The sequence below is a fragment of the Sphaeramia orbicularis genome, chromosome 24 (genome assembly GCF_902148855.1).
Source record: "Sphaeramia orbicularis chromosome 24, fSphaOr1.1, whole genome shotgun sequence".
Taxonomy (NCBI): Eukaryota; Metazoa; Chordata; class Actinopteri; order Kurtiformes; family Apogonidae; genus Sphaeramia; species Sphaeramia orbicularis.
In genome coordinates, this window is record NC_043979.1 from 34532178 (window position 1) to 34583856 (window position 51679).

The 51679-nt window shown below is 36.3% G+C and overlaps 3 pseudogenes; 1 reads left to right on the top strand and 2 right to left on the bottom strand.

The window, feature by feature from the left end:
* LOC115414864 (uncharacterized) overlaps positions 1-5956 on the top strand; it is a 26609-nt pseudogene extending 20653 nt beyond the window's left edge.
* Positions 5957-11106: 5150 nt separating this feature from the next.
* Positions 11107-30005, bottom strand: LOC115414865 (uncharacterized; annotated as a pseudogene).
* A 7856-nt stretch (positions 30006-37861) lies between these two features.
* Positions 37862-41057, bottom strand: LOC115415637 (tetratricopeptide repeat protein 32-like; annotated as a pseudogene).
* Positions 41058-51679: the final 10622 nt, after the last annotated feature.

A 51679-nucleotide genomic window follows, 5' to 3' on the forward strand; every position in this document is an offset into this window, starting at 1 on the left:
AGAGCTAACTTCCTATCAAACTGTCACCTACGCTACAATATCATAGTTTAGCCTAAACCAGGGGTGTCAAACTCATTTTAGTTCAGGGGCCATATTCAGATAAATTTGATCTGCTGTGGGCCAGACCAGAAAAATAACAGAATAACCTATAAATAATGACAACTCCACATTTTTGTCTTGTTTTAGTGTAAAAAACCCCATTAAATTATGAAAATACTTTATAAGCTATCAAAAAAAAACAAAAACCTGAAAAACCTGAAATTTAAATTTAAAAATGTAAGAAAATTTAGTCCAATTTTAACAATATTATTCCTCAACTTGTGTTTTGTCCATGTGCATTATGGATCAGATCTACAAAGACACTAAACACTGAGGAACAGGAGAAAAAACTGTTAAAATTGTGCTGAATTTTCTACAGACATTTCAGGTTGTTCATATTTGTTCAGGTTATTCACATTTTATGTTAAAGGATAGTTTGCTAATGTAAACATTTTCATAATTTAATGTTTTTTGCACTAAATCAAAGAGAAAAAATTGGTGTTGTCATTATTTAGGTTATGATATTATTTTTGAGTTTGATGCCTTTACTTGCACTTTACAAATTCATCCTGTGGGCCGGATTGGAACCTTTGATGGGCCGGTTTTGGCCCCTGGGCCACACATTTAGTGTTACAGGATAGTTTGTAATGTAAATATTTTCATAATTTAATGTTATTTTTTTTTTGCATTAAAAAAAAAAAAAAAAAAAATTAAGTTGTTAATTCTAGAATTTTTTTTTTGGCTTAATTGAAGATTTTTTTTACTTAATTGAAGATTTTTTTTTTTTTTTTTTTTTTTTTTTTGGCTTAATTCAAGATTTTTTAAACTTAACTGAAGAATTTTTTTTTTTTTTTTTTGGCTTGTTTGAAGATTTTTTTTCTTATTAATTGAATTTTTTTTGTTTTGTGTTTTGGCTTAATTCAGATTTTTTCCTTAATTAAAGCTAAATTTTTTTTGCTTAATTCAATTCAAGACTGTGGAATTTTTGCACTTGGCAAAAACATCCCAGGGGCCGAACTGGACCCTTTGGCTGGCCGCATTTGGCCCCGGGCTGCATGTTTGACACCCCTGATCTAAACTATGGATCAAATCCCACTGTATTCATCTATATAATGTAGATTATGAATAAAATCATGACTAATGAATAATGAACTTTGTTTTGAACAAAAAACAAAAGTGAACGAAAGGCTAAGAGAAACTACAATTGTATTTATTTATTTATGAGATTTATAAGTCTAAAAGTGATCCCAAGCAAAGTATTCTGGGGAAATCTAATTTTTAGAGCATTTTCAAAGAAAAAAAAATACTAAAGCAAGATAGAAATGAGTCTGTGTTTTTTTTGGGCCTCATTTTCCTAAAGTATCTAAAAACAAACTCTGGACTGTTTTCTATAATGAAGAAGAATCATCAGGAACTTTCATTTATGTATAAATTCAATCTTCATGATGGTAAATGAGGTCCATTGTGAACTGGGTCAGCATGGTTTGTCATATTTATAAAGTATGTCACCAAAAACAGAAGTTTGAGAATATTTACCAGAGCATCTTTAACCCTTTCATACATGGTGTCGCTCAGACTTCTTTATTTGCAATAAAATAATGTAGATATAGTACAACAAAATGAAAATTACTACGTGGATTGTGTAATTATTAATATAAATCTACTACAGCTACATTTACATAGTTGTCCTAAATCAGGTGTATGTTTTCTTTATAGCTTGAGGCTTTTGGATGCTGTTTAAAAAAAAAAAAAAAAAAAAATAATAATAATTAAAGTTGTGTTTAAGATACAAATGGTCGCCTGTAATCTATCTTCCCGACACCCAGGAAAGTAGAAGTTTTGGCTCTTTTACATTAGATAATTGTCTTGCTTGGAAACTTTTTTTTTCTTCATATTTTTTTTTTAATGGAATATCCTTTGTCTTCTGCAGGGGACAAGTTTTTCCACAGCTTTACTTTATAAAAAAAAAAAGGAAAATATATATTGGTGAATCTTAAGAGGATGTACTGTACATTTCACTCATTAATCCAAACTGACACATTTGTCGTTTTGGGGGGGAAATAACCATTCTTCATGCAAAAAGGCTTAAAATTAATCATCTGAATGTCCAAACTGCAGAAGTGGAATGTCTACTTGTTATTAAACTGAATCCCTTTTCCACTTTTCCACTGTGTCGCTGCAGATGACACATACAGCGCGTTTCACCAAGATGAGGACTATCCGTTAACAAAGTTCCTCCAAGAACCGCTGTATTTCGAGGTGGAGCTGATGACGCTGACAAATCCCCACGTATCCCTGGAACTGGAAAACTGTTGGGCAACGGCGGACAAAGACGGGACGTCCCAACCAAGATGGAACCTCATCATTAATGGGTAACGGTCACATGTGCAACAGGAGAAAGGCACTTGTTCAGCTAAAAAAAAAAAAAAAAAAAAACCTCATGTAGTCATTGAAACTCTCTTCCACTGCAGTTGTGTTAATCCTGTGGACCCGCATCAGGTGGTGTTCCATTCTGTTTGGGTTGATGCCAGAGTTAAGTATCCGTCTCACCACAAACGGTTCGAAGTCCGGACGTTTTCCTTCATGAAAGACCAAGATACCATGAGTCCACAGGTACTGAGCACAAACGTTAGAGCACAGGTGTCAAACATGCGGCTCGTGGGATGAATTTGTGAAATGCAAAAATTACACTGAAGATATTAAACAATCAATGGTGTCAAAATCATTTTAATTCAGGTTCCACATACAGTCCAATTAGATTTGAAGTGGGTCAGAACCAGTAAAATATTATCATAATAACCTATAAATAATGACAACCCCAAATTTTATTCGTTTTTTTTTTTTGGTGTAAAGTAAAATTACATGAAAATCTTTACATTACCAAACTACTTTTACAAAAAACGTGAATAACCAGAACAAATATGAACAAACGGAAATGTCATAAGAAAAGTAAATGCAATTTTACCAATATTCTGCCTGTTACTAAATGTTTTTTGTGATTGTAACGCACATGTGTAAATGATAAACTGATAAACCGAGGCAGAATATTGGTAAAATGTTAAAATTGCTCTTGTTTTTCTCAAGACATTTCAAGTTGTTCATGTTATTTAGAATTTTTTTTCCCAACTATATTTACTGAACATTTTCAATGAACACAACAGACATATCAATTTGTAACAGTCAATGCACAATCAAGAATGACATATCTGACTGTCAACACCCATCCCTTCCCACCCACCCAACCCACAGGCCAAAAAAAAATCAATCAATAAAAAATAAGGAAAAACATAAAGAAAAACAGAAACCATAAATAATGATAAAGGAACTCAAATTGTAAAAGTAAAAAAAAAAGGGTAGTATAGTACACAGAAATAAGAGAAGAAAGGAAAAGACTACACACAATTTCTCATTCCCTCCTTTCCCCTCTTAATGATGTTAATCATCTATATTCTGAGGAAAATCTAAGAATCAAAATACCGTAAAAATGGATCCCAAGTTGTATGAAATGATTTAATTGAGCCTCTAAGAGAGAATCTCAACTTTTCAACCTTAAGATTGTAAAGCACCTCACATACCCACTGGGCATATGAAGGGGGATGGGAGACCTTCCAATTAAGTAGAATCAACCTTCGGGCTAAGAGTGTGGTAAATGCTATAGCCCGCTTGTTATTTAGAATTTTAAGGAAACTTTGTAGATGTAAACCTGATCGTGATATAATTTACTTTTTCACTCTTATTATTTTACTTGTCCGGCCCACTGGAGATCAGATTGGACTGAATGTGGCCCCTGAACTAAAATGAGTTTGACACCCCTGCATTAGAGAGTTTTTAACCATTTAAACCAGGGATGTCCAACTCTGGTCCCCAAGGGCCATTGTCCTGCATGTTTCAGATGTTTCCCTCTTTCAGCACACCTGACAGTTGTTATCAGGCTTCTGCAGAACTTGATGATAGGCTCATCATGTGAATCAGGTGTGTTGGAAGAGGGATACATCTAAAACATGCAGGATACCGACCCTCGAGGACCAGGACTGGACACCCCTGCTTCAAACTCTGAGCCTAAAATGCTCCACCTAGACTTTTTTTTTTTTTTTTAACTACAAAAAGGTTCAAAATATACCGAGTGAGTCTGTTTGGCCATTATTCCAGAGTATGGACTTCTCCAAATCTTTCAAAATCTAGCAGTCATTTGCAATTTACTGCTTGTTATAGTTCTGCTAAAACAGCTTCTCCTGCTTCTAGTACAGGCATGAGTGAAACTACTGTAATGACCCAATAAAGCCTATAAAGCGCAATGTCTCAGGTTTCAGAAACCGTTGGAATTTTTTCATTTACACAAACAGTGAAAGTTACAGCTATCCATACTGTATATGTGCAGGTGTGTCAGTAGTCGCTTTTCCATTGACCCTCAAATTGGGCAAATATAACTTGCGCATAAAATTTTACCTAATGGAAAAATGACAATTTTACCAAAAGTCTTATTTTTCGATTATAAGTTTTTGGGCTGACGAGGTGTTTTTTTGGGTGTAGCACAATTGGTATATCACGAAAAACTGCAATAGAAAGACCTTTTTTTTCGCAACTAGAGTCAGGTGAATTAAAAAACTGGATGTTGACGGACGTTACAACAAATGAAGAAGAAACAGAAACATGTCGCAGTATGTGTGGACACACCAGGAAACCCACTCATTTTTGAATTTAGTACGAGATAGGGGGGTATATATATTATAATAATAATAATAATAATAATAATATAATAATATAATAATGATGATATCTGTAAATCAACACCATATTTACGTTCATCACCATGTTTATGGAATGACTTCTTGTGTCATTTAGCGATAATAAATCATTGCATTTGTGATTTCATGGAAAAACCAACATTATGCGCTTCTGTTTTTTCAGCATTAACTATTGGTAAAGTTTTGTGCAGATGTCCAATGGAAAAGCGACTAGTGATGACATGTCAGGTTTTAAAGAGTTAAAGCCAGTGGCGACTGCTCGTCTTTCAGACAGGGGAAGCTCATTGTCGGCTTACATTAAAAAAAAAAGTCAAGTTATTTAAACATAAATTCGGCCCTCTGTTCCTTTTCAAGAAAATGGTCAGTGACCTTATCGTACCAAGTAAACAAGAAAATGTTGAAATTGTTAAATTGAAACAAGGAAGTACAATGAGTGTGTTTTATTTACAGTGCAAGAAATGAACGAGTAATTTCATAGTGGTTTCTCTCTTGATTTCCCAGCAGAATGTGCGACGGTATTAAACTGAACCGTCAGTGAAGGTAGATCTGAAAATAGCTGTCAATCAAATGGGGTTCAGCCTTTCGACTGATCCTCCAATCAGCACGTGAAAGCCTGGCATCGCCTGAGCTCCGCCCACAGCTCCATTCACCCCCAGAGACGCCAGGCGTCCGGGGGCGGGACAACATCGTGGCATTTATCCAATTACCGTCCAGTTTAGAGGCAATGAAAACAACTGTTCCACTCAGTCCCTTTGAAGTGCATGGACGCTGAGCGTCTACGGGCAAATGCACTGAGCAGAGATCGAATGAGAAAACAGCGCAACGGGAATGTATGAGAAGAACAACATCGAGTCCGTTTTTGTGATAAAGCTGATTCTGAACGAACTCGTCTGTGAGATGAACGTGTTCTAACACATTTGTAGTCAATGAAATGTCAACACAACCGAACATATTTAACCATTTAATTTACGTAATTTTAGAGGAAGCTGAGCTTCCCTTGCAGTCTATGAGAAATCGCCTCTGGTTAAAGGTGTAAGCTGATCACAATGGTCATCGATGTGTTTCTGTCATAGATGTTCGTCCACTGTGATGTGGTGATCTGTGACTCCAGGAACCCTCAGGGTGGAGTGTGCAATGGCCAGTGTTCAAACCAGATGAAAGGTAATGGGTGAAATCTTCTTTCTGCATCTGTCTCTCAGGTCCAGTTCTTAAGAATGTATTTTTTCATTAACAGGTCAAAGACCAACTGCTTCACAAGTGAACAGTCAACCATGTGTCATCAGGACTAATTCGTAAAATTATCCATCCTGAATAAAAGTGATTTTTACAAGACCTCTACCTTTTGAAACCCAGTTCTTTACAGTCAAACTACTTTTATAATCTACACACTGGTTATGAAAGATGCTGATGGAAATAACAGAAGCATAACAATTCAATACTGCACTGTGTAAAACATGTTAGCGGTATGCTGTGCAGTTTATTCCCGGATGAGCATTTTAAGTCGTTGTGGCTTCACCGCAAGACATTACCATTGGTCATCGCACTTGACATGCTCTAAAAGCTCTTTGGAGGTATGAGTAAGAACAAGGATGACACTGCATCGAAGCTCATCCTGCTCGTAAACATCACTTATGTGACCACTTGGTTCACAAGGGTCTGGTGGACTAGGCCGATCCAGGTTTAAGTGAGTCTCAGGACGCAATCAGGGTCTGTTTAGAGGACAAGGTAGCAATAAAACCTCAATTTGACACCAGGTTCCAACTGTAGTATGTGCTGCTGCTATTGTTATTGAGGCATGCATTCTTTAAATCAGGGGTCTCTAACATGCGGCCCACCAAAGGTTCCAATGCGGCCCCTGGGATGAATTTGTAAAGTGCAAAAAATTCCACAGTCAAGGCTGTCGAACTCATTTTAGTTCAGGTTCCACATACAGACTAATGATCTACAGTAAAATAATGACCGCAGAATAACCTACAAAAAATGACAATGTTCTTCTTGGTAGATGTGAAAAAATATTACACTATACCTATAAATAATGACAACTTCAAATTTTTGTCTTTGTCTTAGTGCAAAAAATAACATTAAATTATGAAAATATTTACATTTACAAACTATCCTGTTACAATAAAATGTGAATAACCTGAACAAATATGAACCTGAAATGTCTAAAGAAAATTAAGCACAATTTGAACTATTTTCTGCCTGTTACTAAGTGTTTAGTGTCTTTGTAGATCTGATCCATAATGCACATGTAGAAATGATAAGTTGAGGCAGAATATTGTCAAAATCGCACTTATTTTTCTTAAGAAGTTTCGTTTTTTTCAGATTATTCACATCTTTTTTGTTTGGATAGTTTATAAAAGTAAGTATTTTCATAATTTAATGGGTTTTTTTGCACTAAAACAGACAAAAAATTTGGAGTTGTCATTATTTATAGGTTATGGTGCTATTATTTTACTGGTCCGACCCACTGGAAATCAAATCGGGCGGAATGTGGAACCTGAAAGAAAATGAGTCTGAGGCCCCTGGTTTAGTGTCTTTGTAAATCTGATCCATAAAGCACATGTAGAAATAATGAAGCAGAATATTGTTAAAATTGTACTTATTTTTCTTAAGAAATTTCATTTTTTTCAGATTATTCACATCTTTTTTGTTTGGATAGTTTATAAAAGTAAGTATTTTCATAATGTAATGGGTTTTTTTGCACTAAAACATAGACAAATTTGTAGTTGTCATTATTTATAGGTTATGATGCTATTATTTTACTGGTCCGGCCCACTGGAGCTCAAATTGGGCTGAATGTTGAACCTGAAAGAAAATGAGTCTGAGGCCCCTGGTTTAGTGTCTTTGTAGATCCGATCCGTAATGCACATGTAGAAATGATAAGTTGAGGCCTAATAATTTTAAAATTGCACTTAATTTTCTTAAGAAATTTCAGTTTTTTCAGGTTATTCACATCTTTGGATAGTTTATAAAAGTATTTTCATTATTTAAAGGGATTTTTTGCACTAAAACAAAGACAAAAATTTGGAGTTGTCATTATTTACAGGTTTTTATGCTATTATTTTACTGGTCCGGCCCACTGGAGATCAAATCGGGCCGAATGTGGCCCCTGAAAGAAAAGATCTGAGAGCCCTGCTTTAAACGAAACTCTCATTCTGCCATCTACTGCATTATAACAAAGGTACTGTTTGCTTCCAGTCTGAGTGGTCAGAGGTCAGTGGTCAACAAAACAGTAAAAATATTAGGAACAATTTTCTTTCCTGTTACCGTTGACAAAACATCAAAGATTTCCGACCAGAATATTAAAAGATGGGCAACCCCAAAACATATGAATATAATCTGCTGTAGCCTGTTGACATCTATCACATAAAGGAGACACTGTACCATATATTTTTGCCAGCCGAGCTTTGGTGTAAAAAACCTGAAATCTTGAAAGTAAAATTTAACATCATTCTTCCTGTTATTAAATATGTAAGCCTTTGTAGATCCAGTCTATAATGCATGTATAAATGGTAAGTTGAGGTGTAATATTGTTAAAATTGCCCTTATTTTTCTCAAGAAATTTCAGTTTATTTCAGGTTATTCACATCATTTTGTGTTTGGATAGTTTGTAAATTTACATATTTTATAATTTAATTTTGATTGCACTAAAACAAAGAGAAAAAATTGGAGTCATTATTTACAGGTTATTATGCTATTGTTTTACTGGTCCGACCCACTTAAGATCAATTTGGGCTGACGTGGCCCCTGAAAGAAAAGGAGTTTGACACCCCTGGTCTAAAACATGCAGGACAGGGGTCTTCGAGGTCCGGATTTGAGAACCACTGTTATAAGTGATGCTGAAGTGGACAAGTCTAAAGTAAATGTTCTCCTGATCTGTCAAATGTCATTTTAATGTTAATCTTTAAAATCTGATTAGTCACATTCTCATCTCCCATGGGAATGACTGGAACAGGATCTGCTGGTCCCAAAGGGATGAGACTGGAAAACATGATGCAAAAGATGGCTCCCTAGTGGACCATCTCATTATGGGCCTTTTATTGAACATCTTCAAAGGATTGTGGGTAAGAATATGCAGAGATGCTGGTTTGTACACTAATCTGAGTAGTAGCTCATCATAGCAAATCAGATTTTATTCTGGCTCACTAATGGAACTGGAATACAGGACAAGGGAAGCAATGACTGAACTAGAGGCCAAATACTACCTGTAGTAGTGTGTAAAAACACCTAACCCACTTTAAAACTTGGTGGGCACCAACATTCTAAAAAAAAAAAAAAAAAAGCTTCAGTTTTATTGTGTAAAAGGAACGTCATTCATGAAACAAACCAAAGGGAATGGCTTTAAATAAAGTTTAACCTTTTCATGCATGTATTATGAGAGCCTTAATCAAGAGTGTTTTTATTCCTCTTTAGGCTTTAAAAAAAATGTGATTGAAAATTTATGAACCTATTTTCATGGAGTTGCAATTGGACCCCATGCGTTTCATTTTTGAAGCAAACATGTATTTACTGATATACTGTGAATTCTATGAAATAAAGACACTTCTAATGCTGCTAATCTGAGTTTTCTCACTGGGACAGTCTTCTTACGTTTGCAGATTAAGTTTGGTTTATAAAGTACTGCATGATTTGGCTCCAGATCCTCTGGCAGAGTTCATCAGCTAAAGAAACAGCTCTGAGCGTGTCACTCCAGGCTCTGTTAGAGGCTGTGTCATTCCTCTGCGTAGGAGCACTTTCAGTAAGTCGGCCTGGACAGTGAGGAGTGCTAGTGAGTGGAACTCAGTACCTGAGGAGGTTCAACTGCTTACAGCATACAAGGTCTTCACAAAAAAAATAAAACATGTGGCTTATCAACACCTACAGCTGCCAACACTGAAAAACAAGCCTGTTGTGATATTTTGATGTGATCAAATGTTGTGAATGGTTGTGATGTCTTATTTTTTTTTATTTTATAGTAAGTGTTCAAATATGTATCTTGTATTATGTATAGGTATTGTGTGCTTTGTGCTCCTTAACAGTCTGTTACGTATATGTTATTTGTTACATTAGTGCCCTATCAAGTGTCTAACCTTATCTTTCTCCTGTAAATTTTTTTTTTTACTGCCTTTTTAAAACTTGGCCAGGGGACTACAGATGAAACTACTTTCTGGCTAATTCTGGCTTTTTTTTAACCATGTGTTATGAAATTGCATTGTCCCCTTTCAAATAAACTATAAACTATTTTGACATACTCTAATACTAGTCACTACTCACTTCATGGAGATTATATGCAAAAAAAAAAACTTGTGTAAAAAAAAAAAAAACCCTGTTAAATACTTATTAGACTGCAATTAATTTACACTCAAACATGTTAGTGCAGATCAGGTTTATCAAGAACAGCAAAGTTACAGTAATGTATGAATTGCAGTGTATGGGATGATACATGTTGTCTGATATGGAACTAAAACAATAAAACCCATGAACATACAAGAGAACATCGGTAGAATAGCTGTCCACTGTAGTGACCCCTATGCATGAAAGGGTTAAAAAAAAAAAATTGAGATGCATGTAGAGGCGGTACTAGGCACAACAAACCCCACCCCTCATATTAGTGTATTTTGGCAACGATCCTTTGCGTGTGCCGATATCAGCATATCATTGCCTCTATATATGTGGCAAGTTTGAAATGAATTGAAACAAAATTGATGTTTTTATAGACATTTGAAACTTTGCCTGTTCAGTAAATGGGGTGGGGGTAAAGATTTATTAAATTGAAATTGACCTATTTTTCCCAAAATGTAGTGGCATCTATTCGAGGTCACTGGGATATATAAACCCAGTTTGGTATGAATTCAGCCAATAGTTTAGTTGCTACAGACATTTAAAATTTCACCCATAATAGGTAAATGGGGGGAAAAAAAAAAAAAAAAAAAATTCAAAGTTTGACCTACAGTTCCCAAAATGTAGTAAGATCTATACTGGGTCACTGGCCATCTTATAAACCCAATTTAGTATGAATTCAACCAATAGTTTTGCTGCTTGAGTGTTAAACCGAACCATAAACAATACCCCTTACCTTCCGTTCAGGGGGGGATTCAGATGAAACTGCAAAGGTTTAACCATTGAACCAAATCTTGTTTGCAAACTATTCCTTTTCCTGAATGTTTAAGAATTTGGCTACTGTGCATGTTCAGTTAAGCACTTCTTGAGAAAAAGAGTATATTCAAGAGTCATACAAACTACAGAGAGTTGAATTGACTATTTGTACATTAAAAGGAATAGAAACACTGCTGTAGTGTGTTGAGTGTAAAAAACAAAAAAACAAGCCTGCACAATGAGATTTTTTTAAATTAAGAAACCTTTTATTTAGAGGATTAACCGTTTAATCGAATTGGTCCAGAGGAAATCTGCGTTTGATGGGCCGACTCTGAACTTTGGTCTGAAAATACAAGGAAAAAAAAAAACCTGTCACAATACACATCTGAACTTCATGAAACATCTCAGTGCATATTTTTAAAAAACTTACGCCGTCCAGCTTTTCTCGTGCTTGTGGGATGTGCACACCGACGACTGCAGGCACCTTCTTTTCTGATGCTTTTGTCACAGATCAGCGCATCGCAGTGGACGTAGATCTGTGGAGAAGCAGGAGGGTTTGGTAAAGAGGGATGGACACAGTGTTGTGTTCACTGACCAAAAGGAAACCGCAAGTGTGTTTTTACCTCATGTTTGAGAAGTTCCTGCTCTTGAGTGAAGGTGAACATCTTGATCGAGAAGCGTTTAGCGTGAGAAAGGATCGCAGCTCTGTCGTGATTCTTCACAGGATGTAGGATTGTTACGTAGCTCGTCACTGTCCGCACAGCTGAAGAAAGATTTGATCAGTTAAAGAAAAGGTTTGCAACGTAAAGCTGGTCATGTTGAGTGAACTTCAACCTCATGAAGCCACAGCAGACTGACAGCACAGCAAAAATGACATTTAAGAAACTAAACCACACAGTATTTATTTTATTACACTGGTCAACAACAAATTTATTGTTTAAGTTTTTTGAGCTGATTTAGGATAATTTTGGTGTGCTGAATCCAAAAATCACAATTTTGCTCAATCAGGTCAACTTTCTGAACTATGCTACATATTGGCTTTTTAACATTTTTGCTTACATTTATGGGCATTTTCACATCATATGATACAAAATTCTTTCATATTTCTTGCAATAAATGAGTTCTGAAGATTTTACTTTTGCCAATTTATGATTAACGTTTTTTTTGTTTTTTTTTTAATATTACAGGTGAATGAAATGGCTTCGACTAGAAGATCTTGCAAAAATAAGCCTGACATATTCTGCTACATCTGCGGTGAATACACCATTGTACCTAACAGGAATCAAGTCACAAGTTTCATAAAGTGCTTACCAATCTTATTTTGGTATTAATTATTATATTTTGTGAGAAGATCAAATTTTTCAAAATCAAATTAGCCAAAAAACCTGACCTGATTGAGAAAAACATGTCATTTTGGATTTAGGGTGCAAAATGGTCCTAATTCAGTTGAAAAAACCTAGACAACTTGCAAAAAACATTTTTGTAACCAGTGTTATTTAATTTTCCATGTTGAGAATCTAAGGCAGTGTTTTTCAACTATGGGATCACCTGAAATTTCTTGTAATTGCTAAAAAAAAAAACAAAAAAAAAAAAAACAAAAAAAAAATAATATTATATTATTATTATTATATTATTATTATATTATTATTATATATAATAATAATAAAATAATAATAATAATAATAAATAATAATATAATAATAATATATAATGTGAGTGAGAGAGACAATTCCAATACATCAAAGACATGACAAACTGAAACACACTGTGGTACTGTTTCTTTCAAATGTTCATTGTGGTCAGTTTAACCCTTTCATGCATACTGGTCACTACAGTGGACAGTCATTCTCCAGCTGTTCTCTCTTGTATATTCATGGCTTTGGTTATTTTAGTTCCATATCAGCCAACACAGTGGACGCATGTGCATCATCCGAAACACTAATTCATACCGTTACTGTAACTTTGATGTTCTTGATAAACCTGATCTGCACCAACATGTTTGAGTGCAAATCAGTTGCTAGTTGTTATTAGACTGTAATGAACAGTTTTCATAAACAAAAAGTTTTTTTTAGTATATTATCTCTATGAAGTGAGTAATAGTGTTAAGAGTATGTTAAAATGTGAGGAAACGTCAGATTAGCTGCATTAAATATGTTTTTATTTCATAGATTTCACACAGTTTATCACTTTCTGATATTGCGTCTTAAATACATGTTTCTTTGCTTCAGAAATTAAACACATGGTGTCCAGCTGAGTGGACATTTTTGTAACTCCATGAAAAATAGGTTCATCAAATAAATTTCCATCGCATTGTTTTCATGTCTAAACAGGATTTTTACCTCCGCCAAGGAGGTTATGTTTTTGCCAGGGTTTGTTTGTTTGTCTGTCCGTTAGTGGCAACATAACGCAAAAAGTTATGGACAGATTTGGATGAAATTTTCAGGGTTTGTTGGAAATGGGATAAGGAAGAAATGATTAAATTTTGGTGGTGATCTGGGGTGGGGGGCCCACAGGGGGGGTCACTGATCAGCCTTGGCGGAGGTCTGCGTTCTCCGAGTGCTTCTAGTTTTTTCTGTCTTGTTTTGGTTGTTGGGAGTCTGATGTTTGTTTCCTGTGTCGAAAAACGTCTTCAGTTGAACTAATATTGTATATTTTCCTTCACACCAGAAAAATCAATAAATACATTTGATTTAAAAAGAGGAATAAAAACACTCAGGACAAAAATCTCGACTAAGGTTGTCATAATTCATGCATGAAAGGGTTAAGGTGCTGCAGCTCTTTCATAATTCGTAGTTTGAGTTCTTGTTTGTTCAATATCAATTGTCAGCCTTGTAAATCCAAGCTGGACTGACTGTACATATCCTGACCAAGGAAAATCCAATTCTCACTTTGTACAGTAATCTACACCTGGATTTACTGCCTCCGTCCATAATAATAATATACATTATATAGCTTAAATGTCATCTAAAATTAACATTTATTTGCAACATAGTATAGCAAACTATTACATGATCAAAAACAAATTAATTCTAGTTAAAAAAAAAAAAAAAAAGTCTATTTTGAATATCTGGGTCGCCAGAAATGTGTGATATTAAAATGGGATCATTAGCCAAAAAAAAGAGAAAAAAAAAAAGGTTGGAACCACTGCTCTAAAGGTCAATGAAAAACGTGGATTGTCACATCCAACATTTGAACTGAATCCAATCTAGTTCTGCTTTATAAAACATCTAAAATGTACATTCCATGCTTGTAGAATATGAAAGTAAACATTTTTTGGGCTAAACAATCTGATCAATAATTCAGGCCACTGTATTTTTTTTTTTTTTTTAATACTCTTACAACATGACTGAAAAGGGATCTTTCCTTTCTCTCTACTTACCCATTAATAATGATGTCCCAGCTGGGCAGGGACGTCCTGTCTTGCTCCAGAGTGGCCCAACAGTTCATCAAAATGAGCTCCAGATGTTGATCGACAGAGTGCATCAGCTCCACCTCGAAGTACACGGGCTCCTTCAAGTATTTAGTGACTGGATACTTCTGCCGCGTGGAAGGACTCGTAAGACACATCTATAAGAAGAGTTCATTTGAGAAAACTACATATCCAGAGCATATGGGCTCCTAATTAAAAAGTGTTCATGTAAGACAGTTTAGTTTTGCTTTGTTAGTATTTGTATAATTTCACTGGGTCTATCGTTTCTGTTATTGGGACTATTGTCATGGGTTGGCAGAAGGATACTGTGAGGGAGAGGTCATGTGACAGGGCGAGTTCGAAGTACTGAGAGTGGTGGACGGATAATAAAATTTTTTCTGTGGAGTTATTCCCTCTATCGCTTCATCCACGACCTCCTAATATGGGTCACACCTAAACTTAGCAGTGTCACGTTCATTTAGTCCACAGGTGTCAAACATGCGGCCCGGGGGCCAAATCCGGCCCGGTCCTGGGATGAATTTGTGAAATACAAAAATTACACTAAGATATTAACCCTTTCATGCACAGTGGTCACTACAGTGGACAGTTATTCTACAGCTGTTCTCCTGTATATTCATGAGTTTTGTTGGTTTTTGCATTTCAGCCAACACAGTGGACACTTATGTATCATCCCATACACTCACATACCATTACTGTAACATTGCTGTTCTTGATAAACCTGATCTGCAGTGACTTTTTTTTTTACTGTAAATCAATTGCCAATTGTTATTAGATTGTAACAGGTTTTTTTGCGTATTACCTCCATGAAATGAATTGAACTAGTATTAGAGTGTGTTAAATTGTGAGAGAACATCTGATTAGCACCATTAAAAATGTTTTTATTGCATAGTTTTCCATATCACTTTCTGATACACGGTGGGGAAGCAAAATTTACAATATTTTGAGGCAGGGATTGAAAGACAGTGTATGACCAATTAGTTTATTCAAAGTCATGAGAATTTAAATCTTCAAATCATATTTACTGCATTTCTAACGGTCTTGTTGTCTACCTCAAGTTCAATTGCCATTTTTCTCATGGATTTGGTTGGATCCTTTAGGATTTTGGATTTGAGAGCTTTAATAAAAGCTTTGGTACGTTTTTGTTGCTTCCTCCACTTCCAGACTTTCTCGTAATAGTTTTGCTCATAGTCATTCTCTTCTTTCCATTATAAACAGTCTTTATGGACACTCCAACTATTTTTGAAATCTCCTTTGGTGTGACGAGTGCTTTCAGCAAATCGCACACTCTGACGTTTGCTTTCCTGATTACTCATATGGGCAAAAGTTTCTGAAAAGGTATGGATAATAGTGTTAGGTATGATTATGACATCAACATATGTTTGGTTTCAAAACAATTGACGTAGTGCCTGCTGAGAAAAACAGCTAAATGTTCATTGTAAATTTTGCTTCCCCACCCTGTATTAGGTTTCAAATACATGTTTCTTTGCTTCAAAAATTAAATACATAGTGGCCATTTTTCTAACTTCTTAACAAAAAAAAAACCCCTCAATTGCATTGTTTTTTTCATGCCTAAAAAGGAATAAAAACACTCAGGAAAAATATATTGGGTAAGGATATTATAATTCATGCATGACAGGGTTAACAACCCTTTTAGTTCAGGTTCCACATTCAGACCAATTCAACTCAAGTGGGCAGGATTCAGTAAAATACTATCATAATAACAAATAATGACTCCAATTTTTTCTGTTTCTAAATGTAAATTTTTTCATGTATTTACACAAAAAAAAAAGTGAATAACCTGAACAAATATAAACAACCTGAAATGTCTTGAGAAGTACAATTCAACAATATTCTGCCTGTTACTAAATGTGTGTATTTGTAGGTCCAGTGTGATCTGTAAGTTATAGTGTACATGTGTAAGTAATGAACTGAGACAGAATATTGTTCAAATTACAATTATTTTTTTCAGTTTGTTGATGTTATTCACATATTTTGAAATGATAGTTTGTAGATGTAAACCTTTTCATGATGTCATTTTTTTTCCCACTCTAACACACAGAAAAGTCTGGAGTTGACATTATTTATACATTATATTATTTTACTGGTTCGACCCACTTCAGATCAAATTTAGCTGAATGTGGCCCCCGAACTAAAATGAATTTGACACCCCTGACTTAGTCCATCACATCACCTTTGGCGATCCTCATTTGCACCATCAGCTGTCCTGTCCCGATCTCTGCTGCTGGTTGGTTGCTTTTCTTGTAGCCAAAAGCAACTGTTTGACTCTGATCTACTTTGTAGTAGCAGGAAATAGTCTGTCTGCAGAAGAGGGAAATTAGAAAGATTCCATTTGCTTACTCCTCATCAATGAATTAAGTTTAACTGGTAAGTCTTACTTGTATTCAGGATCAGCTGGAGATGAGTAGGCCTTCCCTGTGTTGTGATAATGCGGCCTGATCTCATTCTCATAGAGCATGCGGTCGTCGAAAAACTAAAAAGACAAGCATCATTCCAATTGAGTACTGTGCTTTAATGCGACTTTGATTAAAGGAGTCATTTTGCTAAACCCACTTTTATTAGTCTTTGGTACATTTGTTTGTGTATTTGGGGACCATAATAGTTCAAAAAGTTTGAATTTGAACCCTCCAGGTGCTGCAAAGCTATCTTTATATTCATTTTAGCAAAATGCAAGTGGATTTCTACAACTCGTTTTAATTCTTTCTCAATTTGTTACATCTATAACTAGTTACATCACAATATTTGCACATATAAGATCAAGACTTCTGATGAATATTTCTCAATAGTTGTTTGAGCAGCAGCGGTTGTAGTAAAAAAAGAAAATATGTCCAAACTTCTAACAGTTTACCTAAAATATTCAGTTTGTTGAATGGGACAGAAAGCACAGCCAACAACCTAGAGGGGGCGGGGCCTGAAATTGCTCATTTGCATTTAAAGGGCCAACACTTAATGACCTTTCTGGTGTCATGACTCAGAAATAGAGTTGAAGATGGACCTGTGGAGTTTAATGAGGAATTCAGACCCATTTACAGTTTATGAATTTTAGAATATTTCCCTGTGGTCTACATAATTTCCATTTAAAAAAAAAAGCAAAATATCAGTCCTTCAAAGTAAACGTACCGTTCTGGTGGTCCCGCAGGAATCTACACCAAAATAAAAATACGCAAAACGGTCGTCACTGAAAACTGGTTTGCAGGACATGTCCCGGAGTGTCAGCCAACTGGGGAAGGTTGGGAGTCGAGTCTACCTTCACAGCCAGAGCAGACATTGTTCCGTTGGGGTGACACTCTGAAGGAAGACAATGAGATTAGAATGCTGGCCTTGACCACAACAGCAAGAGGGGGGGAAAAAAAAAAAAAAAAAAAAAAAAGGTTCAGGCAGCACACTTGCGTCAGTTCCCACTTAAACAGAATGACATGGATTCGTGTTTGGCAGCGACTGCTTAAGTGATGCTTTGGAACAGTCCCTGAAACCACAGAAGTAGATGCAAATATCCAGCCACTGAAAAATGTGCCAGAAACTAAAGCCAACTATGCTTATTACAAGCAACAAGAAGCCATTAAAGAGACTTAATATTCTTAAATTGTGCAAATAATCTCACTCTTAAAGAAAATTGCTCCTCTACTGGGATATGACGCAAAGCACTGTTTTAGCTCATTGTTGGACTATAATTTCCCCAGAAATCCAAATTTATGTCCCACAGAAAAAAAAAAAAAAAAAAAATCCTGAATGTGATAGGAATGTTCTTGCGTTTAGAGTCGACTCAGCGTCTGCCTGAACCGCCACAAAGCTCTGTTTTTTCATCTTACGAGTCGTCACCAAGGGGAAACTGCAGGCCAAGTGCAGGTCACCAAGCACCCACTCATTGTGCGAATCCCACAGAAGTACGTCGAGTCTGGCTCTGACTGAATCAGAGTTAAGGAACTGCAAGAAAAGGTGATATTATCCACCGATGAGGACTAAAGGACAGATATTGCATAGTCTGGATATTATTGTACCTCGAAAGCTGTGTCCGGGGAGTCGTATGGGACCGAGAAGCTGAAATGTGTCGCGTTTCCCTGCAGTTTGTACGCCTCAGCTATTTCTGGGATAATCTGCCGAGGTCCAGCTATGGTCATGAATGCGTCAAAGCTGGCGCTTGATTCCCATATTTCACAGTGATGTGAAAATGACCCTGGTCACAGACACCAGTGACCGTGGGTAGAACTGAGGGTAAAGAAAAGGCATTAAAGTAGAGTTTAGATGCATTTGCCACCGTGTATCCTTCCTCTTGTGTTAGCTTTCTGTTACCATCTTGTATGTTAACAGTTGGTTTTGACCCGTCTTAAATCAGCTCTAAAAACAATCATCCAATTTGTTTCTCATCTCTTGGTTACCTTATTAGGCTTCCTTATCCATGAAAATATTGCTTTTAATATTTTTGGTGTGAGCCTCTGGGCTGTTTTTTGTCAGTATACCCTGCAATGTGCACCAACTCTATACTGAACTGACCTCACACGTCTGGTCATGCACGTCTTTGCTCATTTTGTTTTTGTGCAGGTAAACTGGGAAAAAAAAGGCAAAATGAGAATCCCAAAAGCTCACGTGATTGGGAGAGGAGCTGGCTGACAGTGCACTTAAGATTTCAGTTTTGGCTTTAATTATTGCTTTATAAATCTTATTTTAATAACTGGGTCGAAACAGATCCTAACACAAAGGTCATAACTTCAACCAGAGCATTTCAGAATTTAGTGGAAACATTTTTCCCCCCAAGGAACAGCAGAGGTTATGTTTTCTTTGTCTGCTCGCAAGATAACTCAAAGTGATGGATGGATTTGGATGAAATTTTCAGGAATTGTTACTGGCACAAGGAACAAATGATTAAATTTGGTGGTGATGGGGGGCGGGGGCTGATCTGCCTCGCTTTCCGAGTGCTTTTTAGTTTGTGTATTTTGTTGAAATAGAGGCTCCTGACAGAAAAGCTGTGATGCAATAAACTAATTTTATGGTTCTTTTATGCATTTAAAATCAAAAAATGGATTGGTGCTGACCCAAACACAAGAGGAAGGGCATACAGCTGTGATTTCAACCTTGGGGTCGGAACCCCATGTGGGGTCACCTGGAATTCAAATGGGGTTGCCTGAAATATCTGGTAATAAAAAAATAAAATATTATTATTGAAAAATATGGTGAGAGAGACAATCATAATACATAGACATGACAAACTGAAGCTGAAACTGAAGCACTGTGGTTCTGTTTATCTGTCAAATGTTCATTGTGGTCAGTTTCAGACGCTGCAGCTCTTTCATAATTCATAGTTTGAGTTATTTTTGTTCAGTATTAATTGTCAGCCTTGGAAATCCAAGCTGGACTGACTGTACATATCCTGACCAAGGGAAATACAATTCTCACTTTGTGCAGTAATCTACACCTGGCTTTTCTGCTTCCATCCATAATAAATACATTATATAGACTAAATGTCATCTAAAATTAATGTTTATTTGCAACATAGTATAGCAAACTACTACATGATCAAAAACAAATTAATTTTAGCAAAAAACAAAAAAAAAACAAAAAAAAGTATGTTCTGATTTTCTGGGGTCGCCAGAAATGTGTGATGTTAAAATGGGGTCATGAGCCAAAAAAGGTTGGGAACCACTTGTGTAAAGTGTTGTTATGTTCTACATAACATGAAAAGGCAAACAAATTTAGCAAGACAGCTCTAGAATAGCTATTACGCAGGTGGTGAGAAAACTCAACGTCTTGCAAAGACACCTGCATCTCCACTGGCTGAGCAAAAGGAGTGTACTCAGGCATGATGATGAAGCCAAAGACCGCAGAGAGGACGTAGTTTGTGACCAAGGGTCCAGTATTCTGCAGACAGAAGAACCTCCATGTCACTAAAAACCAGTTCATGGTAGAGCCAACAGTGTGACAGCTGACATGTCATTTTGAGTGGATTCCACATACATGTTTCAGGACCACGGCAGCATCGAAAGGCACTTTCAGAGAGAAGCTCTTGGTCCCATTGGGAAACCTGTGGTCCTGGACTGCGAAGCCCATGGCGTTGCACTCCTCCACAGTGAAAACACCGGAGGAAAACGTGATGTTCACCAGCTCCACGTCGTAAAGGAAGTTCCACATGTGAACGTCAAACACCCTGTCCTCTGGGACTGCATCTGGAGAGAAGCAAAATGTTAAGTTCACACCACTTTGAGAGACTCTAGATTCTCCATTTATTTATTTTTAACTACAAACAGAGCTCACTGTTGGAGATTTGGTTCAGTCCAGGCATGGCAGGGGTGGTGATGGGGAACAGAATTTTGTATCTAGTATCTTCTTGGGTCTTCACTGATTTCCACAAAACCTCCAGCATTGGCTCTATAGTGTAGGTGATGTGGTACTGGTAATCTAGGGCATGGCTCTGCAATTATTCATAACATTTCAATAAAACATGCAAATGGGCTAGTGACCAAGTTTTGCATTTTAAATCTCAGTCGTCGTCGTCCCCCCCTCCCCCCAGCTCACCTCACCTTGTAATAGCCATCAGGCGAACCTACACGCATTTCAGCGATAATATGAAATTCGGTTTGGGATAGGGTGTACCCGTGTACAGTCATTTGAGATTTGTCCAGCCTCTGCCCGTTGATGCCCATGTGCACCTCAATGATTTTAACGGCCCCATCCAACAGGGGTGTGACGCTGCGGGGCACGTACCAAGAGATTAAATCCTCATTAAAGAGGACGCCACCTATGACGGATGGAAAACATGTGTTGGTCCAAAATATTACATACAGTGAATGTCTCCTGTAATCAAAACCAAAGGTGGTGCGGTGAAATATTGCTTGTGTGACTCTTATATGGGGCGGTGTAAAATCATGCAGTGTCACAATGAGATTCATAACATTTTTTCCATCCACAGTTGCATTAATTTAGGATGTGATCAAGACTTGATGTAGATTCTCCATCATCAATAGTCTGGACTTCATGGTGGTTAATCCAAGTGGACCCAGTGTCTATGAAATTGGATTCATTTTGGTGTCTGGCACTTTGCCATCTTTTTAGATGCAATAAAAAAAGAAATTTAGTTTAGTTTCCCCCCAGGATGTACCTAATGATGACTCAGGGATAATAAAGTTTACCTTGACCTTCAGATAGATGCACAAAAAAACAATATATAAATTATACTCTTGCCCCGAGCCATCCCTAAATGAATTTAATAAAAAAACTGGGGCCAAAAATAGGACAGGAAAAGCTACCTATAGGTGTCAGTGCATTTGATCTGGAAAACATGGCTGTAAATGGTCTTATATAGCGCTATAAATAGAGACACTTAAATTTGTTGATCATTGTGGTTTTTCTAATCCAGAGATGTGGGTTTTTCATGAATCAGTCTCATTCCATGTTTTGTGCGTAACCCATCGTGTCCACGTGCGTTACATGCAGAACCTGCCCATTTAAACACATAAACCGTGAGTGATTTTGCGACAGTGGTCATTTTTTTGGGAACATTCTGCCTTGCATAATTAGTTCAATTCCCAAAAATCTACCTGTGAAAGAATAAAAAGTTATTCTTAAAAAGAGCATTCGATTGTCATGTCCTTTTTACCATGTTGCATGCAGACTTTTGTACAAAAACCCCCGCCAAAAAAACAAAAAAAAACCTGTTTTCTGAAAAACAGTTTATCATCTCAGCAAATATTTATTTTTTAAAATAGACCCAAAGTGCTTCAAAACTTGCTTCATAACACTAGTCTACATCTAGTTTGAGTTTTTAGCCCCCATGTTCTGTTTTTGGAACCAGTTTCACAGAAGCACTCGTGAAAATGTTGTCTCATTCTGTCACAAGCCCGATTGTGATCCTGATCAATTCTGGCATTGTCCACTTTTTTGACATTCAAGAAATTAGAGGCTACTTGCTGCAATTAGAGTTAAATAAACAGCCTGGACCAAAAAAAAATAAAAATAAAAAAAGTGACTGCCTGATTTAATTAAGCAAATAGTTCAGATCCTTCCATGGGCAAGTAACGCAGTGGTTAATGTTTCAGCTGCAACAGGTTATTTAACTCCAACTGATCCGTTAAGTAGCCTCTCATTTCTTAAACGAGAAAAAGATTGATCAGGGTCATCAGGATGAGACATCATTTTCCACACATGGATTAGCCTCCATAGAGTCCAGACTAATATCAACTTCAATTTTCTAATATCAACTACACCTGTACACATCCTATGGCTCTGTGTCATTTGTCATGATCATGGATGCTGTCTGTCCATGTGTGATGCCCGTTTACATCCCGTCTGTGATTACGTCCTGATGAATTGTGTGATTATACTATATGTGCTGCTTTTGTATGTTTGGATTATATGTGCTGTCTCTGTATGATTGTACTGATGCTTCACTGTTCTTTTATCTGTGTTAACTCTTTTTAACTGATGTGCTGTAATATTATTGTTTTGTTTTTTTAGGGTGCCTATTGTCATCAGGCTGGGAACTATGGCAGGATACTAGCCAAGTTGGCTAAAGCTGCCCTTTTTACTGTTATTTATACAGGTTATTCTTGGGATTGTCCACAATATAATAAACTAATAAATAAGAAATAAATTTGGGATGTGATTAAGACTTGATGCAACGATCCAATTCTCAATCATCAGTAATCAAAAATTAATGTGACTATGGATGGAAATAATATTATGACAGTATGTAAGCATTATTGGCAAAAAAAAAAAAGCATTTGTTTGTTTAGTTTATTTCAGACAAACATAACGACATTGGAAAAGAAACAAACACTAAAAAGAAACAACGGCTACGCTTGAATACCCTGATATCACAGTGGATGCCTCTTGTAATCAAAACCAAAAGGTGGTGCAGTCAAATATTGCATGTGTGCCTATTTTTTTGGCCGGGGCAGTGTACATGTGACATACAAGAGTCGGTGTGCGTCTCACCTGTAGGACATGCAGCTGCCATGTCCACAACACTCAATCCATGTGGTGCATTGTAGTAAACGCTCACCTTGAACATTTCCATGGGTATTTTAGCCACCTGAGGAGTGTTTAAAGTCAGTATGAGGAGGGGAAACAGTGGAGCATAGAGGAGGGGGGGTCGTTTCTTACACCGTCGGGATACTGGTATGTCTCTGATGTGCTGTACGGACTTCGCACGACCAGACGCTTGGAGGTGATCCTGGCACTGTAGCCGTTCTGCTCAGCTTCTCCCACCATCGGCACCACTGATCCCGGGGTGTGGAATGTCAGTTTCCAGATGCCAGGTGTTGCAGAGCCCTGTGGTGACAGAAAACAAGTGTGGGTATTTATATCAGATTGTCCATTTTTATGTAGAGCAGGTCTCCTCTACAAAAAAAAAAAAAAAAAAAAAAAATATCCTCTATTATCCATTAATATTTTATACACAGCTACAGAAGTGAGAGATATAATATGACAGGAGATGTCAGTACATTTAGTACAATTTCACATCACATTTGCCTCATTTAGAGATGGAAGTCTGTGCAAATCAGTCCAAGGGAACTTCAACTCAAATAAAAATTTAACATGAACCGGGAATAGTGTCGACCTTTGACACGTCTTTAAAGTTTAACTGTGTCCTGCTCTTAGTCCAAGTCCACTCACTGTATGACTTTGAGCAGAGCTATGAAGTTGGCAAGAGGTTGATGGGGGAGGGGGGGGGGTGGATGTGTGATAAGGGAGTTCAGGGATATCCAGTCAAACACACCTACACAGAAGTAGGAGGATCTGACTGGAGGATTCTCACTATAAAAAAAATAAAAAAAATAAAAAATAAAAAAAAAAAAGCATTGCAGAAACAGTCTCACATGTCTAGACTTGTTCCATTATCATGATTTTACATTTTAGTTCAGATCAAGGTTATAATAGTTCTGGATTTTTCATTATAGTTTAGTTTTGGCTTCTCTAATTCAGTTAGTTTTAATTAGTTTTTAGAGCAGGTTTGCTGTTTTTTTTTAGTTTTCGTTCTTTTCTAAATGCTTAAATTTAGGTTTTTAAAAAAAAAAAAAAAAAAAAAAAAAACCTTTTCTCTTCTTCTCAGTTGTATTCAAATAAATCCCAGACAGGACTCGGCTGCTTTCTCCCAACTTTAGTCTCCATGTTTCCAGGTAAGTGGGGACCAGAAGACGACTGATAACCACAAGTGACTGTTAAATATCATATGATGCCAGCAGTTAAAATAAATTGATTTTGTATCAATCTGATGTTGACAAAGACGAAAACGAAGGGAATTTTATCCAGAATTTTTACACGTTTCAGTTAGTTTGTAAGCACGCAATACAGTTTCAGTTATGGGTTTTTTTGTATTATTTTTTTCATTTCAGTTAATGAAAATGCTTTTAATTCTAGTTTTCATTAATGATAATAACCTTGGTTCAGATCCGAACTGATAAAAAGACCACCTCAGGCAGTGTTTTGTCAATCCACTGGTTCCAAACAGATAATGGCTTCAGTCCCACGTCAGGTGTTGTGTTTATATATATATAATATTATATATATATATATATATATATATATATATATATATATATATATATATATATATATATATATATATATATATAATAGTACCACTGTCAAAACCCACATGCTCTGTCAAAGTCAAAACTGGACATTTTAGCAAGAAAGTTAAATGCATGTTGAAAATGTCAAGAATTTACCTTGCTTTTTTTTTAATTACATTTGTTTGTGCCTGTCTGATGCAGCCAAACCTTTAGAAATACAAAAAAATTCACGGTAATGTTTGAGGCTGTGTAGAATTTTTAACCCATTAAAAACCCTGTGCTACTTTATGGTAGTTCCTAATTGAAATCTTTATATCTAACCCTTCCTGAGTGATTTATCTCAATTTATTCTAATATTATCCTCTGTATTTTATCAGTATAAATCAGGTACTTCCTTATATTTAAGTCACTGATCACCAAAATATTCACAAAAGCTCAGATTAAATTTGAAGAAGATTATGTTAAAAACTGACAAAACTGTAGAAAAAGTGACTCAGTAAAATCTATTATGAACTGAACGTAAACCCGGTGTCTCCAACTGTCACTGATCCAACTCTATGGGTTTGAATCAATGTTGTAGATGATGATGGTGTTTCCATGGTAACTACAGCGCCTCTAAACATCCAAATAGGTCATATCTGATGACCATGAAAAGATGATAAACTGCATTTTACACCAATTATTTACATGGATTGATAGAATAAGTGGATCAACACATATTAAACAGTGTAGATCAGTAGATGGTTTTGGTCAGTGATGGATGTTTGGGTCTTTATGGGTTAAGGCTGTCCGAAAACTTTTCCACTATACAATAGTCTACATCAGAGTGAGAAGGCTCAAGACAAGTGTAGTGTTGAACCATTTTCACCTACAAAAATATTGATAACTGATATTAAGAACATCAGCGTTAATGCATTTCATCATTCAGATTACACTTGAAAAATAAGTACCTGTTTGATGTCCATAAGTGGCCTCTGATGTTCACTGCGTTTGTCAGGTGCTGCCATGTACTGCGACACCTAAAAACAACAATTATAGTACAGATTTGATTTTATTTATTTATTTATTTATTTATTTATTTAGTGACACAAACTATCCATAGTATGTAAAAAGACCCACCTCCATATAATTCCTGTCGCAGAGAATTTCTCTGGAGGCCCAACGAGAATAGCTACACGTCTGAGACACGTCATGAGAAACCATCTCTGATGAAGCTTGGCTGTACATTCGAAGTGTCAGACCGACAGTAATGTTGTATCATCCTTAAAAAAAAAAAAAAAAAAAAAAGAAAAGAAAATATGAAGCAGTTGGGAGTGATACTCATGAGTCATAAGCATAGACTTTGTACATTTATGGACTCCTCATGTGGAATTTGTTTTGTCTGCAGTAAAGTCTCCCAAAAGACAAGTAGATTCCATAGCTCATTTAATTATTTTCTCTTCTTAAAACCCCCTTATTAAAAACTATGGCTCTAAAAAGTTACCATTTGCTAAAAACAAGAGTGAGGTGCCCCATTTCCATTTATTATTTTTGGTTTTTTACTTTATTTTCACCTTCCCAAGTTTCCATTTAGGAAACTTGCATTATTGTGCAGTTGTTTTTTTTTTTTTTTTTTTTTTTTTTATGTTAAAGGCACACTTTGCACTTCGTGTTAAAAAAAAACTTCATATTATTTTTCACAATTTAAATAAGGTTAGAATTCAAAAGTTGTTCATTTGTGCATGATCTTTAAAATTCTGGCCACCAACTAAAATTTCTACATTGTAAACAAAAGAAAATTATAAGACTAGCATCTGTCTCCCAAATGTGCCTAAAATGCACCATTTCTTCCATTTGATATGTATGATCAGGGCTGACCTTAATTTACAAAAAAAATCAAATTAGAGCAGAAAAATAAATCAATATATAATATTTAAAATTTTGATTTATAGGTGTGCATTTTATGCACACTTGGTGACAGATGCTAGTATTTTTGAACGTTGACCTAGCGCCAAAAATAATAATGCAAATTAACCGATGTTGGAGTTAGTCACTGACATATGCCAGGATGAAAGAAAAAAAAAAAAAAAATTAAAAAAAAAAAATCAAATAATGTGTGATCCAATTTTTATGTAGTATATTGGAAAAAAATTTGTTTTTTTGCATCAAAAAAAAAAAAAAAAGGTTTGTTTACATTACAAACAGCATTTAAAGGGTTAAAAATGTGATAATTATTGAGTATTTGGTATTTTTATTTACGGCTCAAGCTGATGAAATAGAAAAAAGTGTAAAAGAATTAAAAACAAACTGTATGAAAATTTTTCTACATTATTCCATAAGCGTGCCAAAAAGGCACACTTGGTGCCTGGTAAGGGCCTTACTGGATAGGATACCGGAGGGTTTAAAAAAAAGTAGACAGACTACGTAAACACACAAACTACATACTTTGTTGTCCACATAACAGCCCATTAGAGATGTGTAGATCCTGGTGTTGCCCCATGGATCAGACTCCATGCTGTATCCACACTGAGCAGCCAAAGCAGGTGTTATCTGAATGTGCTGGGTGTCATCTGGAACAAGAGCCCACACAGCAGGGTTCACATCTGTCCTCAGTAACGGAGCGGTCTGTTTGTCATTTATCTGCAGATTTCATACTCACTGACTGCTTCCACCTCCAGCTGGTTCCCCAGTGCCAGGGCCTTGTCCAACGACAGCCTCATGAGATTACCTGCACAGTCGGACCTTACACCGCTGCTGCCTGGTGAGAGGAAACCCAGCTGAAGCAGACTGCAAACACTCAGACTGCTAAAGTTAAAGTCATGTGGATTCAGTCTTACTTTTCGATGAATAAAGACCTTTTGGCTTTGCTTGACTTATGATGATTACTGCAGCCATCAAGTTCCATAATAAACTTCAACAGACAAGTTTACACATTACAGATGAGGCAGGAAGCTCAAACATATACACACACATTTAAAAAAAAAAAAAAAAAAAAGCTAAATATACTTACATGTTCTCAAGGCTCTGCATAGTGCAGTCGGAAAGCAGCCAAACAGAACTCACAGAGATCCAGAACAATATCACCACTCAAACCCTGCAAACCCCACCAACAAACCAGCTGAAGTGTAGGGGCTGGTGCTTTAGCCCAGAGCCCACAGCTGATTTTATGAGTGAAATGAGCCTGCACAGGTGAGCCACATCAGTGATCCTCCACCACTTTCACACTAGGTAAGGCAGGTTGGTTTGTAGCACAGTTCACACACATGCACTACAGTGTCCCATAAGTCTCCATACATAGGAAAAATAAACGTTTCTTGACATAAACCATTTTTTATTTATAAATGCTCTATATGACTGCCATTTGTCGGGAACACATTTCAATGCGTGTCCTCCACTGCTGAAGAAGAAGAATATAAAGAAATACATGTTAGAACCATATATGTCGAGGCCCAAAACGGAATCTGGCCCGATTCAGAATCGGGCCGGCCCAGAATGGAATTCTATTCTAGGCCGGCCTAGAATGGAATCCTGCTGCTATAATGTTATTTTATACCATGTTTAATGCAAATGATCTAAATTATTACAAAATCAATACATAGAATTTGCAGATATGTGAAAAAAATGAAACAAACAACATTTTAATTGTAAACTATAATACACTTTATTTACAAATAGAACCTAGTGGTACTCCCCACCAATATATGGTACAGTGAAATCGACTGAAATTGACAATAGTTACTCAAGGTATGTAAGACTGAAAATGTAAAATTATGACAAATTATGGAATTATGGATCATTTGCATTAAACATGGTATAAAAATAACATTATAGCAGCAGGATTCCATTCTAGGCCGGCCTAGAATAGAATTCCATTCTGGGCCGGCCCGATTCTGAATCGGGCCAGATTCCGTTTTGGGCCTCGACATATATATGGAATGCATTACAGGGGTTGGACAAAATAATGGAAACACCTTCACCTCAAGATGATAATGCCCCAATCCATACAGCTAGAATTGTTAAAGAATGTCATGAGGAACATTCTAATGAAGTTGAGCATCTCGTATGGCCGGCACAGTCCCCAGACCTCAACATTATTGAGCATTTATGGTCAGTTTTAGAGATTCAAGTAAGACGTCGATTTCCACCGCCATCGTCTCTAAAAGAGTTGGAGGGTATTCTAACTGAAGAATGGCTTAAAATTCCTTTGGGAAACAATTCACAAGTTGTATGAATCAATACCTCGGAGAATTGAGGCTGTAATTGCCGCAAAAGGCGGACCTACACCATATTAAATTATATTTTGTTGATGTTTTAAGGTGTTTCCATTATTTTGTCCAACCCCTGTATGTCTCCTATGTATGGAGACTTATGGGACACCCTGTACATTCAAACTGCAGGTAAACCGGTCCGAATCTCAAAAATATGCCTGACCCAAAACCCCACATGGATGATATACACATCATTTGATTTACATCCATGTTGCTGTTTGTGCTGATTTTTTGTGTTGTATGTCCATTTTATCCCACATTATACCATACTCAGTGCCAATGAAAACGCAACACTTGAATGTGTTTTATTGTTCCTGAGCTGCATCAATATGTTTAAGTTTCACCTGTATAAGATAATCCCAGACAATTTCTTAACAACTGAGATGGGTTGGGCTATTGTCACACTTGAATGAACTTGTCTGCATTCATAAGACTTGTTTTTCTCATTTACTCAACAATGAACTGCTCAACTTAAGGAATTGTGGTCAGTTAAGGAGTGGTCATGTTCTGTATCTAAAGACAAGCTGAAAAGCACCAAAATCATTTGCAATAACTCAGCGATGCCTAGACTGACACGTGACCAAAGACGCCATGCTATGGGGCTCCTGGAGGCTGGAATCTCTGCTCGGCAGGTGGCGCGCCGTTTTGGATGCAATGTGTCCACCATAGTCAGGATGCAACAGAGACATGAAGAAACTGGCTCAACTGCAGACGGACCTCGCCCTGGACGAGCACGTGTGACCACGCCACAGCAGGATCGCTACATTGAGCTGCAGCACCTCCGGGACCGCTTGTTGCCATTAGGACTCCTGCTCCACAGAGACAGGAACTGGTTACGGCTCTGGAGGAAGAGTGGGTCAATATACCCCAGGACAACATCAGAAGGCTTGTGAGGTCCATGAGAAGGCGTATTACAGCCTGTATGAATGCAAACGGAGGTCATATTCCATACTGAATTCTAGAACTGAATTTTGTGACTTTTGGTTTTGGGGGTCCTTGAGTTTTCTTTCTTTATCCTTATTTTTTGTCAACAAATTTGGATGTGATTTTTTATTTTTACTGTATAGAAATGGCCTATGATTAATTCCAAAGAGCTTATGGAATAAAAATCTATAGATTTAAAAAAAATATAAGAATCTTCAAGTGTTGCGTTTTCATTGGCACTGAGTATAAAACTGATCACATTGAGACAGAACATCAACATTATACCATTCTCTGAGTATGGTAACAGTATGTGCACCGTTACAATGTAAGTTCAGCCACCGAGTCTGTAGGAATATAGCCACGGATAAAATTATTAGACCATCAAAAGTCATCAAAAACAATGTTTATGTAATCAAGTACTAACTCCTGTGTGTATCATGTGACTATCATGTTTTCTGTTTCTGATATAATAACCCATAACTTTAATCTGAGCTTTTATGAACATCTACATCAGGGGTGTCAAACTCATTTTAGTTCAGGGGCCACATTCCCCCCAATTTGATCTCAAGTGGGCTGGACCAGTAAAATAGCAACAGTGAAAAAAGTAAAATTATATTATGATCAGGTTTACATCTACAAAGTTTCCTTAAAAATCTGAATAACATGAACAACTTGAATTATCTTAAGAAAAACAAGTGCAATTTTAACAATTATGCCTCAGTTTATCATTTACACATGTGCATTACAATCACACAAAACATTTAGTAACAGCAGAATATTGATAAAATTGCATTTACTTTTCTTAAGACATTTCCATTTGTTCATATTTGTTCAGGTTATTCACATTTTTGTAAAAGTATAGTTTGGTAATGTAAACATTTTCATGTAATTTTACTATTTTTTACACCTAAAAAACTAAGACAGAATTTGGGGTTGTCATAATTTATAGGTTATTATGATAATTTTTACTGGTTCTGACCCACTTGAAATCTAATTTGACTGTATGTGTCTGTACGTGGAACCTGAATTAAAATGATTTTGACACCATTGATTGTTAATATCTTCAGTGTAATTTTTGCATTTCACGTATTCATCTCGCAGGCCAGATTGGCCCCCGGGCCGCATGTTTGACACCTGTGATCTACATGATTAGTGAATTAAATATAGGAAAATACATGATTTATGCTGAAAAAAATGCAAAATTACAGAGGATAATACTGTAATACAGGGTGGGGAAGCAAAATTTACAATGAACATTTAGTTGTTTTTTCTCAGCAGGCACTACGTCATTGTTTTGAAACCAAACATATATTGATGTCATAATCATACCTACACTATTATCCATACCTTTTCAGAAACTTTTGCCCATATGAGTAATCAGGAAAGCAAACGTCAAAGAGTGTGTGATTTGCTGAATGCACTCGTCACACCAAAGGAGATTTCAAAAATAGTTGGAGTGTCCATAAAGACTGTTTATAATGGAAAGAAGAGAATGACTATGAGCAAAACTATTACGAGAAAGTCTGGAAGATACTATTAAAGAAGAATGGGAGAAGTTGTCACCCGAATATTTGAGGAACACTTGCGCAAGTTTCAGGAAGCGTGTGAAGGCAGTTATTGAGAAAGAAGGAGGACACATAGAATAAAAACATTTTCTATTACAATTTTCTTGTGGCAAATAAATTCTCATGACTTTCAATAAACTAATTGGTCATACACTGTCTTTCAATCCCTGCCTCAAAATATTGTAAATTTTGCTTCCCCACGCTGTAAATGGTGATAAATCACTTAAGAAAGGTTAAATAGTGAGAAAAATTAATATGTGAACTGACACCAAAATAGCACCGGGTCTTTACGGGTTAAATTTCGAACATATGCTTTATTTTTCCACTGCTGGTGATTACTGTCCAGTTGTACTCGATCATTGTTTGGTTATATTCACAAATGTTCTCCCGCCTCTTTAAAATGGAGCACTAACATTTATTACTGACAGTAAAACCAAGGCTCATTGCTTTACCTGCTGTGTGTGGGTCGATTAGTCTGCACCGGCTGCTCACAGACTTACAGTGATATACTTTCATTTATGAGGCATTTGAAGTGTTTTTTTTTTTTTTTTACAGATGGTAGAGTCGGGATGGTAGCAATCAATACTTTGATCATAAAAATCCATACATGAAACAGTGGGATGTCTTTATGCTGTTTTTCCATCATTTGATTTACATCCATGCTGCTGTTTGCGGTAATTTTTTGTGTTGTATGTCCATTTTATCCTACATTTTTAATAAAACTGATCACGTTGAGACCGAATAACAACATTATACCATTCTCTGAGTATCGTTCCAGTATGTGCACTGTTACACTGTAAGTTCAGCCACCGAGTCTATAGGAATATAGTTACAGATAAAATTATTAGACCATCAAAAGTCATCAAAAACAATGTTTATGTAATCAAGTACTAACTCCTGTGTGTATCATGTGACTAAAACATTTGTATTAACATTTCTAAATCTGTGTATATCAAATGTATAATGTTTTAACCAAACGTGACACTTCTTAGTCAGATCTCTGAGAAATTCTACATGCATTACTGTTATTTAGGGTTAGGTTTGGGCACTTGGTGGAGATTAGGGGAAGATAACAGGGCTGCAAGGATGTGATCAAAAAGGACCATGTATTTCTAAATATTAACCCTTTCATGCATGAATGATGAGAACATTAATCCAGATTTTTTTTTTTCCTTTTTGGGCATTAAAAAAAAACACTGTGATTATATATTATTATTTTTTTTTTTAATGAAGCTATTTTTCATGGAGTTACAAAAATATCCACTCAACTGGACAGCATGTGTTTCATTTTTGAAGCAAAGAAACATGTATTTACTGATATACAGTGTGAAAAGTATGAAATAAAAACATTAAATGCTGCTAATTTGATGTTTTCTCACATTTTAACATACACTACAAACAAAAAGTTATGGATATTTTTAATTTTTGGGCTATTTTTTTCAGTTGGGATTCTTGCACAACACTTTTTACTTTTTTTTGTGTGAATTGAATTGAAAACTTTTTTTTTTTTTTAATGACCAGACGTAGTTTTTTTAAAAATGGCAAAAATGACCAAAAAAAAAAAAAAAAGAAATATCCTTAACTTTTTGTTTGTAGTGTACTCTAATACTAGTCACTGCTGTTCTAGATAAACCCAATCAACATGTTCAAGAGTAAATCAGTTCCTTGTTATTGTTATTAGACTGTGATTAACAACAAAAGTTTTTTTTTTTTGGCATATTATGTCCATGAAATGAGTAAAGTTACAGTAATGTTTTCAATGTCAGTGTTTAAGATGAAGCATTAGTGTCCACTGTGTTGGCTGATATGGAATTAAAACAACAAAACCCATGAATATACAAGAGAACAGCTGTAGAATAACTGTCCACTGTAGTGACCACTGTGCATGAAAGGGTTAAACGCAGAGCACTACAGCTGCGGAAAAAATTATTAGACCATCAAAAGTCACCAAAAACAATGGTTATGCAATCAAGTACTAACTCCTGTGTGTATCATGTGACTAAAACAGACAGAAAAGAAAACATGGAATGTCTAAAAGCACTGTTTTTGTCAGTACAATGTCATAGATATTGATGTAAGAACTGAAGTGATTTTGGTTATTATCAAGAAAACATGGAAAATGTATAGATATCAGCTCTGAAATTAAACTCTTATGAGCTATTTTTGTTGCTATCATTATATTTGGCCAAACAAATGTACCTTTAGTTGTACCAGGCATTAAAATGAACAAGAAATTGAAGAAAACAAGGGCGGTTTAATAATTTTTTCACGACTATATGTTCTATAAGAGACTGAACTGTGGACTTTTATTGCACTGCCTTTGGGTAGTCGGCACTCTGCGAAATCCATAACTCAGTGAAACACCACCAGATGACATTCAGAACTGTAGATCTTTCAGTAGCATTAAACTGAAAACTGCTGAAACCTCTTCAACTCCATAACCACTGACTCTTATATTTCACATGTTCTGTATAACTGCATGGCTTTAAATCAGGGGTGTCCTCCAAATCCATTTGAGTTCAGGGACCACATACAGTTTAATTTGGTCTCAAATGGGCCAGACCTGTAAAATACTGATGTAATAACCTATAAATGAGATCAACTCCAACCTTTTCCTATGTTTTAGAGTGAAAAAAGTTAAATTACGTTGTGAAAATGTTTACATCTACAAACTATCCTTTAAAAAAATCAGAATAATATGAACAACTATGAACAACCTGAAATTTCTTAAGAAAAATAAGTGCAATTTTCACAATATCTACCAATATCAACCTGGACTATATTTATAAAACAATAGAAATGAAAAAGAACTAGCTGTACTGGGAGTACTGTTGGTGTTGGCTGCTGCCTTATCGGTACAGACAGCTGCCTGTCAGCCAGCTGAGCCCATAAAAGAAAAAAAAAAAAAAAAAAAAAGAACCATCCATCACATTTAAAGTTAGATGTGATTTAGTTTAATGACTGAGAGGTTGAAAATACATGTTCTACCATTTCTGAAAAGAAATTAAGGATATGTAATGATGGTTATCTTCACTTAAAATGTATTCCAGATGGATTAAGACATAGGTGTCAAACATGCGGTCCGGGTGCCAAATCTGGCCCACCAAAGTAAGTAAAGTAAAGTAAATTTTATTTATAGAGCACTTTTCACAGACAGAGTCACAAAGTGCTTTATCAATTCAAATCAGAATCAAATTAAGTTTACAGAGACCCAACAGAATCCTTCAGGAGCAAACACTTGTGATTGGTGACAGTGGCGAGGAAAAACTTCCCTTTAACGGGCAGAAACCTGGAGCAGACCCAGACTCCTGAAGGATGGCTGTCTGCCTTGACCAGTTGGGGTTAAAGAGAGAGAGTAAAGGAGGAGAAAAGAGAGAGCGATAGAGATATAGAGAGACTGGGGGGGGGGGGGGGATGACACATGGAGTACGTTATGATGAATACATAGAGTGTAATCAGTCTGTGGTGGTCCTGGGTCAGGTGGGAGACTAAAAAGCCTTTTTGAACAGAAGGGTTTTGAGGTGTTTCTTAAAGCTCTCTACAGAGTCCATGGACCGTAGGTGTAGAGGCAGGTCATTCCATAGACGTGGTGCCACAGCTTTAAAAGACCTGTCACCGCGTGTGCTAAAACAGGTCTGTGGAACCATCAGCAGGTACTGTCCTGAAGACCTCAAGCTACGAGTCGAGCTGTAGGGCTGGATCAGGGAAGCAATGTATGCAGGGGCCTGGCCATGTAGAGCCCGGAAAGTTAGCACAAGAATTTTGAAATGAAGACGAATAGAACAGGGAGCCAGTGGAGAGATTTAAGGATGGGAGTGATGTGGGTTCTCCTGTTTGTGCGGGTCAGGAGCCTGCAGCAGAGTTCTGGACAAACTGTAGACGGGCCAGCTCCTTCTTGTTTAAGCATGTAAACAGGCTGTTGCAGTAGTCTAAGCGAGAAGATACAAAAGCGTGAACGATCATCTCGAGCTCATTTGTGGACACCATTGATCTGAGTTTGGAGATGTTGCGTAGGTGGAAGAAACAGTTTTTGACTAGGTGTTTGGAGTAGAATTCTAAAGACATGTCCTGGTCAAAGATGACACCCAGATTCCTCAGTTTTGTCTTTACCGAGGAACTCAGGTCTCCAAGGTGATGTTTGATCCCTGGGATTGCACTATCCGGGGCAATGATGAGGGTCTCAGTTTTGCTGGAGTTCAGCTGGAGGCTGTTATCATTTAGCCATTTAACCAAAGGGTCCAGTCCGGCCCCTGGGATGAATTTGTGAAATGCAAAAATTACACTCAAGATATTAACAGTCAATCCTTTTACTTTAGGGCCCATATGAAGCCCTACTTTAGTCTCAAGTGGGTCAGATCAGTGAAATACTATCATAATGACCTACAAATAAAGACAATTCCAAATTTTTCCTCTGTGAAATTACATGAAAATGTGTACATTTACAAACTAGCCTTTCACAAAAAATATGACAAACTAGAAATGTAAGTGCAATTTTACAAATATTCTGCCCGTTACTAAAATATTTTGTGCATTTGCAGATCCATTGCGATCTGTAATTATTATGCAGAGGCATAATATGGTTAAAATTGCACATATTTTTCCAAATAAATTTCAGTTTTTTCCTTGTTGTTCACGTAATTCACATTTTTAAAAGGACAGTTTATAGACTTAAACGTTTCCATAATGTAATTTTACTTTTTTCACAATAAAACACATTGAATGTTTGGAGTTGGCATTATTTTTTATATTATTATGTTATTAATTTACTGGTCCGGCCCACTGCAGATCATATTGGGAGGATGTGGCCCCTGAACTAAAATGAGTTTGACACCCCTGAATTAAGAGATTCAACAACCACCAAAACATTAAACCCAAACCACTCACTTAAAGTACTGTGTAATTTTTTGTACCAGAGCTTAGTTTCTGAGTGTACATGAAGTGTACTGCAATTTCTTTTACCACTCCTCCATACGTCATCAGCCAAATTTGAATAAATTACCCTGAACTTTGGGTGTAATGGAAACTTAAAGTACACAGATTACTGGGAACTTTTTTACCCAGGTTAAAAAAAAAGCTCCTGGTAATAAAATTTCCTGGTATTTTGATGGAAAAAGGCCTAATATGCATATGTTTACCATTTACACATGTGCATTACAACTTAAGAGATCACAGTGGATCTAAACAGGTACAAAACATTAGTCACAGGTATAATATTGTTAAAATTGCACTTATTTTTCTGAAGAAATGTCAGGTTGTCCATGGTAGTTCAAGTTATTCAAGTTAAGGATACTTTGTAATGTAAATATTTTCATGGCACTTACTTTTTACACTAAAACAAGAAGAAAAATTTGCAGTTATTATTTACAGGTTCTGACATTATTATTTTACTGGTCCGACACACTTGAGATGAAATCTGGCTGTATGTGGTCACTGAATCAAAACAAGTCTGACGCCATTGATTGTTAATAAAGGGCGACACAGTGGTGCAGTGTTCTCCCCATGTCTGCGTGGGTTCTCTCCAGGTACTCCAGCTTCCTCCACATCCAAAGACATGCACTGATAAGTCAATCGGTTAATCTAAAAATCACCCATAGGTGTGAATGTGAGAGTGATCGGTTGTTTGTCTCTATCTGTCAGGACTGTGACATGTCCAGGGTGTACCCCACCTTCGCCCATAGTAGCTAGGATAGGCTCCAGCGACCCCCATGACCCTAGTGAGGTTAAAGTGGGTTCAGAAAATGAAAGAATGGATGAATGATCAATACTGTCAGTGTAATTTTTGTATTTCATAAATTTACCCCATGGGCCACATCAGACCCTTCAGGCCACATGTTTGGCACCCCTGCTCTATATACATTTTTTTCTTTGTATTCAAAAATCCTTATTTGTATTTAATCGGGGCTGATAAACTGCAATAATATTTTCGTGTAAATTGGGGTATTTTGGCATGTTTTTTCTCATTTGCTTTATTTGTTTCCACAAAATGTTTAGTTAATTTTAAGTGAACCTCTGAATCAGTCCGCTGATTTTTCACATGAATTTGAATTTATTCATAAAAGGGATTTCCATATACACTACAAGTCAAAAGTTTGGACTCACCAGGTTTTTCTTTATTTTCATGACTATTTACATTGTAGATTCTCACTGAAGGCATCAAAACTACGAATAACACATTTGGAATTATGTAGTTTAAAAAAAGTGTGACATAACTCAAACATGTTTTAGATTTTTCAAAATAGCCACATTTTGCTTTTATTACTGCTTTACACATTCTTAACATTCTCTCGATGAGCTTCATGAGGTAGTCACCTGAAATGTTTTCCAACAGTCTGGAAGGAGTTCCCAGTGATGCTGAGCACTAATTGGCCATCTGTGGTCCATCTCATGTCACTTAAATGAAAAGGTGAGTCCAAACTTTTGACTGGTAGTGTACTATTATGCATTTCTGCAAGATCAACCTGAGGCAAATAAATCAAAGTGTCATATCCACACAGTGTACATGATCCTTACAAATAAAATAATCATAAATAGTAGAATATATCTCTGTAGTTGATTAAGTCCTCAGTATCCTCTGTTCATCTTGTGCTGCTGGTCCAGAAGTGTCTGCTGCAGACTCACTTTGGCATCTTCAAAATCTGGGTTGAGCTTCAACACCCGCTGGAAGTCACTCTTAGCATCATCAAAAAACCCTAAAAGGTCATTAAAACATCACAGGTATTAGTTTACGATTCATAATTTACTGTCAAATAGGTTTGTTACGTACTTTACTCAATCAGCTCTGTTTCAGGGAAAGAACAGTCAGCATTTCAATTAGTAAATGTTTGGCTCCATCTAGTGTCTACAGAAAAAACATGTCACACTAACGCTAGTCTTTTAGACAACTTACCGTTTTACTTTAGATATTCTGTACAGACAGCTTATAATGACAGTAAACAGCAACAACATGGAGGGACATCCTTATCTGTTTGCCTGCTTCTGGCATTTTCTTCATTCGATATTATCTTTCTTAAAATTGGGCCATAACGCTGTCATTTACTTGGTGGTTAATACAACTTCACACTCTAATATTAAGAAGCTTCAGAATTTAACAAAGCTAAAGTGTGCAAAAATGAATGACTGTGGAATAAATGTAAAAATGGATGGCAGATTAAGGAGGGAAAGGCCTAGAAGAGCCTCAGTGTGATGTTTTATAGAGTCCACAAGTTCTGTTTTGTTATTCATCAATCTAAAATTAGATAGCTGTAATATGCATTCTACTTTAACTCATAAAAACCCATTCAGCTAGACTAATGTTAGTGGAGTAATAAATGATAAAACATGTATAATACATTTTGGAATGTGTCTACATTCTGAAAAGCTGGAGTAAATTTAATTTCAGGGTCTACCTGGCTTGATAATAGTGAAGATCATGAAGACCATGTTTGATGCATGAAAAACAATGACAGATAATTTAATAGTTCAGCATTGACACAGCTCAGTATATACGAGGGGCGACTGAAAAGTTTTGAGCCTAACATGGAAAGGATTAAGATATGTAGACCAAATCTGGTCCATGAAATCTTTCACACATCTTAATCCAATCCACTAAATTTCTTGGTCAGAGCAATCTTTATCCCTGTTTTACAGGTCCCTGAACTTTCTGTATCACGTGTTTCCTGAAAAATGGACAAACTTGACTATGGGGCTGATTTGTGACAATGGATGAGACTTGGGTCCATCACTATCAGCCTGAGACCAAGGAGCAGTCAAAACAATGGAAACATCCCATGTCACCAACCCCAAAGAAGGCAAAGGTCGTACACATACTTGATGACAGCCCCATACTCAAGTTTGTCCATTTTTCAGGAAACACTTGATACAGAAAGTTCAGGGACCTGTAAAACAGGGAAAAAGATTGTAATGACCAAGAAATTTAGTGGATAGGATTAAGATATGTGAAAGATTTCATGGACCAGTTTTGGTCTTCATATCTTAATCCTTTCCAAGTTAGGCTCAAAACTTTTCAGTCGCCCCTCGTAACCCATTTACACATCTTGTGTAGTGCTAGTAGCTTCCAAAATAATGCAAAATGGCAAGAAAGAAACAGATCTCTATAGAAAACACCAGTCTGTAACTGTCTTGAGAAATGAAGACTATTATTTGAAAGAGGATATTAATGATTTCACCAAATGTTTACAACTATCTGCAGAGAAAAGCAATGCTGGATCTAACAGGGACAGAACTAAGAGTAGAAGGCATGTTCCACTCTGCAAAAGAAGTTTCTGTCATTGTCCAGTCTTCGGAACAAACATTTAACCAGTCCTCATCTTACAGCAGAGCTCAGAGACACATGAGACCTACCAGTGTCAACATCTATCACCAGGAGGCTCATATACACAGGGCTGATGGGCAGAATTGCCTGCAAGAAACCACTCCTGAAGTCTACAAATAAAACAAAGTGGGCAAAAACACAAAGGAACTGGAAAGAAAAAAGCTCCGGGGAAAGAAAAAAGCTCCGGGGAAAGAAAAAAGCTCCGGGGGTGGATGAGTCCAAATTTCACTTACTTTCATTGTTTTTCATGCATTAATGCACTTTTCATGGTCTTCCATGAACCTACATGTATTTGACTTAGCATGTTCTCTAAACCTGTTGTAAGCAGAATTTGTGGTGGAATGTGACATAAATACATGTTTAGTAATTCATCTAAAATAATCTAAAATGTCGCCTAAAGTGACAGAAAAAATGAATAACTTTTTGTATCAATTTCTGTACCTTTATATATTTGTTTGGTCAAAATAAACCTTCAAATTGTTAAATTAACTAGACTGTTGCATATCAACAACAGGAAAAAACATGTAGATCTAAAAACACTAAAACTCTAGATGTTTCCAACTTTTTGGTACTTTGCAGTAGTGAAGTACAACAAAAACACTACAGCAGCACTAACATGAGTAAAACACATCGTTTATAATAGTAAACCACTGACAGGGCTCATATTAATGCATAATGACGTCATGTTTTATGTCCATTTTGCTGATCACAGTTTTAATTGACAAAGGTTTTGAAGGCAGAACTCTCAGTTACTTGTGTCAGATGTTGTGGTTTCTTCACATGCTCTTACCTAGTCTATAATGCACGAGTCCTCTGTTGTAGAATGGTATCTCAAACTGGCTGTCAACTTTTATGGCAGAAAAACCTCTACTGCTTCACGAAAATCCACCCAGATACTTAATCTGTCCCCGGTTGTTATAGGCAGTGGCCAAATCACTGGCTTCACATTCCCTGGAAGACATGGCACCATTTAAAATCGGTTTATTATAAGAAATAAGAAGAGGTTAGCTTGGTTTTAAGCTAGCACTCAGAGAAAATTAACCAAGACATTAACCAACGGCACAGAAAACACAATTAATACCTGGACCGTAAACAGGAAGTGATAAATTGAGTGTAAAGCTGCTGCCGGTTTAAAATTCTGCTTTTTAAATTCATAGTGTGCATCTTGAAGTATTTGTATGTTATCGTCGGTCATGATTTCCGGTTTCACAACTACGGATGTGACGTAAGTGAGTTTTGACCAATCTAACTCTAGTGCGCTTTAAGAGGGCGGGGCTTATCAGGCTCAACCTTATAATGAATTTTCATCTTATTATTTACAATAAAAAGTCTAGTACAGGCAGAGATTCACCTTTTTCCTATTCTTTTAAGGGCCAATATTTTAAAATACGCTTTTACAACAAGGAAAAATATAGAGAAAATGAAAATTATTATTATTATTAGTAGTAGTTGTAGTAGCAGCAGCAGCAGCAAGTCACATGAAAGTACATTCATAAAACTCATGAAAATGTGCATATGGATGGTGCAGTACATGTAAAAGTCTCAGGTAAGCATTAAGTTGAATGACCACACATGCAAATCATAGTTTCGGTATTAAAATACAATCAGGAAATACGGTACCAAAGTGGCTAGTACTTAGTGTGACTTCCCTTTGCACATAACATGCCTTAAATTCTTTGAGATAATATCACCTTCACAGTTTAATGTTCTTTGTGCTTTACTCAGGTTTCATTTCTTACTGTCTGGGTTACTGAGATCACACTAAACATTGACTTTAGCCTGTAGGAGCCATTCAGTTGTGATTTATGTGTGTATATGTGTTAAATATCCAGTCTAATCAATCTTTATTTCAGACTCAAAGGTTCACATAAAAAAACATATAAAAACATCAAATACTGTGTACATATTTCCTGTATTTTTCCCCCCAAAAAGAAGAAATACGTATGTAAGATGGCCTAAGGCTTTTTCACAGTTCTGTACAAACAACTAACATCTACCAGAAATAACAACAACAATAGGACTAACAGCTGGGAAGAGCAGAACCAAACCAAACCAAACCAAACCAAACCAAACCAAAAAAGTGAATCACTTCTGTATTTGGTACATGAGAATACAACATGTTTTCAGGTTTGTTTTCAGCAATGACACAGACTTCTGGAGGTATTTGGCGACGACTTTCAAACAACTCATTCTCAGTCTCATTAAAACAAGATCCTCTGGTCTCTGAGTTTATCATCAACGCCTTTCTCTCAATAGATGACTGCAGAGAGAAATAATAACTCCCTCTTTATTCTTCTTTACCACCTTCCTGCCTCTGAAGCTCTAGCTTTACCTTGCAGATGTTAAAGTATGTTTTCTTAACAGGCCTTTGAGATCAACAGTTTCATTCTTCAGAAACTGAACTTCCATAAAAAGCTCATATTTTTGACATTAACAAGCAGGGAAAAAAAATCTCCTCTTGCAGAAAACAGAACAAGATGCCAACAAGCAGACAAGGCAGGATCTGAACAGATGATGCTTTTAGGGAGTTTAACCATCTCTATCCACTAAATGGTCCATAAAATTGCCAGAAGCTCAGCTTAGATTCAGGGACAATGAGGCTTCCCTTCATCCTTTCACTTATATTTATTGTTACAGCTTAGGGAAAATACTATGATGACTATAATACAGAAACTAAAATCACACAAAGACACTGAAAACAGAAACTGCTTTAACCTCAAACTTATCATTTTGATTTGTGCTTTTCAGTCCAGTTTTGTAACTCTAAATCTATTGATAAAGACTTTTAAAGGTAAGAGGATTACATATACCATATTTATTACCCCACCCCCCGAAGGGAAGGCAAGGGGTATTATTTATGGTTCAGTTTTCTTTGTTTGTTTGTTGTTTGTTTGTTAACACTCTAGCAGCAAAACTATTGGTTGAATTCATACCAAATTGGGTTTATAGATTGCTAGTGACCCAGAATAGATCTGATTACATTTTGGAAACAGTAGGTCAAAGTAAAAAAAAAAGTATACAGTTTTAAAATCTTTTTTTCCCCATTTACTTATATTGGGCGAAATTTCAAATGTCTGTGGCAGCAAAACTATTTCTACCAAATGAAACTAATTCATACCAAATTGGGTTTGTAGATTGCTGGTGACCCAAAAGATGTCATTATGTTTTGGGAAAAGTTGGTCAAAGCTTATATTTTTAATGAATTTTTTGAACTCTTTTTTCCCCCATTTACTTATAATAGGCGAAACGTCAAATATCTATAAAAACAAAATTTTGTTTCAATTTACTTCAAACTTGGCCCATATAGAGGCTATTGATACGCTGACATCAGCACATGCATAAACATGATAACATCAGCTGGATCGACGCCAAAATAAGCTACAATACATGCGAGGGGCAGGGTTTGTTGTGCCTGGCACCACTTGTTTATGTATTTATTCATTTATTGACATGCACTACCAGTCAAAAGTTTGGACTCACCTTTTCATTTAAATGACATGAGATGGACCACAGATGGCCAACAAGTGCTCAGCATCACGGGGAACTCCTTCAAGACTGTTGGAAAACATTTCAGGTGACTACCTCATGAAGCTCATTGAGAGAATGCCAAGAATGTGCAAAGCAGCAATAAAAGCAAAATGTGGCTGTTTTGAAGAATCTAAATATAAAACATGTTTTGAGTTATGTCTCACTTTTTTAACTACATAAGTCCGTATGTGTTCATTCATAGTTTTGATGCCTTCAGTGAGAATCTACAATGTAAATAGTCATGAAAATAAAGAAAAAACAGGTGAGTCCAAACTTTTGATTGGTAGTGTATATTGCAACCAAAAAGTTGTTTATGTTACCTTTATTAAATGTGTGTGACTCCTTTCTGGTCTCATTTATGATACTTTTTGTACCAACAGGTGGCAGACTTGACATAAATATTAATCATTACAATGCGCTGATTGAGCTCAAGCCATGATTGGGACAAAATTGCATCTCAAGTTGAATTATAATAAAAGTATAAACAGTACAGTCCTGATTAAGACCTGTGTTGTGCTCTATCAGAGGTTTATTGCTCTTTTAAATGTTACTTTCCTCCCAAATTACACAACAATTTACACTTTAAAGCAAACATTGTGACCATGACACACTAAAACATCTGACTCAACAGCCTCTGAATGACATGGAATCACACAGCAGTAAATACAAAATAAGGAGGAAAACCATAATCAAACTGGTGAGAATTCTCAGACCATCTCCCGGGTGAAGAAGTTAACCGTCTTGGTGAAAAATGACACTTTAAGGAAGCAGGGGTCATTCAGTTGGCATGCATTTCCTTTTTTTACACCCCATTGATCTCCAGACTCTGTGGACGGACGGGTTAAAACAGATCAAACGTAGACCGCTTTGACCCGGAGGATGAGGATGTAAATGACAAAACACACAACTTCACACTGCTGAGATGTAGGTTAACTGCCGGCCGTTACATAATACATCTGTAAACAAAAACGCCCCAAACATTCTGCAGTAAGAAAACTGTGCATACCAATGATTCATTATTCATTATTTCAGTTTTATCCAATAATGTTTGTATTAATGATATTTGCAGGCCTTGAGTGGTATTTTGATATTCAATAATTCATGACAGAAGCACAAAATTAGAAAAAGTCACGATAAAAAAATTAAAAAAACATACTTTGATAGATTTTTTTTCCCCCTTGTTATTAAAATCATCTTGTTTGCCCTCATACTCATCATTTGCGCCCTTTGTAAGTTAACCCATAAAAGCCCAAACACACCATCTACCAAAAACATCCACTGATATAACATGTTTAATACCTGTCACTAATCCTATCAGTACATGTAAATAATTGGTGTAAAATATAGTTTATCATCTTTTCATGGTCATCAGATATGACCCAAAGTTACCGTGGAAGCACCGTCATCTTCTACAACATTGATTCACCAGTAAAACCCATGGAGTTGGATCAATGACAGTAGATGGAGACACTGTTTATGTTCAGTTAATGAGAGATTTGGATGAAAAAGTCACTTTTTCTTCAGTTTTCTCTGTTTTTGATATAATAACCCTCAACTTTAATCTGAGCTGTAATGAACATTTACATCAGGGGTGTCAAACATGCGGCCCTGGGGCCAAATGCGATCCGCCAAAGGGTCCAGTTCGGTCCCTGGGATGTTTTTGCTAAGTGAAAAAATTCCACAGACTTGAATTGAATTAAGACAAAAAAAATTTAGCTTGAATTCAGGAAAAAATCTTGAATTAAGCCAAAAAAAAAAAAAAACAAATCTTCAATTATGTGAAAAAAATCTTCAAGTAAGCCAAAAAAATTTTCAATTAAGTAAAAAAAATCTTCAATTAAGCAAAAAAAAAAAAAAAAAATCTCAAATTTAGCAAAAAATCATGAATTAAACCAAACAAAATCTTCAATTAAGTTAAAAAAAAATCTAGAATTAACAGCTTAATTTTTTTTCTTTGTTTTAGTGCAAAAAATAACATTAAATTATGAAAATATTTACATTTACAAACTATCCTGTAACAGTAAAATGTGAATAACCTGAACAAATATGAACAACCTGAAATGTCTGTAGAAAATTCAGCCCAATTTGAACTCTTTTCTGCCTGTTCCTCAGTGTTTAGTGTAAATCTGATCCATAATGCACATGAAGAAATGATAAGTTGAGAATAATATTGTTAAAATTGCACTAATATTCTTACGTTTTTTTAATTTAAATTTCAGTTTTTTAATTTTTTTCTTTTCTTTTTTTTTTTGGGGGTTTTTAAAAGTAAGTATTTTCATAATTTAATGTGTTTTTTTTACACTAAAACAAAGACAAAAATTTGGAGTTGTCATTATTTATGGGTTATTATGTTATTTTTTTCTGGTCTGCCCACTGCAGATCAAATTTAGCTGAATATGGAACTGAAATAAAATGAGTTTGACACCCTGATCTACATGATCAGTAAATTAAACAGAAATATATGATTCTCACCTAAAAAAAGCTAATTACTGAGGATAATATTGTAATAAATTACAATAAATCACTTAAGAAAGGCAAGGCGAGGCAGGTATATTTCTATAGCACATTTCATGGACAAGTCAATTCAAAGTGTTTAATATAAAACATTAAAAACATTACAGCAGGGAAGCAATAAAAAGTACAGGCATGAGAGAAAAACGTTGCCCAAAAAAGTTTTTCTGTTTTTGTAAATCTATTTTTGTAAATCTGTTTTTGTTCATTTGTAAATAAGAACTGTGCACACATGCTGTGGTGTTTGTCGCCACATTCAGATGGACAGTATAATTACATGGACCTGCATAGATGCGAAGGAATTTGATTAATACCTGTTTATATATGCATGTGTGTAAAGCAGTTTGATCACTAAAATTATTTGTACTTGTGGACATTTGAAACATTTGAGACATATAATTGATTATGTGTTTGACAAGTTTAAAAAAGTTCTTTTTGCTCTTCTAAGTTAGCGTATATTGCAGGTCAGTGTTATTGTGGTCAGATACTGCACATAAAACACCTGTGTAATTGTACTTGTGGACATTTGAAACATTTGATCATTTATGATGATTGATATGTTTGATTGTTAAAAAGAATTTTTTCTGTTTCTCTACAATGACGTACATTGCAGGTCATGTGTTGTGATTAGACAGTGCATATAAAACACCTATGTAAATCTATCTGTCCTCAGTCTGATGAAGTGCCTCAGCCTGAAACGTCACGTTGTGGAATAAATGTTTGGGAGCTCATAGGTTGTGCGGACCTTCTTTTATTTTTTCATGAGAGAAAAAAAAAAACAAAACAGATAAATAGATAAAACAGATAAACAGATAAACAGATAAAAAAAAAACTTGAAGCTTAAAGGAAACAGTGCAGATCTGAACTGATGAATGAAAACTCTATTCAAATGCAGCTGAGAACAGGTGGGTCTTTAACCTGGATTAAACTGAACTGATCAGCTGAAACTGAGTGTTTCAGCTGATCTGATGGTTTTCTGGAAGTTTGTTCCAGACATGTGGAGCACAGAAGCTGAACGCAGCTTCTCCGTGTCTGGTTAAATAGAGAGAAAAGTCTATTTGGGAACTGTCACAAAGTAGCACGGGTCTGTATGGGTTAAAAACACCCATATATGGAACGACAGTCAAAGTAAGGAGGAAAATATACAGGTTTCAGTTCTGTAATAAAACTGAGATTTGACTTAAATTACCTGAGACTGAACCCTTTCATGCAGAGTGGTCACTACAGTGGACAGCTACTCTCCAGCTGTTCTGTTGTATATTCATGTGTTTTATTGTTTTAGCTGCATAGTAGCCAACACAGTGGACGCTTATGGACCATCTCATACACTGCAATTCATACCGTTACTGTAACTTTGCAGTTCTTGATAAACCTGATCTGCAGTAACATGTTTTATGTGTAAATCAACTTCTAATTTTGATTGATTGAAATCTTTAATTTTGAACATGTAGACAGTGAAATCAACAAAAATCAACCAACAGAATCTAAGTACTGGTACATAAAAGGCTGATAAGTAAACAAAAGATAAAAAAACTGACTAAATAATACAGGGTGGGGAAGCAAAATTTACAATATTTTGAGGCAGGGATTGAAAGACAGTGTATGACCAATTAGTTATTGAAGTCATGAGAATCTATTTGCCACATAGAAAATTGCACATAATAGAAATGTTTTTATTCTATGTGTCCTCCTTTCTCAATAACTGCCTTCACACGCTTCCTGAAACATTGCGCAAGTGTTCCTCAAATATTGGGGTGAACAACTTCTCCCATTCTTTCTTTAATAGTATCTTCCAGGACTTTCTCGTAATAGTTTTTGCTCGTAGTCATTCTCTTCTTTCCATCATAAAACAGTCTTTATGGACACTCCACTATTTTGAAATCTCCTTTGGTGTGACGAGTGCATTCAGCAAATCACACACTCTTTGACGTTTGCTTTCTGTGATAGGCTAAGTACAAAGGCTGAACCCAAAAGCAAGACCACAAAGTACAAATAAAGTTGAGTTTTTATTAAAACACTTTAACAGGTGAGATAATACGACACAGAGATAATATAATTCTGCGATGCCACTGAGTCCGGGAATAAAACGTCTGGGCTGCGGGTGGATACGGCTGACGACCGGCCTTGGCCGAGCCGGGAAAACCCCAACGGAACCCCCACTAGGGACAACAGAGGGTGGTCAAAAACAAGCCAGGTCATTCACGGGAAAGGCAGTCAAACAAGCAACTGGTACATGGGGGACGGGCCGAAATCCACGGTCAGTAATCCAGGCGATGGTCGAAGCACAGGTATCGGTGGAGGCTAGGTATTAAAGGGGAGAAGGCAGAGAGGACAGAGTCGGGTACACGAACCAGGTCGCTGGACGAGCAGGCAGGATAGGAACAGGCAGAATCGGTGGTCGAGGGACAAAACGGGTCATAAACGGGCAGACAGACTAACAGGATCCAAGAACGCTGGCGAGTGAGCACAACAAGTTGTAGAACACAAACTGGCAACCAAACAGGGGAAGACTGAGGGTTTAAATACACAGGAGGGCGGGGGAAGGACAATTGGACACAGGTGGAGATAATCAGGGAGGAGTCAGGTAATCAGGGAAAAGGTGAACACGATCAGGGAGAGGAAGTAAAGACAACAGACAAGACACATGAGGGAAACTTAACAAAATAAAACAGGAAATGACAAACGGAACAGACAAAGACAGACAAAGTCCAGAAGCCGACATGACACTTTCCTGGATTACTCATATGGGCAAAAGTTTCTGAAAAGGTATGGATAATAGTGTTAGGTATGATTATGACCATCAATATATGTTTGGTTTCAAACAATTGATGTAGTGCCTGCTGAGAAACAAACAACTAAATGTTCATTGTAAATTTTGCTTCCCACCTGTAAATAAATAAGAAAGAAAGAAAGAAAGAAAGAAAGAAGAAAGAAAGAAGAAAGAAAGAAAGAAGAAGAAGAAATGAACTTATACATGCTCGAAAGGAGTAGGAAGAAGTAAAACCTTACATACTCCTACCCCCAATCTCTCTCTAATTGTTATCAGACTGTAATTTAAAGTTTTCTTAATCAAAAAGGTGTTCTTTTTGCATATTATCTCCATGAAGTGAGTAATAACTAGCATTAAAGTATGTTAAAATGTAGGTAACATCAGATAGCAGCATGAGAAATGTTTTTATTTCATAGTTTTCATATGGTATATCACTTTCTGATGATGGGTTTTAAATACATGTTTCTTTGCTTCAAAATTAAACGCACGGTGTCCAGCTGAGTGGACATTTTTGTAACTCCATGAAAAATAGGTTCATAAAAATTTTTCAATCCTACGTTGTTTTTTTTTCTCATGTCTAAAGAGGAATAAAAACACTCAGGAAAAAAATCTCGACTAAGGTTCTAATAATTCATGCATGAAAGGGTTAAAGGAGTAAAATTAAATATGTGAAGTTAACCTGAGGCAGTCTCATATAAAGATGCGCATACTGTCCATGTTATGTTCAGCAGCGTTAGCGTCCTAAATGTAGCTGTTTGCTGAGAGAATTAACACTAAGTATTAAAGTCCACTATGGGTTGGCAGAACCAGGACAGGCATTCATCATATACCGTTAACCGGGGAATCCGCCCCAACGACAGGAACACAACATGTTTACACTGAACACATCCTCGGTCATGTTACAACTAAAAGCCCCAAACCAAGACCATGTGTATGTATGTGTATGTATGTATAGATCTGTGTATGAATATGTATTTACACTTCGTCCCTTGAGAATCAGCTGGTTCTATGTCCACTTTTTGCAGAGATGGAGTTAAGCCTATCAGGATATTCTAAAACCATTTAAGTTTATGTCCCACAGTTCCTAGCTCCAAGCTTAAACATCTACACACACTCACACCCTAGAAACATTTAGTTGTATGTTCTGAGTTTCAAATCAGGTAGTTCTATGTCCAAGAGGAGCCAATCAGGGGCCAGACCTGGATCATGTGACATATGCTCAAAAAGATGTACAGGGTGGGGAAGCAAAATTTACAATGAACATTTACTTGTTTTTTTCTCAGCAGGCACTATGTCAATTGTTTTGAAAACCAAACATATATTGATGTCATAATCATACCTAACACTATTATCCATACCTTTTCAGAAAACTTTTGCCCATATGAGTAATCAGGAAAGCAAACGTCAAAGAGTGTGTGATTTGCTGAATGCACTCGTACACCAAAGGAGATTTCAAAAATAGTTGGAGTGTCCATAAAGACTGTTTATAATGGAAAGAAGAGAATGACTATGAGCAAAACTATTACGAGAAAGTCTGGAAGATACTATTAAAGAAGAATGGGAGAAGTTGTCACCCGAATATTTGAGGAACACTTGCGCAAGTTTCAGGAAGTGTGTGAAGGCAGTTATTGAGAAAGAAGGAGGACACATAGAATAAAAACATTTTCTATTATGTAAATTTTCTTGTGGCAAATAAATTGTCATGACTTTCAATAAACTAATTGGTCATACACTGTCTTTCAATCCCTGCCTCAAAATATTGTAAATTTGGCTTCCCCACCCTGTATGCTCAGAAAATACATGATGGGGGTCTCAAATTGACTGAGACATGTTTACTTTATGCTGTTGATGCCTAAGTAAGGCATGCTGATAGTGGTAAAAGTTTGAAATGACTGGTCTGAACAGGGTTATCGTTAGGGATGGGAATCAAGAACCGGTTCTTTTTGAGAACCGGTTCCCAGTAGCTCGATTCCTTGGAATCGTTTGCCTGCCTGCTTTAACGATTCTGCGTATCGATTCCACCTTCGTTGTGCATGTGCGATGACGTCACACGTACGCTGCATTGTTTTGGTCAGAACGTAGCCAACATGGCATTGAGGCAGAAACGGTCTAAACAGACGACACCAGGTCCACTTAGTTGGAACACTGTCAAAGCTTCCATGTCTTCAAAAGGGTGGAATCCCTCCAATATGCTCAAACATTTGTCCACAGCATGTGAATCATTTACAGGAATGTCATGTATTTGATACTCTACTTAGCGGCGCTTGTGAATGTAGCGGCAGAGTGAACACCGGGCTGGTTCTGGTTCCGGTGTGGGCAACAAACGTCGTAACTCCTCAAATACAAGTTTCTGAAGGTAGGGGAAAGGAAATGAGGTGCACAACAACGGGAGAAGAGCCCAGCCGAGACGAACCAGTTCCACGTAGTAGAAATGCGGCAATAGAGGAATTAGTAAAGCGTCTTTACTTTCACTTTCACTGTACCCCCCCCCCCCCCCTTTCTGTTTTTGACATTCATATTTGAAATAAATACATCAATCAATCAATCAATCAATCAATCAAGATCTTATTTACAAGGAAGGAAAAAACATACAAGTATGGATTTAACCCATAAAAGACCCAGTGCTACTTTTTGTGGCAGTTCGCAAATGAATCTTTCTCTATATTACCCCTTTCTCGAGTGACTTTATCACCGTTATTTCTAATAACATCCTCTTTATTTGTGTTTCTTCAGTGAAAATCAAATATTTTTTCTATATTTAATTTACTGATCATATAGATGTTCATAAAAGCTCAGACGAAAGTTAAGAGTTATTATATCTGATTACCATAAAAAGATGATAACTGTATTTTACACCAATTATTACATGTATTGATAGGATTAGTGGATCAAAAGGTATTAAACATTTTATATCAGTAAATGGTTTTAGTCACCAGTTGATGTTTGGGTCTTTGTGGGTTAAGAAAAGTACAAATAAAATGAAAGTATGCTTATTATCTTTTTATGGT